The sequence below is a fragment of the Carettochelys insculpta genome, chromosome 1, assembly GCF_033958435.1.
Source record: "Carettochelys insculpta isolate YL-2023 chromosome 1, ASM3395843v1, whole genome shotgun sequence".
Classification (NCBI taxonomy): domain Eukaryota; kingdom Metazoa; phylum Chordata; order Testudines; family Carettochelyidae; genus Carettochelys; species Carettochelys insculpta.
In genome coordinates this window covers 259,300,159-259,367,976 of record NC_134137.1, presented here as the reverse complement: position 1 = coordinate 259,367,976, position 67,818 = coordinate 259,300,159, and the positions used below count along the sequence as shown (strand labels likewise).

The following is a 67,818-nucleotide window of genomic DNA, read 5'->3' as shown; positions in this document are numbered from 1 at the left end:
TCAGGCTTAAACAAAGACTCTGAATGGTTGGGTAAATACAGAAGCAGTTTCCCCTCCCTTGGTGTTCACACCTCCAGATCAACTGCTTGTAGTAAGCCTCACCCTTGCTGACTGAGCTAACCTTGTTATCCCTACCCTTGCTCTGGCTTATTTATACCTGGCCCTGCAGATTTCCAAGACCAACATCTGATGAAATGAGACTGTGCTCACGAAAGCTCATGCTCAAAACTTTTCTGTTAGTCTATAAGGTGCCACAGCACCCTTTGTTGATGATATCTTTAGAATAACATTCTTTGCTACATTGCATTAGTTTTTACTTTGAAAGTATTGCCAATGTGCAGGGGAAGCAGGCACCTGTCTCTTTGCAACCTTGCCACCAGAGATGGTTTGTATTTGGTTCATTTTTCAGTTTGTTTTTTAACATTGTATTTTAATTTTCAAAACAAAATTAGAACTTTTTTTTTCGATATTCTCTCCCCTTTCCCATTGGACATGGCAATGGAAATTAATGTTTTTTTTTAATTCACAAAGGTGCTTTTGAACACTTTAATCATGCTAACAAGCAACTGTTTCAAGGCAGGGAGTGGAATCAAAGTGAGTTCAGCTGGATGACAGCAAAAGACCCATTGGAGTTAATTGGAATCACATATGCTAAAGAACTCACTCCCAAACTTTGCAGTCCCTGAGGGATGTGCACTCCCTTATTGATCAGGGAAGCAGAAGCCTTTTTTCCACTGGCTCTCTGCACTGCCAGTCAGTCTTGAGTATTTCACACCTCCCCCCATGATGACATCACCAGAGGCATATAAAAGCTGACCAGGAAATGACTAGGGTAAGGTAGTTTGGAGTACTGAGAAAGGTCAGATGGTGTAGGATCTGTGATGTGCTAAGTTGCTTTCTTTTGACTGTTTCTACAATGGTTTTGCAAGGATTTTGTACTTATTTTGCTTTTAAAAAAGAACCTTTTGGCTGTGTTGTATTAATAGTGTTAAGATGCTGTAGATAAGTGTGGGGAACCTTTAATAATGCTTGACCTTAAGCTCCTTCCTGAATGAAGGATAGCTCACATTAAGTTACTCTTTCATGTAGTTAGAGCTAGTAGAAGTAACAACTATGTGTCTGCTGTCTGATGGACTTAAAATGGAATGCTTTCAGTATGCTGCCTATTCTCTGCCTTATTCTGAAGTAGTACTTAAAAAAATGTGGTGGTGGGGGCTTAAAACAGTGGAAACCTTGCTTTTTGGGGACCAGCCTAAATATTCTTTCAAATACTACCCCCTTTGTGAGGAGTACTCTTCCCTATTCACAGAGAACTCCCCTTTTTCCTTTAGGTTGCTGTAACTTTGGAAAAACTACCGCTTGTAACTTCAGGTCTCTTACCTCTTTTTCACCATATCTGACTACACCATGACTTCTAATGGAAAGGACACAAACATGACATCTCCTGAACGTGGGCAGGAGGAACAACAGGTAAGTATTCCCTCTTAAACATCGCTGGATCAATTTGTGACTACAAATGATGATTGGATGGCCTCTAGCAGCAGGCTGCACACAGGAATAGCTTAGTTAATAGTATTAAAAACCTTCTTGCTTGAGTGAGACTCCTGATTCGGTCTTAATGTTCAAAGCTGCTATTAGGCCTCCTACCTCTTCAACCCTTAACGCTGCATAATCCTCTTTTGGGGAGCTAACACATGCAAGGATGTAAATACTTAAAGTGATTGCTTCTGAGTTGTTCCTTTCCTCACTAGACTGTTTTGAAGAGAGTGGCTAATCTACCTCTAGTCAACTCTGCCTGTGACCTGGCTGCCACTGCCTACACCTCCACCAAAGAGAGTCATCCCTATGTGAAGTCTCTGTGACCTGGCAGAGAAGGGAGTGACATCCATAACCAACGTTGTAGTCAGCAGCCCAGAGTCAGTTCCACCTACCCTGGAAACCCAGAGTGAGTCAAGTGTCTAAGCAGAGCTTCCTACCTGTATGTGACACTGCTTCTTGATAGCAGAAGTGACTAATATCTGAGAGCCTGGCAGTAGGGGGATGATGTGACTGTAGAATGATCAGTAACCCATAGATGCAAACATCTAGAGCAGGGCTCAGTGGCCTCTCCAGGGTGGAGTACTGAAGCTGTACCTTCATGTACAGTCTGAATGCCAGTGGTGGTACTTACAACAGCTTCATTAAGATGCAGAGCTACACCATTTAGGAGGTAGCTAACATTAGCTGGTCTCTGATTAATCCACAGGCAGCATGGCTTTGAGCAAGCTCAGCTTTATGGTGGAGGAGGGGTGGGGTTGAGCTCCTGCCTTGTGTGCCAGTGAGGACTGGTTTGTGTGCCATTCTTGGAATATGTGCTTGGGGTTACTGACCCCTGCCCTACAGGATAATCAAAGGGTTTGTTTACACTGACTACTTCTGAACCTGTATATAGCTCCTTGTAGCCAGGAGCTAAAGATTAGGACTCAGGTATTTCTATTTCAGGGCATCAGCTTTTGAAGGGGCCTATAGCAGAAGGAGAGCTCATTGATCTGTAAGAAGATGGTTACACCAGTCTTTTATCAACAAAAGTTGGTTCCATATCTCACCTACTTTGTCTCTTAAATACCTCTGGGCCCATAAAGCTGCTACAACAGCACTGCAAGAGGGAGTGTTAAAAATAGCTAACTAGGGTCTCATTGAGCTATGGTCTCTCCTAGACTCCTTTCGTTCATGAGAACCATTCATTGGGTTTTTTGGAGCCAAGGTACTAAATGCCCTTAAAAGGCATCAAGAGGTTGTACTGAAGCTTGACCAGACCTCAATGCTGTAAGACTATGAAGTGAGACCTTGGCATTTAATCTAGCACTACTATAGCCAGAACACAAACACTACTTTCCAGGACCCCTCTTCGAGGGATACCAAAACTTCTCATTAAGGAATGCCTCTGCAGTAAGTAGAGATGAGGATGCATTCTGATGCTAGCAGTAGTCAAATCACAAGATAATAGAACTCAGAGGCGTGTGACTTCATTGAGACCTCCTCTTGTAAAGGAGACTTAATGTGTTGGGGGTGGGAGGGGAAGAAACCACTCCGGAGGCCCAGATCCAATGCAGTGTTCAGCATTGCAATTCCAATGTTGCTGTTGGAACATGCCGGAGAACCGACATCTGTTTTTTATGGATGTGAGTTATAGGTTGCAAACATGTCAGTAGCAAAATTGACATGCTATCCTGCCCCTTGATAGATTCAACAGGAGCAGAGTCTGCTTCAGCCGTATCTGCTGAAGTGGAGGAGACTCTACCAACCCCTCAGCAGACTGCAGAGAAGATAACGCTCTCCACACAGGGATGTGCCCAGTGTTCAGGAAAGCAAGGGGCAGCCTCCTCCAACAGAGGTATCTTCCTCTCTAAAATGGGTCGAGAGCTGGGAGCTTAGTGCCTAAGTGTATCTTGCTGTCACTCCCTAGACTGGAGTTATAAGGTGAGCAGAAGTACTGGATTTTTTAAAGGGATAGTCCCATATAAAGCCCTCCTGCTGGTGTCCCAACTTGCCTTAAAATCAGGTAAATGGTCCTTTTACATGCTTCCTCCCCACATCGGTGCTGGCAAGATTCCTGGTCAATCTAAATGGCCACTGGATTCCCCACTGCCAGTGGTGGGACACTGCAGCTTGTGGTGCCAAGCAGCTCTCAAACAGTAGGGCCTTGCCTAGTCTGTTCCTGGCTGTGCCGTGAGCTGCAGTGGAAGTGCATGTGGGCTGGCAGCAGAAGTAACACAGCTGCTTAAGGGCTCTTCACATACTCCCACTCATCCCTGCTCTGACTCTTCAGCCCCACTGCTCCACGTAATGCCATGTGCATCTGACTAGAGCACTGCCCAATGGGGACCAGGGCTCATTCATATTCAGCTGGCTGGCAGGTTCCTTCCCTATGGCCTCTGGCTGGGTCAGGGCCCTGGGAAGCCACAGGGTGCTGGCTGTAACGAACTGAGCCAAGCCCTGTGGGCTCCAAAGCCTCTTGGTACTGACATGCCTCTTTCTACTAAGCTGTAGAGTGCAGGGGATGAAGCAATTGCCAGTTTGTTCATGTCTCACCATACAGATGCCTCCACAGCATTTTGGGCAGTAGCACATATGCTGATCACTTGCAGTCTCGGGGAAAGGGAGGCACTGTCCTGTAGGCACCCTCCTCAGCAAAGCCATCTCTGGCTGGGTTTGCTGACACTCTTGTAGTCAGGGTCTCTGGGCCTAGTGCACATGCATTCTTGGGGCTGAACCTCTTCCTGCTCCCACTGTAGCTGGGTTCTGTCAATGGCCAGTAGCAGGTGCTTTTGATCCTGCAGGTAGGAAGGGATGAGCAGGGGAAAGGGATGATCTGTATTTAGCTATGGGCCAGTTCATCTGTTGCAGTCTCCCCCACCCCCCACACCTGGAAGTTCCTATCCCTAGCTCTTGTACAGAGCTGAAAGGTGTCAGCTTGTCATGTTGTGATTCCTGGCTGAGAGGTGGGGGAATGTTGGCCTAGGAAGACATGGCTGCAGGAGGTAGGAAGAGCCAAGAATGGAGGCTAGAGGGCTGTGGGGGATGAGCAGGTGGTAAATGCTTATCTGTGTGGATCTGCCACCAAGCTTCCTTAAATGACTAACTTTAAGTGTCCCGTATGGTGGGGGGTGCGGGGAATATAGGTCATTAAGATGCTGGTCATCCCATGAAGATGTAGACTTGGAGTCTGAGTAAGGGAAATAATCCATGAGGCAATATGGCTTGAGTCTTATTGCCATGAACTCCTGGTCAGTAATGCCTTGCTTGATCCTTCTCTCTAGGCTGTGCCTGACACACAGGAGTCGGTCTCATCCAGACTGACAGATGTCAAGGCGGCCATGAGCAGAGTGGTAGACATGACGAAGGAGGCTGTGCAGGATGGGATGACGGCCACCAAGTCAGCAGTGACGGACAGCATGAGCACAGTAGCAGAATCCAGAATGGGCCAACTGTCCATGAGCAGAATGGAAGCAGTGCTGGGGAAGTCAGAAGAGCTCTTGGATCACTACCTTCCCATGATGGAGGAGGAGCTAGGTCAGGAACATACAAATGACAGGGCTATGGCCTTTCAAAGACCAGGATGTTCTTCCCCCCCCACCCCCACCTGTCTGATCAGTGTAGGCTGACCCTACAGAATGTTTTTTGTCTGAACCTTCACAGCTCAGCTTTGTTGAGCATGTACCAAGCTCAAATGACACCCCGCCCCCACTATAGGTGGGGTCAGGGTGGTTCTGGAAGAAATTATGGGCATGAAATGTCCTTATCCAAACATGCCAAAACAGGCTTGGTCCTATTATGGTCAGGAGAGTCTCCTCTAAAGACTGAAGTTACTTAAATGGTCCTCTGATATTGGAGGATGTAGAAATTCAAGCAGGGCTGTTTACCCCACTGGATTAAGCTGGGGCTACAACACTTCCTTTTCATGCTAGCTGAACTTGCTGAGCCTGTGGAAGGAGCAGAAGGGTCTTCAGCAAAGCCAGAAGAGCATCGCAGTTATTTTGTGAGATTAGGTTCCCTGTCAACCAAACTCTGTCAGCGTGCCTACCGCTATTCCCTGGACAAGATGAGGTGTACCAGTCAAAGCATCAGTGAGGCCCTGTCCCATCTTCATCAAGCCATTGGTTTGGTAAGGACTTGACTACTTCTTGAAGCTGAACTTCTAGCCTCCTCAGACCCAGGTGCCTGGGCAAATGCAGAAAGCTAGCTGGTGGTTTGAGACTTCTCCATACCCTGAAAGGCAGCACATTAGGGGAAACATTACACTTCATCCTGTGTGAATCAGGATACAATGAAGCCTAGATGTCAGTCAAGGCTGCATGCTGTATAACAAGATGCTCAATGCAGCAAGATTAGCTCCATCTGTGGGTTGAAGGCACACCTTATGCATCTGATCTAGAGTAACTGATCTGCAGATATCAAACACTGATGTGAAGTTCTTAAGCTATTTAATTTGGCACTTTAAAGACTAACAACTTGGTGATGAGCTTTCATGCTCTAGACCACTGTCCTGTGAAAGCTGATAACCAGATTGTTAGTCTGTACACCCACCAACAGAGGTGTAGCACTTTAAAGACTAAAACTGCTACTTAAACCACCTCTAGATGGAATACATGAAGCAAGGTGTGAAACTTCAAGATGTCCAAGAGAAGTTCTATCAAATGTGGCTGAGCTGGAACAGAAAGCAGCTTGAAGGCAGTGTAATCGGAGACTTGGCAGACACAGGTATATACATTGGGTAGTTGATCTGCTACTTATTCCAATAGATAACTGAGTAACCCTGTTTTTTCCTCAAACACTTCTTCCTTGCTCAGTCAAATGAGTCACAATTCTGTGCCCAAGGAGTCTTTAGTTTCTCTTGGGCACAAGCTTGTACCTACTTCAAGTTAAGTATGGCCAGCAAACAGTCTGTCATGGGTTTGACTGGAGAAACCTCTGCTCATTGAGATCTGCTCTGACACAGTTAAATGGTGGTTGCCTGTGACAATATAGGCTTCCTTTACCTAAATGAGCCAAACTTCTTCCCTTTCGTAAAGAATACCCAAAAGCCAAGGCTCTTGGCAGTGATGAAAGAGCTCTTTGGTATTAGTATCTTTCAGCACAACTTAAAGTATTGCAAAAATCTCCAGAGGTGGCAACAGCTAGTCTAAACTTGTGGTGAATATTAACCTTAGCCTCTGTTTCTCCACCAGTTGGAATCTGAGACTCTGGCCATGTCCCGCAGCATTCTCCAGCAGCTGCAGGATGCCTGCCAGGTGCTAGTATCCAGCATTCAAGGCCTCCCCACCAGCCTTCAGGATAAGGTGCAGCAGGTGTATCGCAACATGGAAGAGCTCTGTGCCTCCTTCTCAAGCGTTGGTTCCTTCCAGGATCTCTCCAGCAGCCTCCTGACCCAGAGCCGGGAGATGGTGAGCAGGGCCCAGGAATATGTGGATGAGCTGATGGCTTACATGATGCAGAACACACCTCTGTCCTGGATTGTGGGTCCCTTCATCCCCTCGGGTAAGGGGTCTGCAGGTTCCATGGAACCAGAAAGTCAGGATAAAGAAGCAGAAGCTGCAACAGTCTCTAAGGCTAAGGAGGATCTGTGATAAAGTTGAAACTTCATATCTCTAGGATTCCATATGTGTACCAGCGTACTTCCTAGTACTGGAGAGACAGCAATGGCTAAAAGTGCCATGCCTAAATCAGCTTCTGAAGGTACTGAATCATTAGGCAGTGGTATTTAATAACCAGATTAAGTAGTAATATATACTTGTCTCTTGGCTGTTTCCTTCCTGAGAGAATTGTTACAACAAACATTGGCTGTCATAGGTGGGTGAAAACCATATGTAACCTGAGAAGAGGTAGCATTTTGTGCCTGTTAAAATGTAGACATGTTTAACCTGTTACCTTCAAAATAAAATGTCACAGCATTTGAAGTGTGCTATTGTCCTACATCTAGCTGGGGACGTCCAGTTAAACAGTAGCAGTCACCTGTCTGCAACTAGTCCTGCTACAATGTCATTGGGTCTCAGTACCAACTACTCCTAGACACCAATGACCAAATCAGGGCCTTAATTTCTGAAGAGCTTCAGCTCCTGCTCACCTAAGCCACAGGCTTCTTGCTAGGCTTAAAGCAACTTGTGAAATTACACTTTCTTCCTTACCTCCAGGGCATCACAGCAGTACTTAGGGCCTTAATGCTTTAAGGGGGTTGCATCAGTGCTGCTGACGTAAAATTCCTACCACTGTTTGAGCGCAGGTTGGCTAGATACAACCTGGGTTGCTTAGTGCTGGGGTGGGGAGGAAAGGTGTCATGCAACAAAGTGGGTAGTAGCAGCTTTTGGGTGTAGGTATTCCCAGCATATGAAATACGTAGGATTCTGGTATAACATCTACCATAGTAAACACCTCTAAGTCACTTGGAGTCTGTAGCAAAGGTGCAGCAGTCAGCACTCTTCAGCTGGAGGGGTGAAAATAAAGGTTATGGGGGAATTTACCCTGCAGACAGTGTGCCTAGGGACTACTGTATGGGCCATAGTACATATGCAGCTGTCTTCAGGGCTTTACTACTTCCTTGCACACACAGTAACCCATCTTCTAGTACAACACATAGCAGAAGTTTAATGCTTTAAGATGGTGACCTAGCTGGAGCTAAACTAGAATTAGTGTGTGTTTGAAACTGGTAGTTGGGCCTGGGTGTTTAATGTACGGGGAGGAAATCAATTGCAATGGAAAATGACTTCGGATTTACCCAAGACCCCTCTGACTTAGTGCTTAATAGAGCTGCCTGGGGAGGGTAGCAGAGGCCCACACTAGCCATGTGGCTGCTGCTCCACAGTTCTCCAGGGCAGCAAATTCACTACCCCCTCCCCCAACCAACTCCCCATTGCTATTTTGAGGATCTGTCCTGTATGCATACTACCTGTGTTCATTCTGGAGTACAAGTCTGTTATCAGAACCCTCTGGTCCTTGAAAAGAAACAATCTTCTCCACCCCTCCCATGGTCCAGACACAACCCATCCTGACCTTGCTTGCAGTTGTAAGAGGAAGCTGTATACCAAATTTGGTGATACTAACTTTCCCTGCTCTGGGCTGGGCAGACATGTGGATGTTCTCAAGGATATAGTAGATATCAATTTCCCATGAGCGGTGGGTAAAGCTATTGCGTGGGAAACAAGCTTGAGCACCCCCTGCCCCTACTCAGCTGTTTTCCTTTTCTGCCTAGCCTCTCATTACAACCCAATCCCTGGACCCAGATAGAGCAAATAGGATTTCCCCTCCCATCCCCAAAATGTCATCAAAATTTCTTTACCCAGAAAACAGAACATGTTTTCCACTGCATGCCAGACTGGAGCTGCACAAGGTACTTAATTAAAAACTAAATGTGTGAACACTCACAGGTTTTTATATATCTAGGTTTATTTCCAAAAACTTACTAGTAAGGGCAAGTCAATTGTCCTGCTGAAAACAAATAAGGAATACATGATGCAGCACTCCTGCTTTACACTTTTTTCAATATTTCAAAGCTTATTTTATCCTAAATATATGGTTGTCTTTTAAAAATACTCATATCTGAATTTCACCAAAACAGACTTTTTAAATTAACCTGGCAGAGCAGTCTGTCCATACCAAAGTACATGGCTTTCTGGAAAAAAACAAAACACTAATTTTGTGGGTTTTCTGTTTATAAGGCGTGGTTATGAAATTTGTTAAAATATTTCCAAACACTTTGGGTACATCAAAGGTCTTCAGCTTAGTAAGCTATTGATTTTTGTGGTAGAGGGCTCTCTTGAAGCAGAAGGAATGTCCCTTGGGCCAGCTTGGGGAAGAAAGGCAACGTTGCCCTGTAAGAGGGCGGAAGAGTAGGAAGGGATGAAAAGGAGGGGAAGACTTTGGAAGCAAGTTTTGCATTACAGTAACTAACAAACAAGGACCTTCTGAAGACTTCAGACAAACCAAAAAATCCCCAAAGCTCTGCAGCTCCACGCGTTTAGAGCTAAAGATACATAGACTTCATCTAAATAGTGATAAAAATCACCTCTCAAACTTTCTTGCATAATCTTCTGCCACAAACTAATGAAATATATAAAGTAAACTTAAACAAAGGCTTTGTAAACATAATACACAGGCCTGTTAAGTGGTTTCATTTTATGGACTTAATGTTGTGCTACTTGGTTTAGCAAGCTGGAAGGCTCTTCACTTTTAATGGATGTGCTTCTGGGCATATACACCACTCTGCAAGCTACAAGAGCCTGCTGTGGGAGCCTTCAGGAACCTCAGGAAGGAGGGGAAGTGGTTTGGTCCTAAGACCCACAGGAGGAATTGCCTCTTTGTCTCTTTATATCTGCTACCCTTACACTTCCGTATCAGGAATCTACTTTTGCACAGGGTCTCTCCCCCCCCCGCCCCAGTGTATGTGCCTCTGCCTCCCATGCTGACAACAGCAATACTTCAGGGTGAAAGGGCACACTGCAACTGGAGTGTGCTATCGGAGCCTGTTGCTCCGTGGGGACCCCCTCCAATCAGTGATTCTCAATTTCTCCTAGACTGAAAACCAGCTGCCTGGCTACCCTATTGTAGGCTCTTTGAAACTGCAGCATTTCACTCCTGCACAGCTCATCCGGTTGGGGGTACCTTGCTAAAGGAGCTCCACCTGGATGAGCCGTGCAGGGGGTGTGAAACGTGGCCATTTTGAAGAGCTGTGGCCAGTGGCATGCTAAAGAGGTGCTAAATATGCATTTCATCACCTTGTTAGTAATCTTTGATTTGGCTATTTGCATGTCCATTTCAAATGTTTGTGTCGGTGTAGATGTAGCCCATCAGAGCATCTGATCAAGAAGGGACTGTGGCAGCTCCAGTCAGCACAGCTGAGTGAGCTGTTAAGATTCCAGTTGGTAGCACAGCTGGAGTCTGGAGCTAAGGCAGGCTCCTTAGGTGCCTGGTGCTCTGCCTGCTTTCTAAAAGCAGCCAACAGGCCGCTGTGGGCTCCCTATGCTGCCACTTCTACAAGTGCCAGTTGAACAGCTCCATGGGCCCAGAACTGTGACCAATAGGAGTCGCAGGTGCCATGCCTCACAGCCTTTTTGCACCTCTGGACAAGGCTCTTGCAGCAGCTTCCTTGAGCATAGCAAAAATATAATCAGCTGTTTGTGTAAAAATGTGCCTTAGTTTAGCTTACCAGCCACCCTTTGACGACCAGGAAGGAATAGGTGCCCAAGTGTCTTTGGTAAAGATGCATCAAGCAGGCAGAGAAGCTAAGTGACTTGGTCAAGGTCACACAGAAGCTCCGTGGAAGAGGATAGAATTGACAGCCGCTCAAATCCTAGGCTAGAGTCTCAACCATTTGTTACAAAATACATGTCTGTAGAATGCCACTCTTTGCTACAGGGTGCCAGTTTTTACTTTGAAGCTCTGAGCAACGTGCAGAGGAAGCAGGCATCTGGATCTCTGCAACCTTACCACCAGAGATGGTTTATATATTTTTTCCCTTTTTTTTTTGAAATTTTTCAAAAACAAAGCCAGAAGTTCAGTTTCAATATTTTCCCTTGTCTCTCTGTTTTCCCATGGTCAGTTGCAATGAAGGTCAATCGCTTTTTGTCACTGAGGTGCTTTTGAACATTTTATCTATGTTAACTAGCAACTGTTTCAAGACAGCAGTGGTATCAGTGAATTCAGCTGGACGACAGCAGAAGACCCGGGGGAGTAATTGGAATCACATATGGTGAAGAACTCACGCCCAAACTTTGCAGTCCCCAAGGGATTTACATTCTCTTATTGGTCAAGGAAGTGGAAGCTTTCTTTTCACTGGCTCCCTAAACTGTCAGTCCTCATTATTTCACCCCCCCCCATAATGACATCACCAAGAGTGTATAAAATCTTGCCAGAGAGGAAGAAAAGTAAGGCAGTGTTTGTAGTACTGTGGTATGTAGGTGATTGTGTGGGAATAAGGTTTTTGAAGGGGGGTTTCTTGGTCATGCCTTTATGTTTGTGCTCCTAAGAAATGTTTGGCTGTGTTTATATTGTTAAGGAGTTGGTCTTAAGCCCTTTCTCTCCTGTGATAAGCACACATTCTTTTCATACACTTAAAAGCTACTGAGAACCAATAGTATCTACAACCTTCAAAGGGCTATAAAAATGACACTCTTTATTTCTGGTGACTCTTATGTGACAGAAAGGAGGAGTATTTTTTTTATCTATAAAGTAAAATTTTTGGCTCCACTGCTTTTTAAAAGACTAAGTTCTAGATACTAGCTACTTGTTAAGCTGCTGGGGCTACCAATTGGCTGTTCTCTGGAGTGGAACCACCTTCTCCTCTTTGATGGCCTGTATCTTCCTCTAGGAAGGATTACAACTTGCAAAGTAAGCTTCTCTCTCTTCAGGCATATCTAATTCCACTATGGATTCTAATGGCAAGGATACAAAGATGGCATCCCTGGAGCATGGGGAGGAGGAACAGCAGGTAGGTATTGCCTCTTAGGCATCACTGGTTCAGCTTACAAAGACAAAAGGTGTCTGGCTTACCCTATTTAAAACAATGTCTCCCCCTCCCTGTCCAGTGACCTTTCTGATCAGGCTCATCTCTCTCAAGTGAGACGTAGCTGTTAGGTGTGCTAGCTCTGTAGCCTCTTGCACCATTACAGAATCCTTTTGACTCGGGGATAACAGTTGAAAAGTAATGAGTGGCTCCAAGCTACAGCCTTGCTTCTGACTTGCTCATTTTCCTCCTTGCCTCCCTAGACTGTCTTGAAGAGGGTGACCAGTCTACCGCTAGTGAATGCTGCCTGTGACTTGGCTGCAACTGCCTATGCCTCCACCAAGGAGAGCCATCCCTATGTCAAGTCTCTGTGTGACCTGGCAGAGAAGGGAGCGACATCCATAACCAACGTTGCAGTCGGCAGCCCAGAGTCAGTTCCACCTGCATTTGAACCTCAGGGTGAGTGAAGTCTCTGCAGAGCTGTGTGTGTGTGTGTGACAACTTGACCATAGGTGCTTAAGAAATGTAGGCCTGCAATATTAGAGGTGGGAATGATGGTAGTGTAGAAAGGTACAGAAGCCCAGGGATGTAAATATCCACCTAGAGGATAAGGAAGGGGTTTGTTGACACTGACTGTTGCTGAACCTGCAGTTGCCTTCATTGTGGCCAGGAAGTAAAGATTAGGGCTCAACTAACTTTCTTTCAAGAGCAATAATCTTTGCAGGAGATCCAACTGAAAAATGAGCAGATCCCTGTACAACAAGGGATGCTCTAACCTCTTTCAGTCAGGCTGTTTCAGCCTCCTCTACTTAGTACCTGTGGGCCAACAAAACTGCCAACAGTTTAAAAATGGCACTGAGCTTCTTGTTGAGCTATTGCCTGATGTGACCAGCTATGTCATCCTCATGAAGGAAACAATTAATGGACTGTTGCAGCTGAGGCTTCGTGAATGCCCTTCAAAAGGTATCAGACAGTTACTAAGATCAGGTCAAAATCCTACAAGCTGTAAGACTATGGAGTGAAATCCTTCCATGCAGTCCAGCTCTACTGCATACAAACCCAAAAAAACCTCTTGCATGAAGAAGGAGCCTGGGAAGTAGAGGGTTAAGAATTGTGCAGTAAGCATGGGGGCGCAGGAACATTCTGCTGCTAGTGGTAACAATCTTGCCTGGGTAAGTGGAAGGAAACCCAAACCTGCAGGAGAGAGACCCTCTCCCACAAGGTGTTTGTATTAAGTAAATGAGGGGCTTGTCCCTTCCTTCCCCATGCCCAGTGAGGCTCTAGATGGTGTCATAGTTGCCGTACACCGACGCTTGCATTCACTCTATGGCAGCCTGAATGCTTGGAAGACCAAGGGGTGTCATTAGAGATGAGCCAGATGCTCTACCTCATGCAGTGGCAAAACCCAAAAAACCAGGTGGAAATATGCTGTCTCTCAACAGGGACTAAGGCTGTTGCTGAAGTAGAGAAGGTGGAGGAGACTCTACCAACTCCTCAGCAGACTGCTGAGATGGTAAGTCTGTCCCCACAATGACATGTTGAGCATTATTTTACGAACGCCGCTGAAGGTGGAGGCAGGTGTCTAAGGCCTGATAGCAAGCTACAGATCTTCTACTGAAGAGTTGACGACCTCTTGGGCTGAACAAGGGACAATTCCTGACCTCGGGCCATGACACGAGGCAGTTCACTGACATTTAGACTCCAATAGGGCATCTTGTAAAATGGCCATGTTCGGTAAGGCTGGGTGTGGGGGAAGAATATGGTCACCCTAGCAAGGTAGGGAGTTCTTAATGTCTAGATGGACAAGTGGTAAACATGCTCTAGTGACTGGACTCCCTGGGCCAATGTGGTTTATTGCCCTGAATGTCTGGTCAGTAATGCCTTGCTTGACCCTTCTCTCCAGGCTGTGCCTGACGCACAGGAGTTGGTCTCATCCAGACTGACAGATGTCAAGGAGGCCATGAGCAGAGTGGTAGACGTGACGAAGGAGGCTGTGCAGGATGGGATGAAGGCCACCAAGTCAGCAGTGACGGACGGCATGAGCACAGTAGCAGAATCCAGAATGGGCCAACTGGCCATGAGCGGAATGGAAGCAGTGCTGGGGAAGTCAGAAGAGCTCTTGGATCACTACCTTCCCATGACGGAGGAGGAACTGGGTGAGAACACAAAGGACAGGGCTATGGTTTCAAAGAGCAAAGTAACACTCCCTTTGGTCCCAACTTGTCTGGACAAGACTGAGAAGCCTATCAGCCTGCACTGGCTGACAGATGGGCAGCATTTTCATGTGTAACGTTCTTGGCCAAGGGAGTTCCTGGCTACATGCCCATTGAAAATGATGTGGGGAAAGGGTGGTGCTCGAAGGTACTATGGGCATGAATTAGGACTACTTCTTGGAGTCCATGTCAAGTGTGCAGAAACAGTCCTAGCCCTCTTTGTTTAGGGTCAGTTATTAGCCGCCTTAAAGGCAGAGGTTGATCTCGTGGCTTTTTGAAGGGCTATTCCGCCAAGAATTTGGGGTAGCATTGGGCAGTTGAGTATAGCTTGTCCTCCTTTCCCAAGCTCTTACCCTCAGATTCTTCTTCCCTTCAGCTGAACTTGCTGAATCCATGGAAGGGACTCAAGCGTCTTCAGCACAAGCGCTGGAGCATCGCAGCTACTTTGTGCGTTTGGGTTCCCTGTCGGCCAAACTCCGCCAGCGCGCCTACCGCTATTCCCTAGACAAGATGAGGCATACCAGCCAAAGCATCAATGAGGCTCTGTCCCAGCTTCGTCAGGTCATCGGACTGGTAAGGACTTGCTCCGCTTCAGGAGGCGGTCGACTAGTAAACTCTAGCCCAGTGCCTGGGCAAATAGAGTTGGTGGTGGCTTGGACTCCTTTGCCCTACTTCCCTGCCTTTCAGGCCAGGCAACTCTTCCACTTCATCCTGTGTGGACCAGGGCGTGATAGGCTTATAGAACACAAAATGTCTGCAGGTTGAAGTTGTGTCCTCAAGCAGTAGAGTTAGAGGAACTGAGAGATTTATTCAATCCCTTTCTAGATTGAATACATCAAAGAAGGTGTGAGGCTCCAAGATGCTCGGGAGAAGTTCCAGGAGATGTGGCTGAACTGGAGTCAAAAGCAGCCAAAAGGCAGTGAGATCACAGACTTGGAAGAGACAGGGGTATGTCCATAGCTTTGCCCTTCTGCTCGGAGGCTGAAAAATGTTTTGGGCCTTGCAAGGTAGCTGCTGAGCTCCTCAACCAAACAGATACCTGGTGACCTCCGACCTTGAGGGAAAACAGGGTTGCCCATAAGTGTTCCTCGAATACATCTCAAATTGGTCACTCGTGAATGGTGTGTCCAAGGGGGTTCACTTCCCTTCTTGGTAGGGTAGCTGTAAGTGTTTCCCTCCCTTAACCTCAGCATAGCCTTCAAACCTTTAGTCATGTAACTGATGAGGAGATCCCTAGGCTCTCCACTCATCGAGCTCTGTTCCATGCAGCTTATGTCTCTTAGTGTCACAGGCTGCAAACAATGGTAATACAGGCTTCCTGAGTCCTAAAAGCCAAATAGCTTCCCTTTCTATGGAAAGAATGGCTAAAGCCAATGCTCTTTCCATGAAAGAGCTCCTGGTTTCTGTCCCTGCTATCCTTTTCAGCACAGCTTCCAGCACGAGGAAATCTCCAGAAGAGGTAGCAGCAAGTCCCATCTTTGTGTGTCTGTGGTGAACGTAAACCTTGGGTTTGTTTCTCCACCAGATGGAGTCTGAGACTCTGGCCATGTCCCGCAGCATTCTCCAGCAGCTGCAGGATGCCTGCCAGGTGCTAGTATCCAGCATTCAAGGCCTCCCCACCAGCCTTCAGGATAAGGTGCAGCAGGTGTATCGCAACATGGAAGAGCTCCGTGCCTCCTTCTCAAGCGTTGGTTCCTTCCAGGATCTCTCCAGCAGCCTCCTGACCCAGAGCCGGGAGATGGTGAGCAGGGCCCAGGAATATGTGGATGAGCTGATGGCTTACATGATGCAGAACGCACCTCTTTCCTGGATTGTGGGTCCCTTCATCCCCTCAGGTAAGGGGTCTGCAGGTTCCATAGAACCACCAAGCCAAGAAAATGAGGATAAAGAAGCAGAAGTCACAACAGCATCTAAGGCTGACTGAGGACCTAAAGCTGGGAAGACTGAATTTCAAAGAAGGAAGGCAGAATTCCTTGCTGTCCCCCCCCCACCTTTGACTTCACATGCACGAGAGACTTCTTCTTCTTCTCCCGGAGGCTCTGTTTAGATGGAACTGGAGGGAGGTCCAGAATGGGAGCATTTAGAAGTGCTAGTGGTATTAATGTACGCCAGCTGATGACCTGCCCCTCTGCTTGTTTCTCGGTTGACCTGTTTAAATCTGAGGGAAGGAGTGTGACTAACTGAGGCTTCAGATGGCTTTGCCTGAGCAGGGCCCAGGTGCTGTGACTGCTCCTTTGCTCAGATAGTACTACAGTGTCCACAATAAAATGTCATTGTATTTGAACTTGGTGTTTGTGTCTTGTTGAGTGGCCGAGCACAGGGTCTGCAGAAGAGAGCAGGATGAGTTACAAGCACTGCTATAATCCTTGTTTCTGAGTGGTAACCATCAGCCAGAAGCATGACAGACATGTATGCAGAAGCTTGCCTACATATTGCAAACAAGTCTTAGCATCTTGCTTTTTGGAGAAGGATTCTTCAGCTGCCACCACTAGCTCCCTAGGACCAATCATTACTGAGGGTTGGAGATCAGGCCGTAGGAGATCTGCCTTCAGGTCTTTTCAGTGAGCAAGGGCTGGAGGCAACCAGTGCAGCTCTGCTAGAACCTACCTTTGTGCCTTCCACTCTGGGGGTGGGGAGTCACTCACTACTGTCTGAACAGCTTTTTTTAAAAACAAGTTGGGGGCAGGCGAGAGAGGAGAGGGAGAGTAGTGCCAGCATATGCAATACAAGCAGCTCTATCATGGCATGGGCTTTTCGGAGTCCCAATGACCTAAAGCCATCCACATCAAAGCTGCATAGGTAGTCCCACCCCAGCTGTATGTGTAAACAATAAAGATGACAGGCAATGTTAACATGCGGGTGCAGGTTCTTGCATCACAGTACTCAATTTTCCACTAGTATTAGAAGGTGTGGGAAATCTTATGCTCCAGTGTGGGGGTTAGTTTATTTCTAATTTATGGAATAGCACAGATGCCATAAGAGCTTTAGTTATTGATGATACAGCAGTGATTATAGAGGAGACAGGCTAGGCAGGGGTAGCGCATCTGTGGAAGGTAATCATGAGGGCACAGATGTCCACGTTGGAATGAGGGCACCACTGAGAGTGGTCCCATTTGCAAGTGTCCGCATGTGGGTAAAGTGATGCTTTGCTGGAGAGTTCTTGGGGAGCAATGACTGATCTACATCGTAGTCGTAGTGACTTCTCTGTGACTTAGTGCCTAAACCCTGTTAATGCAGGGGGGGCTGGCTTTTAATTTATAGCTTTCTTTTTAAAAAAAACAAAACAAAAAACACACACGTGCCAACCTTGACCATTCTAAATTGAACGTGGGGAATCTCCTAAACAGTGCCTGCTTCAGATGGATAAATGAACTGGTATTTGCAGAAGCCCAAGGGCTAAGGTCAGTGTGAACGTCTAGTGAAGGCAATGAGGAGAAAGACAAGCATTTTGCTGAAATACGCTATGTGGGGAATGGCTACTTCTACTGCTAGATGTGCATGTGCCCTAGTTGTAGGGGGGCTGCAGTGCTCACAGACAAAGGGTGCTGGGGGTATACTGAACTCAGTGCTTGGCTGCTACTTCATCAACCATTTGAGCCAAAAGGGACCATTACACTTATGGTCAGCTATTGAAATGTAGAGTGGGGTCTCCCAGCTGCAACAGGCTCTACCTAGCTCTAAATGGCTCCTGGAAGGGAGCAGCAGGCCTGTGGCCCTAGGCACAGGGGCCTCTGTACACTTGCCCATTCCCCAAAACTCCCGTGGGCCAGGAAGAGCAACCAAGGGAAGCTCCAGGGCCAGTGCTTCTGGGTGGAGAGGCAGGCAGCATACAGCCTACTCAGGCTTACGGGCCACAGGGTCCTTGCAGCCTCTTCAGGAAAGTGTAATTAGTGGGGCTGGGAGTCCCCTACCTGAGCCCCCACCTCTATTCCTCCCTATACCACACCCCTGTGCCTCAGCCCAGAGCCCTTTTCCACTCCCTGAACCCTTAATTTCTGACCTTAGTGGGAGCGCTTTCCTGCAGCTCATGTCCTACTGCCCCAGTATCCAGCCTGGTAAAGGTGAGCAAAGTACGGGAGAGGGAGAGCTAGGGATGCGTGAGCCTCTAGCGACAGGGAAGGAAGCAGGGCAGGGGCATTAGGTTTTGTGCAGTAAGAAAGAGAGCAGCTTTCCTCCCTGCTTCAGCTCAGTGTTCAGTGGCCTGCAGCAAGTGGGAGGAACAAGACTGGAGTGTGCTCAGGGGAGGGAGTGAAATGGGGCTGGGTAAGAAAGCAGCAAGGCTCAAGCACCCCTACCGCTGATGCTTTTAGGAGCATGGCATCCCGAAATGACAGCTGTGCCAGCCAAAGGAGGCTAGCCCAGAGATCGATGAACCTTGCAAAATTTCTGGTGCATGCGTAACCTGCCCTTAATAGCACGTCTACTATTAACCTGACCCCTCTCTCTCTCCCCCAGCTTTAACTAAAAATAAGCATTACCAGTTCCTTACCCATCTCCTGTGAGGGAACAGATGAACATCTGACTTGACTAGGAATAGTGTCTGAGTTTACATTGGACCCATAGAGCTAAATTCAGTAAGTTCCCTTGATCCAGCCTCTGGTGGTCCAGAAATCCTGGTGGTCTGCCCTCTGGCAAAAATAGTCCCATTTAAAGAGGTAATGCTACAAAATTTGATGGTGTGGCATGCAGTAGTCTCCCAAGATATGCGTGGGTTGCCTTTGCCATAACCCTTGGGTCCCTCAAAGTTTGCATGAGTCAGGGGGCTTGGGTAGGGGCTGTGGGAGGGGGAAAGGAGGATTAAGATTGGGGTGGGTTAGGGTGCAGAGGAGCCAGGGGTGGAGTTGAGCTGGGGTGTGCGGGAGCTGGAGTTGGGGAGCGCTACAGGGGTGAAGCTGGAGATGTGTGGTGGTGAAAAAGCAGGAGGAGCGTGGGGGTGGTGAAGTGGCAGGAGCACGTGGTGGTGACATCCAGTGGTCCCAGGCAATTTGGCAATCCAGCACCTGTCCAGTCCTGGACATGCCAGATATCAGAAAGCCCAGCGTAAACTCAGCTGCATTCCGAATGCAAGTGAGGGGCAATGTTTTCATCATGATATTAGGTGGTCAACTTGTTACCTAGGCTCCGCGAGCTACAGTACGAGAGAAGATGGCTTGAGCTAGCGTGCTGAAGTTAGGTGTTAAGTAAATGCAGCCCCTGTCCCTGGTTAAGGAAGGCACTACATCAGCCAAGATGTTTTCCAATTGTGAATCACATTAAAAAGGTAAATTTTCAAGAAGGGGAAACACCTCGTTCTGTACACAGCTCTGAAACCACATCTTCAGGTTGCCTCAGAGTTATGAGAAAACTTCAGACCTGGCATAAAAAGGAAAGAAAGCCATGTGTTTTGTCAATTATAGAACAAAAGACGACTTGTAGGACCCATTCTGGGAAGCCCCCACCCCACAATAGCAAGCAGCCAGGGAGCCTGGGTTGTCCCATCCAGACATCTTAATGTTTCTGTGAGTTTTTGCATTATCAGGAGTGTCCGATCTTCTGATGCTAATGGAGACGTTGCCATGGACAAAACTATGATGCAATATTATCGGGAAAAAAAACCTGGAAACATAAGAGCATTAAAAACAGACACATAAGCAGCTGCCCGCTTCTGCAGAGGCCCTGACTCAGTAGCTCGGGGAGGTGTGAGGTGCCCTATTCAGCTAAATGATGCCAAGTGATAGCTATAGAAAAGTCTAGGTTTATCCTATATCATCGCTGCTGATAAACAGCAAGAAGAGAGAGGAAGGATTACCGATCTATGTAATGTACTAGTTGCGGCTTCTCATTTTCCTGGTGAGGGGGGGTGGGATTTGGGAACTCTTCCCATTCACCGACCACAATCTGAGCTTTGGGGGTCAACGGCCGTATGCCACCGATCCCATTGAGCCCAGCCAGCCTTTTCCCTACTAAAGTGAGGGAGGGTGAATGGGTGGGCGCACATCAGGGCCAACAAGAGCCGGTTACCTCTCCTGCTATGGATGCTGCATTGCCCGCTGCTGGAGTCTGGGTGACAGCACAGGCAGCCATCACCAAATCCCTGGCATTCAATGGACGTTTTCAAGCTTTTCCTTGCAGCCCCATTGGACCAAAAAAAAAAATAGAAAAAGCTTATTTTGAAATGGCAGCTGACATTGACCTAATCACATGACTGGGCTCCAGGCATGTGGCTATTGTGCTGCCATGGTTCTGTGGTCATGTGGTGCGGCTGAACCTCCTGGGAGGGACCTAATCCCAAAGAACCCAGCAGAGCATGCGTGCGCCTGGTCCGAACACCTGCACAGTCTGCTATCAGGAGCATCTCACGCAGGCGGAGCTTGGCCTGTTAGCAGGGCCTGAGACTGTATCACCACTTTTTCCTCTCCCAGTTGAAACCTGGAGGGAGAGCAATGAAGGGGACACAGAGGGATAAACACTCTTTTCTCACACCCTTCCCTTAAAACGGTGGTTCCCAAACTTTTTGGCCCCACGCTCCCCTTTTGATTTTTGAGAAACCCTCATTTCCCCCCAGTTGTCCTTTCCCACCTTCCAGCCCCCCGCTTTAGAAAAAATCCAACTTGGAATTTGAAATGAACACAGAAACTTGATATAAAAATATTTAAAATTAAAAATAAGCTCAAATAGTTGTTCTTGGCCCCTTGTGGGACCCTGGTGCAGCCCCAGCTGGCCAAGTCCCGTGCCAGCTGCCTGCCTGCCCGCCTGAGCCTCCAGAGCCACCCATCTGAGCTGACCGAGCCCCGTGCTCCTATCGGGGACCAGGGAGTGTGCGGGCAGAGCCCAGCCATGACTTAAAGGTCCTCCTCAAGAGGAAGGATCCACTAAAATACATGGGCCCCAAATAAATTCGGGGGACAACTAAAAAGAAAAACAGGGGCTGGAGTGGAGCTGGTGCACGATGCCCAGAGGAACTCTGCTCAGATTCGTGATCAGAGGGCGGAACGGAAGTTGGCCCCACCGTCACAGGCCCCTCCCTTGGCCAGCCTCCTTTTCCTGGGCTACATCTCTACTGGGACACAACGTTGAAGTAGGCTACTTCGACGGTTATCGTCTATACGTCCTCCAGGACTGACAACTTCGACGTTCGACGTTGAAGTAGCCCCGGAGAACACCGAAAAGAGCTGCCCCGGAAGGAAACGCGGAGCGTCCACACATACAAGTCCCCTCTTTCGAAAGAAGGGGCCAGGAAAGCCCGCGGACCGGGTCACAGAGCACACTAGCCCTTCCGGGGCAGCTGCAAGCCGCTCCCTTAAAGGGCCCCTCCCAGACACACTCGGCCTGCACCGCACGAGCAGCCCTGCGTTGGTGATACAAGCCTCGCAGACCTCGAGCCCGCAGACATGGACGTGCAGCAGGAGCTGGAAGCCCTACAAGTCACTTCCCGCGGAGCAGGCGCCCTTCTAGATGCTGCCCAGGCAGCCGCCCAGCAGCTTCTGGAATGCAAGCCCTCCCCAGGAGCACTAGGAGACACCCCCGACCATCGGGCCCTCCTCACCCTCCCCCGCCGTGTGCCCCGCCGACTCTGGAGCTACTCCTTCCACACCGAGTGGTGGGAGCACCTGGTTATGAGGGAATGGAATGATGAGCAGTGGCTGCGGACCTTCCGCATGAGCCGGCAGACCTTCCTGGAGCACTGCCAGTGGCTCACCCCTGCACTCAGGCACCACGACACCCGGATGCGGCGCACCCTCCCCGTCGAGAAGAGGGTCGCAGTGGCTGTCTGGAAGCTGGCCGCTCCAGACAGCTATTGCTCCATGGGACAGCTGTCTGGAGTGGGAAAAGTCACAGTCGGGGCTGTCCTCATGGAGGTAAGGATGCCTGGGGCTGAACTCCCTGCTGCGGAGGGGGACCTGGGTGAGGGGGGCTGAGGACAGGGGCCTGGGAGAGAGGGGCCTGGGTGAAGGCGGTCACACTCTGCAAACCCTCACAGGCACTCATGTTCCCTCCCCACAGGTGGTGCATGCACTCAATGCCCTGGTGCTGAAGAGGGTCATCCGAGCTGGGGACCTGCACGCGGCCGTCAAGACATTTGCCGCCATGGGATTCCCCAACTGCTTTGGAGCCCTTGATGGGACCCACATCCCCATCCGCGCCCCAGACCACAGTGGTGGCTGCTACGTCAACCGGAAGGGCTACCACTCTGTGGTCCTTCAGGCCGTGGTCGACAGCCGTGGCCGCTTCCAGGACATCTACGTGGGCTGGCCTGGCTCTACCCACAACACCCGCGTTTTCCGGAATTCGGGACTATGCCACCGACTGCAGGCGGGGCCCTACATCCCCCAGAGGGAGATCCCTCTGGGGGATACCACCACTGTACTCCTCTGCCTTGTGGGGGACGCGGCATACCCCCTCCAGCCCTGGCTTACGCGGCCCTATACACGCCACCTCTCTGATAGCCAGGACCGCTGCAACGCCCGACTCAACCACGCCCAACAAGGAGTCGAGCGAGCCTTCGCGCGCCTGAAAGGCCGCTGGCGTTGCCTCCTGGCACGCCTAGAACTGGGTCTCCCAAACACCCCCCAGGGGAAACTGAGGCACTGAGAAGCTAAGCAACTTGGTCAAGGTCACACAGAAGCTCTGTGAAAGAGGATGGAATTGACAGCAGCTCAAATCCTAGGCTAGTGTCCTAACCCTTTGGAAAAAAATACGTGTCAGTAGAATGCCACTCTTTGCTACAGTGGGCCAGTGTTTACTTTGAAGCTATGAGCAACGTGTAGAGGAGGCAGGTATCTGGATCTCTGCAACCTTACCACCACAGAAGGTTTATATATTTTTTTTCTTTTTTCAAGATTTTTCAAAACAAAGCCAGAAGTTCAGTTTCAATATTTTCCCTTGTCTCTCTCTTTTCCCATGGTCAATTGCAATGAAGGTCAATAGCTTTTTGTCACAGAAGTTCTTTAGAACATTTTACCTATACTAACTAGCAACTGTTTCAAGACAGCAGTGGTAGCAGTGAATTCAGCTGGACGACAGCAGAAGACCCGGGGGAATAATTGGAATCACATATGGTGAAGAACTCAGGCCCAAACTTTGCAGTCCCCAAGGGATTTGCATTCTCTTATTGGTCAAGGAAGTGGAAGCTTTCTTTCACTGGCTCCCTAAACTGTCAGTCCTCATTATTTCACCACTCCCTCATTATGACATCACCAGGAGTGTATAAAATCTTGCCACAGGGGAAGAAAAGTAAGGCAGTGTTTGGAGTCTTGGGGTAGGTTGGGGGTTGTGCTTGGGAATAAGGTTTTGAAGGGGGTTTCCTGTCTTTCTTTTTTGTTTTTACTCTTCCTTTGTCATGTCTTTTTGTTTATGCTCCTAAGAAATGTTTGGCTGTGCCTGTGTGCTGTGCTTATATTGTGAAGGAGTTGGTCTTAAGCCCTTTCTCTCCTGTGACAGACTCATGTGCTTTTCATGCACTTACAAGCAACTTAGAACCAATAGAATCTACAGCCTTCAAAGGGCTTATAAAAATGAGACTTTTTTTCTAGTGACTCTTATGTGACAGATAAGAAAATGCTCCTCCTTTCTATCTAGTAAAATTCTTGGCTCCACTGCTTTTTACAGAGTAAGTTCTACATACCAGCCACTTGTTAAGCTGTTGGGGCTACCAATTGGCCGTTGTCTGGAATAGAACCATCTTCTTCCCTTTGAAGGGCTGTAGCTCCCTTAGGAAGGGTTACAACTTGCAAAGTAAGCTTCTCTCTCTTCAGGCACATCTAATTCCACTATGGATTCTAATGGCAAGGATACAAAGATGGCATCCCTGGAGCATGGGGAGGAGGAACAGCAGGTAGGTATTGCCTCTTAGGCATCACTGGTTCAGTTGACGACAAAGACACAAGATGTCTGGCTTACCCTATTGAAAACCACTTCTCCCCTCCCTGTCCAGTGACCTTTCTGATCAGGCTCATCTCTCTCAAGTGAGACATAGCTGTTAGGTGTGCTAGCTCTGTAGCCTCTTGCACCGTTACAGAATCTCTTTGACTCGGGGATAACAGCTGAAAAGTAATGAGTGGCTCCAAGCTCCAGCCTTGCTTCTGACTTGCTCATTTTCCTCCTTGCCTCCCTAGACTGTCTTGAAGAGGGTGACCAGTCTCCCGCTAGTGAATGCTGCCTGTGACTCACATTCAGACTCCAATAGGGCATCTTGTAAAATGGCCATGTTCCGTAAGGCTGGGTGTGGGGGAGGAATATGGTCACCCGAGCAAGGTAGGGAGTTCTTAATGTCTAGATGGTCAAGTGGTAAACATCCTCCAGTGACTCGACTCCCTGGGCCAATGTGGTTTATTGCCCTGAATGTCTGGTCAGTAATGCTTTGCTTGACCCTTCTCTCCAGGCTGTGCCCGACACACAGGAGTCGGTCTCCTCCAGACTGACAGATGTCAAGGAGGCCATGAGCAGAGTGGTAGACGTGACGAAGGAGGCTGTGCAGGATGGGATGAAGGCCACCAAGTCAGCAGTGACGGACAGCATGAGCACAGTAGCAGAATCCAGAATGGGCCAACTGGCCATGAGCGGAATGGAAGCAGTGCTGGGGAAGTCAGAAGAGCTCTTGGATCACTACCTTCCCATGACGGAGGAGGAACTGGGTCAGAACACAAAGGACAGGGCTATGGTTTCAAAGAGCAAAGTAACACTCCCTTTGGTCCCAACTTGTCTGGACAAGACTGAGAAGCCTCTCAGCCTGCACTGGCTGACAGATGGGCAGCATTTTCATGAGTAACGTGCTTGGCCAAGGGAGTTCCTGGCTACATGCCCATTGAAAATGATGTGAGCAAGTGGGGAAAGGGTGGTGCTCGAAGGTACTATGGGCATGAATTAGGACTACATCTTGGAGTCCATGTCAAGTGTGCAGAAACAGTCCTAGCCCTCTTTGTTTGGGGTCAGTTATTAGCCGCCTTAAAGGCAGAGGTTGATCTCGTGGCTTTTTGAAGGGCTATTGCGCCAAGAATTTGGGGTAGCATTGGGCAGTTGAGTGTAGCTTGTCCTCCTTTCCCAAGCTCTTACCCTCAGATTCTTCTTCCCTTCAGCTGAACTTGCTGAATCCATGGAAGGGACTCCAGCGTCTTCAGCACAAGCGCCGGAGCATCGCAGCTACTTTGTGCGTTTGGGTTCCCTGTCGGCCAAACTCCGCCAGCGCGCCTACCGCTATTCCCTAGACAAGATGAGGCATACCAGCCAAAGCATCAATGAGGCTCTGTCCCAGCTTCGTCAGGTCATCGGACTGGTAAGGACTTGCTCCGCTTCAGGAGGCGGTCTACTAGTAAACTCTAGCCCAGTGCCTGGGCAAATAGAGTTGCTGGTGGCTTGGACTCCTTTGCCCTACTCCCCTGCCTTTCAGGCCAGGGAACTCTTCCACTTCATCCTGTGTGGACCAGGGCGTGTTAGGCTTATAGAACATAAAATGTCTGCAGGTTGAAGTTGTGTCCTCAAGCAGTAGAGCTAGAGGAACTGAGAGATTTATTCAATCCCTTTCTAGATTGAATACATCAAAGAAGGTGTGAGGCTCCAAGATGCCCGGGAGAAGTTCCAGGAGATGTGGCTGAACTGGAGTCAAAAGCAGCCAAAAGGCAGTGAGATCACAGACTTGGAAGAGACAGGGGTATGTCCATAGTTTTGCCCTTCTGCTCGGAGGCTGAAAAGTGTTTTGGGCCTTCCAAGGTAGCTGCTGAGCTCCTCAGCCAGACAGATACCTGGTGACCTCCTACCTTGAGGGAAAACAGGGTTGCCCATAAGTGTTCCTCGAATACATCTCAAATTGGTCACTCGTGAATGCTGTGTCCAAGGGGCTTCACTTCCCTTCTTGGTAGGGTAGCTGTAAGTGTTGCCCTCCCTTAACCTCAGCATAGCCTTCAAACCTTTAGTCATGTAACTGATAAGGAGATCCCTAAGCTCTCCCCTGATCGAGCTCTGTTCCAGGCAGCTCATGTCTCTTCGTGTCACAGGCTGCAAACAATGGTAATACAGGCTTCCTGAGTCCTAAAAGCCAAATAGCTTCCCTTTCTATGGAAAGAATGGCTCAAGCCAATGCTCTTTCCATGAAAGAGCTCCTGGTTTCTGTCCCTGCTATCCTTTTCAGCACAGCTCCCAGCACGAGGAAATCTCCAGAAGAGGTAGCAGCAAGTCCCATCTTTGTGTGTCTGTGGTGAACGTAAACCTTGGGTTTGTTTCTCCACCAGATGGAGTCTGAGACTCTGGCCATGTCCCGCAGCATTCTCCAGCAGCTGCAGGATGCCTGCCAGGTGCTAGTATCCAGCATTCAAGGCCTCCCCACCAGCCTTCAGGATAAGGTGCAGCAGGTGTATCGCAACATGGAAGAGCTCCGTGCCTCCTTCTCAAGCGTTGGTTCCTTCCAGGATCTCTCCAGCAGCCTCCTGACCCAGAGCCGGGAGATGGTGAGCAGGGCCCAGGAATATGTGGATGAGCTGATGGCTTACATGATGCAGAATACACCTCTGTCCTGGATTGTGGGTCCCTTCATCCCCTCAGGTAAGGGGGCTGCAGGTTCCGTGGAACCACCAAGCCAAGAAAATGAGGATAAAGAAGCAGAAGTCACAACAGCATCTAAGGCTGACTGAGGACCTAAAGCTGGGAAGACTGAATTTCAAAGAAGGAAGGCAGAATTGCTTTTTGTCCCCCAGCTGTCTCCCCACCTTTGACTTCACATGCACGAGAGACTTCTTCTTTTCCTCCAGGAGGCTCTGTTTAGATGGAACTTGAGGGAGGTGCAGAATGGGAGCATTTAGAAGTGCTAGTGGTATTAAGGTACGCCAGCTGTTGACCTGCCCCTCCGCTTGTTTCTTGGTTGACCTGTTTAAATCTGAGGGAAGGAATGTGACTAACTGAGGCTTCAGATGGCTTTGCCTGAGCAGGGCCCAGGTATTGTGACTGCTCCTTTGCTCAGATAATACTACAGTGTCCACAATAAAATGTCATTGTATTTGAACTTGGTGTTTGTGTCCTGTTGAGTCGCCGAGCACAGGGTCTGCAGAAGAGAGCAGTGCTTGTAACTCATCCTGCTATAATCCTTGTTTCTGAGTGGTAACCATCAGCCAGAAGCATGACAGACATGGAGGCAAGCTTCTGCATACATATCGCAAACAAGTCTTAGCATCTTACTAGGTGGAGAAGGATTCTTCAGCTGCCACCACTAGCTCCTTAGGACAAATCATTCCTGAGCTTTGGAGATCAGGCTGTAGCAGATCTGCCTTCAGAGCTTTTCAGTGAGCAAGGGCTGGAGGCATCCAGTGCAACTCTGCTAGAACCTACCTTTGTGCCTTCCACTCTGGGGGTGGGGAGTCACTCACTATTTTCTGAACAGCTTTTTTTTTTTTTTTTTTTTTAAAAAACAAGTTGGGGGCAGGGGAGAGAGGAGAGGGAGAGTAGTGCCACATATGCAATACAAGCAGCTCGAGCATGGCATGGGCTTTTTGGAATCCCAAGGACCTAAAAGTCATCCACATCCAAGCTGCATGGGTAGCCCCACCCCAGCTGTATGTGCAAACAGTAAAGATGACTGGCACTGTTAACAGTGTGGTGCAGTTTCTTGGATCATAGTACTCAATAGTCCACTAGTATTGCAAGGTGTGGGAAACATTATGCTCCGGTATGTGGGTTAGTTTTTTTTCTAATTTCATGTAATAGCCCAGATGCCATAAGAGCTTTAGTTATTGATGATAGAGCAGTGACTACAGAGGAGACAGGCTGGGCAGGGGTAGTGCATGTGCTGAAGGTAGCATGAGGACACAATCTCCACATTTGAATGAGGGCACCATTTAGAGTGGTCCCATTTGCAAGTGTCTCCATGTGGGTAAAGTGATGCTTTGCTGGAGAGTTCTTGGGAAGAAATGACTGATCTACTCACGACTAGTAGTAGTGACTTCTGTGACTTAGTGCCTAAACTCTGTTAGTGCAGGGGGGCTGGTCTTTTCTTCATAGTTTTCTTTTTAAAAAAAAAAAAAAAAAGAAAAAAAAAACCCACACATGCCAAGGGTGATCATTCTAAATTGAACCTTGGGAATCTCCTGAACAGTGCCTGCTACAGATGGATAAATGAACTGGTATTTGCAGAACCCTTAGGGTTAAGGCCAGTGTGAAGGTCTAGTGAAAGCAATGAGGAGAAATGCAAGTGCTTCTGGTGAAATACACGACTGTGGGTTCCCCACCCCCCGAAACAAGCTGTGGGGGGAAAGGCTGCTTCTACTGCTAGATGTGCATGTGCCCTAGTTGTAGGGGGCTGCATTGCTCACAGAAAAAGGGTGCTGGGGGTATACTGAACTCATTGCTTGGCTGCTTCTTCATCAAAAAGGGACCCTTACACTTCTGATCAGCTATTGAAATATAGAGCTGGGCCTCCCGGCTGCAACAGGCTCTACCTCGCTCTGGAAGGCAGCAGCAGGCTGTGGCCCTAGGCACAGGGGCCTCTGCACACTTGCCCATTCCCCAAAACTCCCATGGGCCAGGAAGAGCAAGCAAGGGGAGCTCCAGGGCCAGTGCTTCTGGGTGGAGAGGCAGGCAGCATACAACCTAGTCAGGCTTACAGGCCACAAGGTCCTTGCAGCAGCACCTTGGAATTGTAGTTCGTGGGGCTGGGAGTCTGCTACCTGAGCCCCCACCTCTATTCCTCCCTATACCACACCCCCCTGCCTCAGCCCAGAGCCCTTTTCCACTCCCTGAACCCCTCATTTCTGGCCCTAGTGGGAGCGCTTTCCTGCAGCTCATGTCCTACTGCTCCAGTATCCAGCCTGGTAAAGGTGAGCAAAGTATGGGAGAGGGAGAGCTAGGGGGGCGTGAGCCTCCAGGGACAGGGAAGGAAGCAGGGGCATTAGGTTTTGTGCAGTAAGAAAGAGAGCAGCTTTCCTCCCTGCTTCAGCTCAGTGTTCAGTGGCCTGCGGGGAGTGGGAGGAACAAGACTGGAGTGTACTCAGGGGAGGGAGTGAAATGGGGCTGGGTAACAAAGCAGCAGGGGTCAAGCACCCCTACCACTGTTGCTTTTAGGAGCATGGCGTCCAGAAATGACAGCTGTGCCAGCCAAAGGAGGCTAGCCCAGAGATTGATGAACCTTGCAAAATTTCTGGTGCATGTGTAACCTGCCGTTAATAGCACCTCTACTATTAACCTGATCCCCCCCCCTCCCCCCATCCTTAATTAAAAATAAGCACCAAGTGGTGGGAGCACCTGGTTATGGGGGAACGGAATGGTGAGCAGTGTATGCGGAACTTCCGCATGAGCCGGCAGACCTTCCTGGAGCTCTGCCAGTGGCCCACCCCCGCACTCAGGCACCACGCCACCCGGATGCGGCGCACCCTCCCCGTCGAGAAGAGGGTCACAATAGCTGACTGGAAGCTGGCCACTCCAGACAGCTACCGCTCCATGGGACAGCTGTTTGGAGTGGGAAAAGCCACTGTCGGGGCTGTCCTCATGGAGGAAAGGATGCCTGGGGCTGAACTCCCTGCTGCGGAGGGGGGCCTGGGAACGGGGCTGGGAAGGGGGGCCTGGGTGAGGGGGGCTGAGGACAGGGGCCTGGGAGAGAGGGGCCTGGGTGAAGGCGGTCACACTCTGCAAACCCTCACAGGCACTCATGATCCCTCCCCACAGGTGGTGCCTGCACTCAGTGCCCTGGTGCTGAAGAGGGTCATCCGAGCTGGGGACCTGCACGCGGCCGTCAAGACATTTGCCGCTATGGGATTCCCCAACTGCTTTGGAGCCCTTGATGGGACCCACATCCCCATCCGCGCCCCAGACCACAGTGGTGGCTGCTACATCAAGCGGAAGGGCTACCACTCTGTGGTCCTTCAGGCCGTGGTCGACAGCCGTGGCCGCTTCCAGGACATCTACGTGGGCTGGCCTGGCTCTACCCACGACGCCCGCGTTTTCCGGAATTCGGGACTATGCCACCGACTGCAGGCGGGGCCCTACATCCCCCAGAGGGAGATCCCTCTGGGGGACACCACCACCGTACCCCTCTGCCTTGTGGGGGACGTGGCATACCCCCTCCAGCCCTGGCTTACGCGGCCCTATACACGCCACCTCTCTGATAGCCAGGACCGCTACAACACCCGACTCAACCACGCCCGACAAGGAGTCGAGCGAGCCTTCGGGCGCCTGAAAGGCCACTGGTGTTGCCTCCTGGCACGCCTAGACCTGTGCCTCCCAAACACCCCCCAGGTTGTGGGGGCCTGCTGCACACTCCACAAGCTGGTGGAAAGCAAGAGGGAGGCCTTCGTGCAGGGCTGGGCACAGGAGGCTGCAACAGCCTACCCCCAGCCAGCCAGCCGCCGCCCCGAGCCACCAGGCCCACCAGGACAGGGTCCGGGAGGCGCTAAGGGAGTACTTTTACCAGGGGGCCCAGTGAGTGACCCCCCCCAGCCATCCCTGCAGCCCGCCCCAGCACCCACCCCTCACCCTCACCAAAAACACACGGGACACAGGTTTTTGGAAAAATAAAACTATCATTATTTTTACAAGAACAAAAATGTCTCCTCTTTTTGGCATATAAATAATATTAGCAGAAATAAAACAGATTCAATGAAAATAATAACCATATACAATTGGGACATCTCTACAAACTATTACGGGGGGGGGGTCAACTATAAATAACTATATACAGTGGTGGGGACAACTCTGTACAAGGGGGAGATGTGGGCACGCCACATCCGCCCATCATTCTGGGGCGGGAGTGGACGGGCGCGAGCCCCGCTGCGTTCGGCTGGCCGGTCCCCCTGTCACCCGGGGTCCCCGGCGAGGCCGGCTGGGCGCCGGGAGCACGGTGAGGTATGGCCGAGGCGGGTCCTCAGCCCCGGGTGGCTCTTGCTCTGAGGAGCTGGTGGGTGGGGCAGAAGGCGGGACATCGGGCGGGACAGCAGGCAGGAAGCAGCAGGCAGGGTGGCGAAGAGGGCAGCACGGATGACATCAGGGGGAGGAAGACTGGCCACCAGCTCCTCAAACGCATTGGCCACCCGGTTGAATGTGGCCATGAATTCCCACCAGGCCTCCCGGCGCCAGGCAGCCTCCCGCTCCTCGAATTGGAGCCTCTGCTCCATGAGGTCCGCCTGGCGCCGGAGGGCCGCAGCCGCCTCCGGGACATAGGTGGTGGTGGTGCGGCGGTGGGCCCGTACTGCGGCAGGTGGTGACCCCGGGAGGTGGTGCTCCGGTGGTCTGGGAGGGCTGTTGGGGACCACGGATGGTGTGGCTGCAGAAATAGGGGGGATGGGAGGCCGTGAGTACCCAGCCTTGACCCATGGCCCACCCCCCATCCCCCCAAGGGCCTGTGTCCCCCCGCATCCATCCCCCATTGGTGCGTGCAGTGATCCTGTGGGTGGTCCCCTCCAGTGGTCCGCCCCTCTCTCCTCCCACCGGGGGTGGGGCACGGAGCTGTCCATGGGTGGAGGTGCTGCTGGGCACTGGTGGCTGTGGCACCATCCCTGTGCTGTGCATTGCCTGGGCCATGTCAGACTGCGGTGTTTTGGGCATGTGTGGGGCCCCCAGTCAAGTGGTGCCCCTGCCCCATGCTCAGGGGGTCTGCGCCCTGTGGGGTACGTACCTGACAGTGCACTGCCAGACTTCAGAGATCCCTATGCAGCAGACACGCGGCTGGAGCTGCAGGACGGGACGTCCAGCACCAGCTCCTGCTCCTCGCTGGACCACTCGGTGGCTGGGGCGGAGGGTCCCGGCTCTAGGCGTGGCGGGGGGCAGGGCTGGCCTCTGGACCCGACCCTGTCTCCGAGGGTAGCTGGGGCTCGTCAGCCATGGTGTCAATGGTGGCTGGGGGGGAGGAGGTGCCCCGGGGGCCCAGGATAGCCCTGAGCTCCCAGTAATAGGGGCAAGCAGCGGGGGCAGCCCCAGACCAGCTGGCTGAATCCTGGGCCTTGGCGTAACCCTGCCGCAACTCCTTGACTTTACTCCTGACATGGTCAGGAGCGCGGGCAGGGTGAGCCCGGGCAGCCAGGCCCTCAGCCAGCCGGGCAAACGCCTCCGCATTCCGCCGCTTGCTCCCCATGACGTGAAGCACCTCCTCCTCACCCCAGAGCCCCAGCAGGTCTCGGAGTTCAGGGTCGGTCCAGGAGGGGGGGCCCCGCTTCCTACCCGGCCGCCTGGAGGCCTGGGAGCCCTGGGATGGCCCGGAAGGGGAGCTCTGGGTGTGCTCGGGTGGCTGGCTGGCCGCCGTGATGGTGTCCCTCTGGCTGTGCAGGGACCTCGTGGCAGGGCTGCTGCACGCACGCTTGCCGCCAGCTTCCTGCTACGGGCTTTCCAGGTCCCTGCGGCTTTAAGAACCGCTGAGTGCAGAGATCATAGAGCCCTGCAGGGGCTGGCCAGCACGTCTCAACCCCTCAGCTGATTGCTGCCATGGAGGACACCGCTATTTCGAAGTAAGGGGACGCGGATTGTCTACCCACACCCTACTTTGACGTTGAACGTCGAAGGAGGACGCTGTTCCCGTCTTCTGATGGGAACAGCGATTTCGACGTCTCGCCGCTTAACTTCGATTTGAACATTGAAATAGCGCACGGCGCGTGTAGAAGGTGTCAGCAGACGGATGTAAAATGATCTCCAGATTAACCTGCATTGCAAAGTGATTATGTTGCAAAGTGACTAGTTACAACATGATGCAGCAAAATCCAAACTCCTGCCAAAAGCAAGTCTTATAAAAGGTTAGCTCTTGTCAAAGCTTTGGATTCATCCTGCCAAGCAAAAGCCTCATAGCATTGGAGTCAGGAGTGACAGATTCTAGCTTCCCCACTCAGACCAAATCTAACTGGCTTGAGCCTTCGTCTGGTAGCGAGACCCATGTTAGCAGGATTGGGGTCAGTGTGTGGGAACGCGTATGTGTCTTACTTTGTAGTCTCCAAAATTTGGCATATTGCCTTTTCCCCTAAAACGATAACATGGGAGCTGTAGTCCGTACTGTCAGGACTCTGAATCTTCTACCCCAGCCTAGAATCCTCTCTGCGCCCAACCTCCTTCACAGAGCCTGCACCTCCCTTCCTCTGCCTCATAACTCTCTGCCCCGGCCCCCAGTCCTCTCCTGCACCCAAACCCTTATCCCTGGCCAGAGCCAGGAGGAGCCTTCCTGCCCCTCCCAGACCAACTCCCTGTCCCAGGAGCCTTCTCCTGCACACGGAACCGCTCATTTCTGGCTCCTTCTGTAGCCTGCATCCCTGGGCAGAGCTCCCCTTACACACCTCAGTCCCCCACCCCAGCGCAGTGAATGTGAGTGAGGTTGAGGGAGAGTGAAGAGTGGAGGGAAATGCAATGGAGTTACCCAGACGCAAGGCCTTGGGGAAGGGGCGGGGCACGCACAGCGCCCGTGGGAAGGAGAGGGGCAGGGAGTGCAGCAGAGGTATTCGGCTTAGTGCATTAGAAAGTTAGCAGTGGGACCTTCCCCTGATGTAGGACAGCCGTGGGGGAGGGGAGATGTCCAGCTGGTGAGTGTTCAGCGGAGGGGTGGCATGGGGCACGGGCAGGTGGAGGCAAGGTGGGGGCAGGGCTTGGGGCAGAGCAGAGGTCAAGCACCTTACACTGCCAGCCACTTGGAAACACAGCAGCCCTGGCACCGGGGCTGACAGTGATGCCAGCCAAAGTAGACGAGGCCGGAGATTTATGAAGTTTGCAGATGGGCTCGTTGAGTGGGGACAAAGAAGACAGATGTCCTGGGGCCTGGCAATTTAAAAGGCCCCATGGTGCTTGGCCACTATAGAGGCTACAGCTGCAAAGGTAGCACCCAGAGCCCTGGGTGGCACACACTGCTGAAGGGCTGGCTTGGGTAGGCTCGTCCTCAGCCCTGTTGCTTTGTGCAGGGCTCCACCTCTTGCAGCTGCCCAGAGATGCCCCTCCCACCTGCCCAGGGCCTGCTGAAATCTGCTGGCTGCCCTGCTTACAGGATTCCTTAGGGGTGCATAAACTGCTATTAATCGCGGAAAGAGTCAAAGTTTGCAAGACTTCTTATTTATTTTGGCCTCTTCAAGATAGGATATAGCTCTGATACTCAGACAGACCCTCACAAGGTATAAGTGTCTATTGAATGCATCATATCTGACATGTCTCGAGAAGATGATAGGAAAATTCTGTGGTTTAATCATTAATCCATCAGGATGTCTTTTGTTGACCAATTAAATTATCAATTTGCACTAAGCTATTAACTTTTTGATGAGGTGAATGACATAGATAGTATAAAACTCAATGTAGTACTATAATACATGCAATAATTAATTCAAATGATGGTGGCTCCTTTGCATAACACTGGTTGCTAGTTTGGCTCCTGGACCAGTGAGTATCACTGGAATACAATTTCAACAGATGCTCCTCAATGATCAGGGGGAACAAAACCCAGCAAGGCTGCATTGGCACTGGAAACATCAAAGAGAGTGGCAGCGATGGTTCTGCATGGGGGAGCAGTTTTTGGATGAAACAATAGCGGTTGTGGCTGTCTACCCCCTCAAGAGATGTTTTAAAAATTGCACCTTCACAATATTAATTTCCTTCTTGAAGTTCCAAAGCACTGCATTATTGCCCTGATTCACACGTTTCCCCTGCCCCCGATGACCATCCACCTCATCCTACTGATTAGTAAAGAACAAATTTCAGGACAACATGCAAGACGTTTACTGTACCATAGAAATGCTCCATGCTTCATTTGCCACATTTAGATTCCTTCCAAAACCTGTCTAGACTAAGGCTCGCCAAAATGGGACAGCAGACAGGTCATGAAGGGCGACTTTGGGATCAGCAGAATGGCTGAGTAGGGAGACGTGTTCTGTAGCTGATGGGATAGTAGGCAGTGGAAGGGCTGCTACTGCCTTCCCCACTCGAGATGGGCAGAGAATGGGCAGTCATGAGGGAAGAAGACGTAGATCTTCAGAGTATGTCCTAGGGCACGTGCATAATACAGGCTGGCTTCTCAATTGCCTTGTATCTTGTTCAGTCATTTACTTCAACACACAGTGGGTGATGTTACAAAGGGATGAATTAAAACTCTTGTCTCTCGCCCATCACAGAAAGGGAACTTGTTCTGCTTCTTTTTTCTGAATTGGGGCTGAAAGAGGAGTGAGGAAGGGCTATGCCAGTTACCCGACCCAACTTTTGTTCCCTAACAAAATGTATCCTTCTCTAAGGTGCTTATATGGTCCTGATTGCCAGAGTATCTGAGCACCTCACTACACTTCTGTGAGGTACAGTAGCTCTATCATCCCCACTGGTCAGAGAGGAAACTGAGGCACTGAGAAGCTAAGCAACTTGGTCAAGGTCACACACAAGCTCTGTGGGAGAGGATGGAATTGACAGCAGCAGCTCAAATCCTAGGCTAGTGTCCTAACCCTTTGGAAAAATATACGTCTGTAGAATGCCACTCTTTGCTAGAGTGGGCCAGTTTTCACTTTCAAGCTATGAGCAACGTGCAGAGGAAGCAGGCATCTGGATCTCTGCAACCTTACCACCAGAGAAGGTTTATATATTTTTTTCTTTTTTCGAGATTTTTCAAAACAAAGTCAGAAGTTCAGTTTCAATATTTTCCCTTGTCTCTCTCTTTTCCCATGGTCAATTGCAATGAAGGTCAATAGCTTTTTGTCACAGAAGTTCTTTAGAACATTTGATCTATACTAACTAGCAACTGTTTCAAGACAGCAGTGCTATCAGTGAATTCAGCTGGACGACAGCAGAAGACCCGGGGGAATAATTGGAATCACATATGGTGAAGAACTCAGGCCCAAACTTTGCAGTCCCCAAGGGATTTGCATTCTCTTATTGGTCAAGGAAGTGAAAGCTTTCTTTCACTGGCTCCCTAAACTGTCAGTCCTCATTATTTCAGCACTCCCTCATAATGACATCACCAGGAGTGTATAAAATCTTGCCAGAGGGGAAGAAAAATAAGGCAGTGTTTGGAGTCTTGGGTAGGTTGGGGGTTGTGCTTGGGAATAAGGTTTTGAAGGGGGTTTTCTGTCTTTCTTTTTTGTTTTTATCCTTCCTTGGTCATGTCTTTTTGTTTATGCTCCTAAGAAATGTTTGGCTGTGCCTGTGTGCTGTGCTTATATTGTGAAGGAGTTGGTCTTAAGCCCTTTCTCTCCTGTGACAGACTCATGTGCTTTTCATGCACTTAAAAGCAACTTAGAACCAATAGAATCTACAGCCTTCAAAGGGCTTATAAAAATGAGACCACTTTTTTTTTTTTTTCTGGTGACTCTTATGTGACAGATAGAAAGGAGGAGCATTTTCTTATCTAGTAAAATTCTTGGCTCCACTGCTTTTTACAGAGTAAGTTCTACATACCAGCCACTTGTTAAGCTGTTGGGGCTACCAATTGGCTGTTCTCTGGAGTAGAACCATCTTCTTCCCTTTGAAGGGCTGTAGCTCCCTTAGGAAGGGTTACAACTTGCAAAGTAAGCTTCTCTCTCTTCAGGCATATCTAATTCCACTATGGATTCTAATGGCAAGGATACAAAGATGGCATCCCTGGAGCATGGGGAGGAGGAACAGCAGGTAGGTATTGCCTCTTAGGCATCACTGGTTCAGTTGACAAAGACAAAAGATGTCTGGCTTACCCTATTTAAAACCACTTCTCCCCTCCCTGTCCAGTGACCTTTCTGATCAGGCTCATCTCTCTCAAGTGAGACATAGCTGTTAGGTGTGCTAGCTCTGTAGCCTCTTGCACCATTAGAGAATCCTTTGGACTCGGGGATAACAGTTGAAAAGTAATGAGTGGCTCCAAGCTCCAGCCTTGCTTCTGACTTGCTCATTTTCCTCCTTGCCTCCCTAGACTGTCTTGAAGAGGGTGACCAGTCTACCGCTAGTGAATGCTGCCTGTGACTTGGCTGCAACTGCCTATGCCTCCACCAAGGAGAGCCATCCCTATGTCAAGTCTCTGTGTGACCTGGCAGAGAAGGGAGCGACATCCATAACCAACGTTGCAGTCGGCAGCCCCGAGTCAGTTCCCCCTGTATTTGAACCTCAGGGTGAGTGAAGTCTCTGCAGAGGTGTGTGTGTGTGTGTGTGACAACTTGACCATAGGTGCTTAAGAAATGTAGGCCTGCAATATTAGAGGTGGGAATGATGGTAGTGTAGAAAGGTACAGAAGCCCAGGGATGTAAATATCCACCTAGAGGATAAGGAAGGGGTTTGTTGACACTGACTGTTGCTGAACCTGCAGTTGCCTTCATTGTGGCCAGGAAGTAAAGATTCGGGCTCAGCTAACTTTCTTTCAAGAGCAATAATCCTTGCAGGAGATCCAACTGCAAAATGAGCAGATCCCTGTACAACAAGGGATGCTCTAACCTCTTTCAGTCAGGCAAAACCCAAAAAACCAGATGGAAATATGCTGTCTCTCAACAGGGACTAAGGCTGTTGCTGAAGTAGAGAAGGTGGAGGAGACTCTACCAACTCCTCAGCAGACTGCTGAGATGGTAAGTCTGTCCCCACAATGACATGTTGAGCAATATTTTACGAACGCCACTGAAGGTGGAGGCAGGTGTCTAAGGCCTGATAGCAAGCTGCAGATCTTCTACTGAAGAGTTGACGCCCTCTTGGGCTGAACAAGGGACAATTCCTGACCTCAGGCCAGGACTCAAGGCAGTTCACTCACATTAAGACTCCAATAGGGCATCTTGTAAAATGGCCATGTTCCGTAAGGCTGGGTGTGGGGGAGGAATATGGTCACCCGAGCAAGGTAGGGAGTTCTCCATGTCTAGATGGACAAGTGGTAAACATCCTCCAGTGACTCGACTCCCTGGGCCAATGTGGTTTATTGCCCTGAATGTCTGGTCAGTAATGCCTTGCTTGACCCTTCTCTCCAGGCTGTGCCCGACACACAGGAGTCGGTCTCCTCCAGACTGATAGATGTCAAGGAGGCCATGAGCAGAGTGGTAGACATGACGAAGGAGGCTGTGCAGGATGGGCTGAAGGCCACCAAGTCAGCAGTGACGGACAGCATGAGCACAGTAGCAGAATCCAGAATGGGCCAACTGGCCATGAGCGGAATGGAAGCAGTGCTGGGGAAGTCAGAAGAGCTCTTGGATCACTACCTTCCCATGACGGAGGAGGAACTGGGTGAGAACACAAAGGACAGGGCTATGGGTTCAAAGAGCAAAGTAACACTCCCTTTGGTCCCAACTTGTCTGGACAAGACTGAGAAGCCTCTCAGCCTGCACTGGCTGACAGATGGGCAGCATTTTCATGTGTAACATTCTTGGCCAAGCGAGTTCCTGGCTACATGCCCATTGAAAATGATGTGAGCAAATGGGGAAAGGGTGGTGCTCGAAGGTACTATGGGCATGAATTAGGACTACTTCTTGGAGTCCATTTCAAGTGTGCAGAAACAGTCCTAGCCCTCTTTGTTTGGGGTCAGTTATTAGCCGCCTTAAAGGCAGAGGTTGATCTCGTGGCTTTTTGAAGGGCTATTCTGTCAAGAATTTGGGGTAGCATTGGGCAGTTGAGTATAGCTTGTCCTCCTTTCCCAAGCTCTTAGGAAGGCTTACCCTCAGATTCTTCTTCCCTTCAGCTGAACTTGCTGAACCCATGGATGGGACTGCAGCGTCTTCAGCACAAGCGCTGGAGCATCGCAGCTACTTTGTGCGTTTGGGTTCCCTGTCGGCCAAACTCCGCCAGCGCGCCTACCGCTATTCCCTAGACAAGATGAGGCATACCAGCCAAAGCATCAATGAGGCTCTGTCCCAGCTTCGTCAGGTCATCGGACTGGTAAGGACTTGCTCCGCTTCAGGAGGCGGTCTACTAGTAAACCCTAGCCCAGTGCCTGGGCAAATAGAGTTGGTGGTGGCTTGGACTCCTTTGCCCTACTCCCCTGCCTTTCAGGCCAGGCAACTCTTCCACTTCATCCTGTGTGGACCAGGGCGTGATAGGCTTATAGAACACAAAATGTCTGCAGGTTGAAGTTGTGTCCTCAAGCAGTAGAGCTAGAGGAACTGAGAGATTTATTCAATCCCTTTCTAGATTGAATACATCAAAGAAGGTGTGAGGCTCCAAGATGCCCGGGAGAAGTTCCAGGAGATGTGGCTGAACTGGAGTCAAAAGCAGCCAAAAGGCAGTGAGATCACAGACGTGGAAGAGACAAGGGTATGTGCATAGCTTTGTCCTTCTGCTCGGAGGCTGAAAAGTGTTTTGGGCCTTGCAAGGTAGCTGCTGAGCTCCTCAACCAAACAGATACCTGGTGCCCTCCTACCTTGAGGGAAAACAGGGTTGCACATAAGTGTTCCTCGAATACATCTCAAATTGGTCACTCGTGAATGCTGTGTCCAAGGGGCTTCACTTCCCTTCTTGTTAGAGTAGCTAAGTGTTGCCCTCCCTTTACCTCAGCATAGCCTTCAAACCTTTAGTCATGCTATCAAAATAAAAAACACAGTAATAATAGGAGATTTCAATTATCCCCCTATTAATTCGGTGCATGTCACCTCAGGACGGGATTCAGAGATTAAATTTCTTGATGCCTTAAATGACTGCTGCTTGGAGCAGCTAGTACAGGAACCCACAAGGGGAGAGTCAAGTCTCGATCTAGTCTTGACTGGAACACAGGATCTGGTCCAAGAGGTAACTGTTACTGGACCGCTTGGAAATAGTGACCACAATATAATAACATTTAATATTCCTGTGTTGGGAAGAACACCGCAGCAGTCAAACACTCTGGCCTTTAATTTCAAAAAGGGGAATTACACTAAAATGAGGAAGCTAGTTAAACAGAAACTAAAAGGTAGAGTAACTAAACTAAAATCCCTGGAAGCTGCATGGAAACTGTTTAAAGACACCATACTAGAGGCCCAACTTAAATGTAGACCCCAAATAAAAAAACACAGTAAGAGACCTAACAAAGAACCACCATGGCGAAACAGCCATGTTAAAAAGGCAGTGAGAGAAAAGGGCAGCTTTTTAAAAAGTGGCAGTCAAATCCTAGTGAGGAAAATAGAAAGGAACAAAAACACTCCCAAATTAAGTGTCATAATGTAGTAAGAAAAGCCAAAAAGACTTTGAGGAACAGCTCGCCAAAAATTCAAAAAAGATAGTAAAATGTTTTTTAAATACACTAGAAGCAGGAAGGCTGCTAAAAAAGCAGTGGGGCCCTTGGACGATCAAGATATAAAAGGAGCGACCAAGGAAGACCGTGCCATTGCGGAGCGATTAAATGATTTCTTTGCTTCAGTCTTCACGGCTGAGGATGTTACAGAGGTTCCTAAATCTGAGCCAGCCTTTTTCGGTGACAAAAAGCTGAGGAACTCTCTCAGATTGAAGTGACATTAGAGGAGGTTTTGGAGTGAATTGATAAGCTGAATAGTAACAAGTCTCCAGGACCAGACGGTATTCACCCAAGCGTTCTGAAAGAAGTCAAATGTGAAATTGCGGAGTTAATAACAGTGGCTTGTAACCTATCCTTTAAAGCCACTTTGGTACCAAATGACTGGAAGACGGCCAATATAACACCAATATTTAAAAAAGGCTCTAGAGGAGACCCTGGCAATTATAGACCGATAAGTCTAACATCAGTACCAGGCAAATTAGTAGAAACACTAGTAAAGAATAAAATTGCAAGGCACGTAGAAGAGCACGAATTGTTGGGCAAAAGTCAGCATGGCTTCTGCAGAGGGAAGTCGTGTCTGTCTAATCTATTAGAAGTCCTTGAAGGGGTTAATAAACATGCAGACAAGGGGCACCCAGTGGACCATAATATACCTAGATTTGCAGAAAGCCTTTGACACGGTCCCACACCAAAGGCCTTTTATGTAAATTAGGCAGTCATGGGCTAGGAGGAAAGATCCTTTCATGGATCGGGAATTGGTTAAAAGACAGAAAACAAAGGGTTGGAATAAATGGTAAATTTTCACAATGGAGGAGGGGAACTAGTGGTGTTCCCCAGGGGTCAGTCCTGGGACCGATCCTGTTCAACTTGTTGATCAATGATCTAGAAAATGAGGTAAGCAGTGAGGTGGCAAAGTTTGCAGATGACACCAAGTTGTTCAGGACAGTCAAAACCAAAACAGATTGTGAAGAACTACAAAAAGTTCTCAGCAAACTGAGTGAGTGGGCAGCAAAATGGCAAATGAAATTTAATGTGGGTAAGTGTAAGGTAATGCACGTTGGAAAAAACAATCCAAATTACACGTACTACATGATGTGGTCAAATTTAGCTACGACAGATCAGGAAAGAGATCTTGGAGTTAGAGTGGATAGTTCTCTGAAGACATCCACGCAGTGTGCAGCGGCAGTTAGTAAAGCAAATAGGATGTTAGGAATTATTAAAAAAAAAAAAAAAAAAAAAAGGGATGAATGATAAGACAAAAGAGATCATGCTTCCCCTATATAAAACTATGGTACGCCCACATCTTGAGTACTGCGTGCAGATGTGGTCTCCTCACCTCAAAAAAGATATATTGGCATTAGAAAAGGTTCAGAAAAGGGCGACTAAGATGATTAGGGGCTTGGAACAGGACCCATATGGGGAGAGGCTAGAGACTGGGACTCTTCAGTTTGGAAAAGGGGCGATATGATAGAGGTGTATAAAATCATGAATGGTGTGGAGAAAGTGAATATAGAAAAATGATATACCTTTTCCCAGAATACAAGAACTATGGGACACCAAATGAAATTGATGGGTAGTAGGTTCAAAACTAACAAAAGGAAACTTTTCTTCACACAGCGCTGAGTCAACCTGTGGAACTCCTTGCCGGAGGAGGCTGTGAAGGCCAGGACTCTGTTAGGGTTTAAAAAAGAGCTTGATAAATTTTTGCAGGTTAGGTCCATAAATGGCTATTAGCCAGGGGTAAAGTATGGTGCCCTGGCCTGCAGGAGATGGATGGCAGGAGATAAATCACTTGATCATTGTCTTCTGTTCTCCTTCTCTGGGGCACCTGGCATTGGCCACCTTCGGCAGATGGGATGCTGGGCTGGATGGACCTTTGGTCTGACCCAGTGTGGCCATTCTTACCTAACTGATAAGGAGATCCCTAAGCTCTACCCTGATTGAGCTCTGTTCCAGGCATCTTATGTCTCTTAGTGTCACAGGCTGCAAACAATGGTAATACAGGCTTCCTGAGTCCTAAAAGCCAAATAGCTTCCCTTTCTATGGAAAGAATGGCTAAAGCCAATGCTCTTTCCATGAAAGAGCTCCTGGTTTCTGTCCCTGCTATCCTTTTCAGCACAGCTTCCAGCACGAGGAAATCTCCAGAAGAGGTAGCAGCAAGTCCCATCTTTGTGTGTCTGTGGTGAACGTAAACCTTGGGTTTGTTTCTCCACCAGATGGAGTCTGAGACTCTGGCCATGTCCCGCAGCATTCTCCAGCAGCTGCAGGATGCCTGCCAGGTGCTAGTATCCAGCATTCAAGGCCTCCCCACCAGCCTTCAGGATAAGGTGCAGCAGGTGTATCGCAACATGGAAGAGCTCCGTGCCTCCTTCTCAAGCGTTGGTTCCTTCCAGGATCTCTCCAGCAGCCTCCTGACCCAGAGCCGGGAGATGGTGAGCAGGGCCCAGGAATATGTGGATGAGCTGATGGCTTACATGATGCAGAACGCACCTCTTTCCTGGATTGTGGGTCCCTTCATCCCCTCAGGTAAGGGGTCTGCAGGTTCCATAGAACCACCAAGCCAAGAAAATGAGGATAAAGAAGCAGAAGTCACAACAGCATCTAAGGCTGACTGAGGACCTAAAGCTGGGAACACTGAATTTCAAAGAAGGAAGGCAGAATTGCTTTTTGTCCCCCAGCTGTCCCCCCACCTTTGACTTCACATGCACGAGAGACTTCTTCTTCTTCTTCTCCAGGAGGCTCTGTTTAGATGGAACTTGAGGGAGGTCCAGAATGGGAGCATTTAGAAGTGCTAGTGGTATTAATGTACTCCAGCTGTTGACCTGCCCCTCCGCTTGTTTCTTGGTTGACCTGTTTAAATCTGAGGGAAGGAATGTGACTAACTGAGGCTTCAGATGGCTTTGCCTGAGCAGGGCCCAGGTGTTGTGACTGCTCCTTTGCTCAGATAATACTACAGTGTCCACAATAAAATGTCATTGTATTTGAACTTGGTGTTTGTGTCCTGTTGAGTCGTCGAGCACAGCGTCTGCAGTAGAGAGCAGGATGAGGTACAAGCACTGCTATAATCCTTGTTCCTGAGTGGTAACCATCAGCCAGAAGCATGACAGACATGGAGGCAAGCTTCTGCATACATATCGTAAACAAGTCTTAGCATCTGGCTAGTTGGAGAAGGATTCTTCAGCTGCAACCACTAGCTCCTTAGGACAAATCATTCCTGAGCTTTGGAGATCAGGCCGTAGGAGATCTGCCTTCAGATCTTCTCAGTGAGCAAGGGCTGGAGGCAACCAGTGCAGCTCTGCTAGAACCTACCTTTGTGCCTTCCACTCTGGGGGTGGGGAGTCACTAGCTATTTTCTGAACAGCTTTGTTTTTAAAAACAAGTTGGGGACAGGGGAGAGAGGAGAGGGAGAGTAGTGCCAGCATGTGCAATACAAGCAGCTCTAGCATGGCATGGGCTTTTTGGAATCCCAAGGACCTAAAAGTCATCCACATCAAAGCTGCGTAGGTAGCCCCACCCCAGCTGTATGTGCAAACAGTAAAGATGACAGGCAATGTTAACACGCGGGTGCAGGTTCTTGGATTACAGTACTCAATTTTCCACTAGTATTAGAAGGTGTGGGAAATCTTATGCTCCAGTATGGGGGTTAGTTTATTTCTAATTTATGGAATAGCACAGATGCCATAAGAGGTTTAGTTATTGATGATACAGCAGTGATTATAGGGGAGACAGGCTGGGCAGGGGTAGCGCAGCTGTGGAAGGTAAGCATGAGGGCACGGATCTCCACATTTGAATGAGGGCACCATTGAGAGTGGTCCCATTTGCAAGTGTCCGCATGTGGGTAAAGTGATGCTTTGCTGGAGAGTTCTTGGGGAGTGATGAGTGATGTACATCGTAGTAGTAGTAGTGACTTCTCTGTGACTTAGTGCCTAAACCCTGTTAGTGCGGGCGGGCTGGCTTTTAATTTATAGGTTTCTTTTTAAAAAAAAAAAAAAAAGAGAACCCACACGTGCCAACCTTGGCCATTCTAAATTGAACGTGGGGAATCTCCTAAACAGTGCCTGCTTCAGATGGATAAATGAACTGGTATTTGCAGAAGCCCAAGGGCAAAGGTCAGTGTGAATGTCTAGTGAAGGCAATGAGGAAAAAGACAAGCATTTTGCTGAAATATGCTATGTGGGGAAAGGCTACTTCTACTGCTAGATGTGCATGTGCCCTAGTTGTAGGGGGGCTGCAGTGCTCACAGACAAAGGGTGCTGGGGGTATACTGAACTCAGTGCTTGGCTGCTACTTCATCAACCATTTGATCCAAAAGGGACCATTACACTTATGGTCAGCTATTGAAATGTAGAGCGGGGTCTCCCAGCTGCAACAGGCTCTACCTAGCTCTAAATGGCTCCTGGAAGGCAGCAGCAGGCCTGTGGCCCTAGGCACAGGGGCCTCTGTACACTTGCCCATTCCCCAAAACTCCCGTGGGCCAGGAAGAGCAACCAAGGGAAGCTCCAGGGCCAGTGCTTCTGGGTGGAGAGGCAGGCAGCATACAGCCTACTCAGGCTTACAGGCCACAGGGTCCTTGCAGCCTCTTCAGGGAAGTGTAATTAGTGGGGCTGGGAGTCCCCTACCTGAGCCCCCACCTCTATTCCTCCCAATACCACACCCCTGTGCCTCAGCCCAGAGCCCTTTTCCACTCCCTGAACCCTTAATTTCTGACCTTAGTGGGAGCGCTTTCCTGCAGCTCATGTCCTACTGCTCCAGTATCCAGCCTGGTAAAGGTGAGGAAAGTATGGGAGAGGGAGAGAGCTAGGGGGCGTGAGCCTCTAGGCACAGGGAAGGAAGCAGGGCAGGGGCATTAGGTTTTGTGCAGTAAGAAAGAGAGCAGCTTTCCTCCCTGCTTCAGCTCAGTGTTCAGTGGCCTGCAGGAAGTGGGAGGAACAAGACTGGAGTGTGCTCAGGGGAGGGAGTGAAATGGGGCTGGGTAAGAAAGCAGCAAGGCTCAAGCACTCCTACCGCTGACGCTTTTAGGAGCATGGCATCCCAAAATGACAGCTGTGCCAGCCAAAGGAGGCTAGCCCAGAGATCGATGAACCTTGCAAATTTCTGGTGCATGCGTAACCTGCCCTTAATAGCACCTCTACTATTAACCTGACCCCTCTCTCTCTCTCCCCCAGCTTTAATTAAAAATAAGCATTACCAGTTCCTTACCCGTCTCCTGTGAGGGAACAGATGAACATCTGACTTGACTAGGAATGGTGGCTGAGTTTACATTGGACCCATAGAGCTAAATTCAGTAAGTTCCCTTGATCCAGCCTCTGGTGGTCCAGAAATCCTGGTGGTCTGCCCTCTGGCAAAAATAGTCCCATTTAAAGAGCTAATGCTACAAAATTTGATGGTGTGGCATGCAGTAGTCTCCCAAGATATGCGTGGGTTGCCTTTGACATAACCCTTGGGTCCCTCAAAGTTTGCATGAGTCAGGGGGCTTGGGTAGGGGCTGTGGGAGGGGGAAAGGAGGATTAAGATTGGGGTGGGTTAGGGTGCAGAGGAGCCAGGGGTGGAGTTGAGCTGGGGTGTGCGGGGGCTGGAGTTGGGGAGTGCTACAGGGGTGAAGCTGGAGATGTGTGGTGGTGAAAAAGCAGGAGGAGCGTGGGGGTGGTGAAGTGGCAGGAGCACGTGGTGGTGACAGCCAGCGGTCCCAGGCAATTTGGCAATCCAGCACCTGTCCAGTCCTGGACATGCCAGATATCAGAAAGCCCAGCGTAAACTCAGCTGCATTCCGAACGCAAGTGAGGGGCAATGTCTTCATCATGATATTAGGTGGTCAACTTGTTACCTAGGCTCCGCGAGCTACAGTACGAGAGAAGATGGCTTGAGCTAGCGTGCTGAAGTTAGGTGTTAAGTAAATGCAGCCCCTGTCCCTGGTTAAGGAAGGCACTACATCAGCCAAGATGTTTTCCAATTGTGAATCACATTAAAAGGGTAAAGTTTCAAGAAGGGGAAACACCTCGTTCTGTACACAGCTCTGAAACCACATCTTCAGGTTGCCTCATAGTAATGAGAAAACTTCAGACCTGGCATAAAAAAAAAAGGAAAGAAAGCCATGTGCTTTGTCAATTATAGAACAAAAGACGACTTGTAGGACCCATTCTGGGAAGCCCCCACCCCACAATAGCAAGCAGCCAGGGAGCCTGGGTTGTCCCATCCAGACATCTTAACGTTTCTGTGAGTTTTTCCATTATCAGGAGTGTCCGATCTTCTGATGCTCATGGAGACGGTGCCATGGACAAAACTATGATGCAATATTATCAGAAAAAAAACTTGGAAACATAAGAGCATTAAAAACAGACACATAAGCAGCTGCCCGCTTCTGCAGAGGCCCTGACTCAGTAGCTCGGGGAGGTGTGAGGTGCCCTATTCAGCTAAGTGATGCCAAGTGATGGCTATAGAAAAGTCTAGGTTTATCCTATATCATCGCTGCTGATAAATAGCAAGAAGAGAGAGGAAGGATTACCGATCTATGTAATGTACTAGGAGCGGCTTCTCATTTTCCTGGTGAGGGGGGGTGGGATTTGGGAACTCTTCCCATTCACCGACCACAATCTGAGCTTTGGGGGTCAACGGCCGTATGCCACCGATCCCATTGAGCCCAGCCAGCCTTTTCCCTATTAAAGTGAGGGAGGGTGAATGGGTGGGCGCACATCAGGGCCAACAAGAGCCGGTTACCTCTCCTGCTATGGATGCTGCATTGCCCGCTGCTGGAGTCTGGGTGACAGCACAGGCAGCCATCACCAAATCCCTGGCATTCAATGGATGTTTTCAAGCTTTTCCTTGCAGCCCCATTGGACCAAAAAAAAAAATAGAAAAAGCTTATTTTGAAATGGCAGCTGACATTGACCTAATCACATGACTGGGCTCCAGGCATGTGGCTATTGTGCTGCCATCTTTCTGTGGTCATGTGGTGCGGCTGAACCTCCTGGGAGGGACCTAATCCCAAAGAACCCAGCAGAGCATGCGTGCGCCTGGTCCGAACACCTGCACAGTCTGCTATCAGGAGCATCTCACGCAGGCGGAGCTTGGCCTGTTAGCAGGGCCTGAGACTGTATCACCACTTTTTCCTCTCCCAGTTGAAACCTGGAGGGAGAGCAATGAAGGGGACACAGAGGGATAAACACTCTTTTCTCACACCCTTCCCTTAAAACGGTGGTTCCCAAACTTTTTGGCCCCACGCTCCCCTTTTGATTTTTGAGAAACCCTCATGTCCCCCCAGTTGTCCTTTCCCACCTTCCAGCCCCCGGCTTTAAAAAAAATCCAACTTGGAATTTGAAATGAACACAGAAACTTGATATAAAAATATTTAAAATTAAAAATAAGCTCAAATAGTTGTTCTTGGCCCCTTGTGGGACCCTGGTGCAGCCCCAGCTGGCCAAGTCCCGTGCCAGCTGCCTGCCTGCCCGCCTGAGCCTCCAGAGCCACCCATCTGAGCTGACCGAGCCCCGTGCTCCTATCGGGGACCAGGGAGCGTGCGGGCAGAGCCCAGCCATGACTAAAAGGTCCTCCTCAAGAGGAAGGATCCACTAAAATACATGGGCCCCAAATAAACTCGGGGGACAACTAAAAAGAAAAACAGGGGCTGGAGTGGAGCCTGGTGCACGATGCCCAGAGGAACTCTGCTCAGATTCGTGATCAGAGGGCGGAACGGAAGTTGGTCCCACCGTCACAGGCCCCTCCCTTGGCCAGCCTCCTTTTCCTGGGCTACATCTCTACTGGGACACAACGTTGAAGTAGGCTACTTCGACGGTTATCGTCTATACGTCCTCCAGGGCTGACAACTTCGACGTTCAACGTTGAAGTAGCCCCGGAGAACACCGAAAAGAGCTGCCCCGGAAGGAAACGCGGAGCGTCCACACACACAAGTCCCCTCTTTCGAAAGAAGGGGCCAGGAAAGCCCGCGGACCGGGTCACAGAGCACACTAGCCCTTCCGGGGCAGCTGCAAGCCGCTCCCTTAAAGGGCCCCTCCCAGACACACTCGGCCTGCACCGCACGAGCAGCCCTGCGTTGGTGATACAAGCCTCGCAGACCTCGAGCCCGCAGACATGGACGTCCAGCAGGAGCTGGAAGCCCTACAAGTCACTTCCCGCGGAGCAGGCGCCCTTCTAGATGCTGCCCAGGCAGCCGCCCAGCAGCTTCTGGAATGCAAGCCCTCCCCAGGAGCACTAGGAGACACCCCCGACCATCGGGCCCTCCTCACCCTCCCGCGCCGTGTGCCCCGCCGACTCTAGAGCTACCCCTCCCACACCGAGTGGTGGGAGCACCTGGTTACGGGGGAATGGAATGATGAGCAGTGGCTGCGGACCTTCCGCATGAGCCGGCAGACCTTCCTGGAGCACTGCCAGTGGCTCACCCCTGCACTCAGGCACCACGACACCCGGATGCGGCGCACCCTCCCCGTCGAGAAGAGGGTCGCAGTGGCTGTCTGGAAGCTGGCCGCTCCAGACAGCTATTGCTCCATGGGACAGCTGTCTGGAGTGGGAAAAGTCACAGTCGGGGCTGTCCTCATGGAGGTAAGGATGCCTGGGGCTGAACTCCCTCCTGCGGAGGGGGGCCTGGGTGAGGGGGGCTGAGGAGAGGGGCCTGGGAGAGAGGGGCCTGGGTGAAGGCGGTCACACTCTGCAAACCCTCACAGGCACTCATGTTCCCTCCCCACAGGTGGTGCATGCACTCAATGCCCTGGTGCTGAAGAGGGTCATCCGAGCTGGGGACCTGCACGCGGCCGTCAAGACATTTGCCGCCATGGGATTCCCCAACTGCTTTGGAGCCCTTGATGGGACCCACATCCCCATCCGCGCCCCAGACCACAGTGGTGGCTGCTACGTCAACCGGAAGGGCTACCACTCTGTGGTCCTTCAGGCCGTGGCCGCTTCCAGGACATCTACGTGGGCTGGCCTGGCTCTACCCACAACACCCGCGTTTTCCGGAATTCGGGACTATGCCACTGACTGCAGGCGGGGACCTACATCCCCCAGAGGGAGATCCCTCTGGGGGATACCACCACTGTACTCCTCTGCCTTGTGGGGGACGCGGCATACCCCCTCCAGCCCTGGCTTACGCGGCCCTATACATGCCACCTCTCTGATAGCAAGGACCGCTACAACGCCCGACTCAACCACGCCCAACAAGGAGTCGAGCGAGCCTTCGCGCGCCTGAAAGGCCGCTGGCGTTGCCTCCTGGCACGCCTAGAACTGGGCCTCCCAAACACCCCCCAGGGGAAACTGAGGCACTGAGAAGCTAAGCAACTTGGTCAAGGTCACACAGAAGCTCTGTGAAAGAGGATGGAATTGACAGCAGCTCAAATCCTAGGCTAGTGTCCTAACCCTTTGGAAAAAAATACGTGTCTGTAGAATGCCACTCTTTGCTACAGTGGGCCAGTGTTTACTTTGAAGCTATGAGCAACGTGTAGAGGAGGCAGGTATCTGGATCTCTGCAACCTTACCACCACAGAAGGTTTATATATTTTTTTCTTTTTTCAAGATTTTTCAAAACAAAGCCAGAAGTTCAGTTTCAATATTTTCCCTTGTCTCTCTCTTTTCCCATGGTCAATTGCAATGAAGGTCAATAGCTTTTTGTCACAGAAGTTCTTTAGAACATTTTACCTATACTAACTAGCAACGGTTTCAAGACAGCAGTGGTATCAGTGAATTCAGCTGGACGACAGCAGAAGACCCGGGGGAATAATTGGAATCACATATGGTGAAGAACTCAGGCCCAAACTTTGCAGTCCCCAAGGGATTTGCATTCTCTTATTGGTCAAGGAAGTGGAAGCTTTCTTTCACTGGCTCCCTACACTGTCAGTCCTCATTATTTCACCACTCCCTCATTATGACATCACCAGGAGTGTATAAAATCTTGCCAGAGGGGAAGAAAAGTAAGGCAGTGTTTGGAGTCTTGGGTAGGTTGGGGGTTGTGCTTGGGAATAAGGTTTTGAAGGGGGTTTTCTGTCTTTCTTTTTTGTTTTTACTCTTCCTTTGTCATGTCTTTTTGGTTATGCTCCTAAGAAATGTTTGGCTGTGCCTGTGTGCTGTGCTTATATTGTGAAGGAGTTGGTCTTAAGCCCTTTCTCTCCTGTGACAGACTGATGTGCTTTTCATGCACTTAAAAGCAACTTAGAACCAATAGAATCTACAGCCTTCGAAGGGCTTATAAAATTGAGACTTTTTTTCTGGTGACTCTTATGTGACAGAAAGGAGGAGCATTTTCTTATCTATATAGTAAAATTTTGGGCTCCACTGCTTTTTACAGAGTAAGTTCTAGATACCAGCCACTTGTTAAGCTGCTGGAGCTACTAATTGGCCGTTCTCTGGAGTAGAACCATCTTCTTCCCTTTGAAGGGCTGTAGCTCCCTTAGGAAGGGTTACAACTTGCAAAGTAAGCTTCTCTCTCTTCAGGCATATCTAATTCCACTATGGATTCCAATGGCAAGGATACAAAGATGGCATCCCTGGAGCATGGGGAGGAGGAACAGCAGGTAGGTATTGCCTCTTAGGCATCACTGGTTCAGTTGACAAAGACAAAAGATGTCTGGCTTACCCTATTTAAAACCACTTCTCCCCTCCCTGTCCAGTGACCTTTCTCATCAGGCTCATCTCTCTCAAGTGAGACCTAGCTGTTAGGTGTGCTAGCTCTGTAGCCTCTTGCACCATTACAGAATCCTTTTGACTCGGGGATAACAGTTGAAAAGTCATGAGTGGCTCCAAGCTACAGTCTTGCTTCTGACTTGCTCATTTTCCTCCTTGCCTCCCTAGACTGTCTTGAAGAGGGTGACCAGTCTACTACTAGTGAATGCTGCCTGTGACTCACATTCAGACTCCAATAGGGCATCTTGTAAAATGGCCATGTTCCATAAGGCTGGGTGTGGGGGAGGAATATGGTCACCCTAGCAAGGTAGGGAGTTCTTCTTGTCTAGATTGACAAGTGGTAAACATCCTCCAGTGACTCGACTCCCTGGGCCAATGTGGTTTATTGCCCTGAATGTCTGGTCAGTAATGCCTTGCTTGACCCTTCTCTCCAGGCTGTGCCTGACACACAGGAGTCGGTCTCCTCCAGACTGACAGATGTCAAGGAGACCATGAGCAGAGTGGTAGACATGACGAAGGAGGCTGTGCAGGATGGGATGAAGGCCACCAAGTCAGCAGTGACGGACAGCATGAGCACAGTAGCAGAATCCAGAATGGGCCAACTTGCCATGAGCGGAATGGAAGCAGTGCTGGGGAAGTCAGAAGAGCTCTTGGATCACTACCTTCCCATGACGGAGGAGGAACTGGGTCAGAACACAAAGGACAGGGCTATGGGTTCAAAGAGCCAAGTAACACTCCCTTTGGTCCAAACTTGTCTGGACAAGACTGAGAAGCCTCTCAGCCTGCACTGGCTGACAGAGGGGGCAGCATTTTCATGTGTAACGTTCTTGGCCAAGGGAGTTCCTGGCTACACGCCCATTCAAAATGATGTGAGCAAGTGGGGAAAGGGTGGTGCTCGAAGGTACTATGGGCATGAATTAGGACTACTTCTTGGAGTCCCTTTCAAGTGTGCAGAAACAGTCCTAGCCCTCTTGGTTTGGGGTCAGTTATTAGCCGCCTTAAAGGCAGAGGTTGATCTCGTGGCTTCTTGAAGGGCTATTCCGCCAAGAATTTGGGGTAGCATTGGGCAGTTGAGTATAGCTTGTCCTCCTTTCCCAAGCTCTTACCCTCAGATTCTTCTTCCCTTCAGCTGAACTTGCTGAATCCATGGAAGGGACTCCAGCGTCTTCAGCACAAGCGCCGGAGCATCGCAGCTACTTTGTGCGTTTGGGTTCCCTGTCGGCCAAACTCCGCCAGCGCGCCTACCGCTATTCCCTAGACAAGATGAGGCATACCAGCCAAAGCATCAATGAGGCTCTGTCCCAGCTTCGTCAGGTCATCGGACTGGTAAGGACTTGCTCCGCTTCAGGAGGCGGTCTACTAGTAAACTCTAGCCCAGTGCCTGGGCAAATAGAGTTGCTGGTGGCTTGGACTCCTTTGCCCTACTCCCCTGCCTTTCAGGCCAGGCAACTCTTCCGCTTCATCCTGTGTGGACCAGGGCGTGATAGGCTTATAGAACATAAAATGTCTGCAGGTTGAAATTGTGTCCTCAAGCAGTAGAGCTAGAGGAACTGAGAGATTTATTCAATCCCTTTCTAGATTGAATACATCAAAGAAGGTGTGAGGCTCCAAGATGCCCGGGAGAAGTTCCAGGAGATGTGGCTGAACTGGAGTCAAAAGCAGCCAAAAGGCAGTGAGATCACAGACTTGGAAGAGACAGGGGTATGTCCATCGCTTTGCCCTTCCGCTCGGAGGCTGAAAAGTGTTTTGGGCCTTTGAAGGTAGCTGCTGAGCTCCTCAACCAAACAGATACCTGGTGACCTGCTACCTTGAGGGAAAAGAGGGTTGCACACTAGTGTTCCTCGAATATATCTCAAATTGGTCACTCGTGAATGCTGTGTCCAAGGGGCTTCCCTTCCCTTCTTGGTAGGGTAGCTGTAAGTGTTGCCCTCCCTTAACCTCAGCATAGCCTTCAAACCTTGAGTCATGTAACTGATTAGGAGATCCCTAGGCTCTCCCCTCATCGAGCTCTGTTCCATGCAGCTTATGTCTCTCATTGTCACAGGCTGCAAACAATGGTAATACAGGCTTCCTGAGTCCTAAAAGCCAAATAGCTTCCCTTTCTATGGAAAGAATGGCTAAAGCCAATGCTCTTTCCATGAAAGAGCTCCTGGTTTCTGTCCCTGCTATCCTTTTCAGCACAGCTTCCAGCACGAGGAAATCTCCAGAAGAGGTAGCAGCAAGGCCCATCTTTGTGTGTCTGTGGTGAACGTAAACCTTGGGTTTGTTTCTCCACCAGATGGAGTCTGAGACTCTGGCCATGTCCCGCAGCATTCTCCAGCAGCTGCAGGATGCCTGCCAGGTGCTAGTATCCAGCATTCAAGGCCTCCCCACCAGCCTTCAGGATAAGGTGCAGCAGGTGTATCGCAACATGGAAGAGCTCCGTGCCTCCTTCTCAAGTGTGGGTTCCTTCCAGGATCTCTCCAGCAGCCTCCTGACCCAGAGCCGGGAGATGGTGAGCAGGGCCCAGGAATATGTGGATGAGCTGATGGCTTACATGATGCAGAACGCACCTCTGTCCTGGATTGTGGGTCCCTTCATCCCCTCAGGTAAGGGGTCTGCAGGTTCCATGGAACCACCAAGCCAAGAAAATGAGGATAAAGAAGCAGAAGTCACAACAGCATCTAAGGCTGACTGAGGACCTAAAGCTGGGAAGACTGAATTTCAAAGAAGGAAGGCAGAATTCTTTTTGTCCCCCAGCTGTCCACCCACCTTTGACTTCACAGGCACGAGAGACTTCTTCTTCTCCAGGAGGCTCTGTTTAGATGGAACTTGAGGGAGGTACAGAATGGGAGCATTTACAAGTGCTAGCGGTATTAATGTACTCCAGCTGCTGACCTGCCCCTCCGCTTGTTTCTTGGTTGACCTGTTTAAATCTGAGGGAAAGAATGTGACTAACTGAGGCTTCAGATGGCTTTGCCTGAGCAGGGCCCAGGTGTTGTGACTGCTCCTTTGCTCAGATAATACTACAGTGTCCACAATAAAATGTCATTGTATTTGAACTTGGTGTTTGTGTCCTGTTGAGTCGTCGAGCACAGGGTCTGCAGTAGAGAGCAGGATGAGGTACAAGCGCTGCTATAATCCTTGTTTCTGAGTGGTAACCATCAGCCAGAAGCATGACAGACATGGAGGCAAGCTTCTGCATACATATCGTAAACAAGTCTTAGCATCTGGCTAGTTGGAGAAGGATTCTTCAGCTGCAACCACTAGCTCCTTAGGACAAACCATTCCTGAGCTTTGGAGATCAGGCCGTAGGAGATCTGCCTTCAGATCTTCTTCTCAGTGAGCAAGGGCTGGAGGCAACCAGTGCAGCTCTGCTAGAACCTACCTTTGTGCCTTCCACTCTGGGGCAGGGGGGGGAGTCACTCACTATTTTCTGAAGAGCTTTTTTTTAAAAAACAAGTTGGGGGCAGGGGAGAGAGGAGAGGGAGAGTAGTGCCAGCATATGCAAGACAAGCAGCTCGAGCATGGCATGGGCTTTTTGGAATCCCAAGGACCTAAAAGTCATCCACATCCAAGCTGCATGGGTAGCCCCACCCCAGCTGTATGTGCAAACAGTAAAGATGACAGGCACTGTTAACAGTGTGGTGCAGTTTCTTGGATCATAGTACTCAATAGTCCACTAGTATTGCAAGGTGTGGGAAACATTATGCTCCGGTATGTGGGTTAGTTTATTTCTAACTGCATGTAATAGCACAGATGCCATAAGAGCTTTAGTTATTGATGATAGAGCAGTGACTACAGAGGAGACAGGCTGGGCAGGGGTAGTGCATGTGCTGAAGGTAGCATGAGGATACAATCTCCACATTTGAATGAGGGCACCATTTAGAGTGGTCCCATTTGCAAGTGTCTGCATGTGGGTAAAGTGATGCTTTGCTGGAGAGTTCTTGGGAAGAAATGACTGATCTACTTGCTGGTAGTAGTAGTAGTGACTTCTCTGTGACTTAGTGCCTGAACCCTGTTCGTGCAGGGGGGGCTGGTTTTTTCTTCATAGTTTTCTTTTAAAAAAAACCAAAAACAAAAAAAACCACACACATGCCAATGTTGATCATTCTAAATTGAACCTTGGCAATCTCCTGAACAGTGCCTGCTACAGATGGATAAATGAACTGGTATGTGCAAAACCCTAAGGGCCAAGGCCAGTGTGAATGTCTAGTGAAAGCAATGAGGAGAAATGCAAGTGCTTCTGGTGAAATACACTACTGTGGGTTCCCCACCCCCCCCCCCGAAACAAGCTGTGGGGGGAAAGGCTGCTTCTACTGCTAGATGTGCATGTGCTGTAGTTGTAGGGGGGCTGCAGTGCTCACAGAAAAAGGGTGCTGGAGGTATACCGAACTCATTGCTTGGCTGCTTCTTCATCAAAAAGGGACCCTTACACTTGTGGTCAGCTATTGAGATAGAGAGCGGGGTCTCCCAGCTGCAACAGGCTCTACCTCGCTCTGGAAGGCAGCAGCAGGCCTGTGGCCCTAGGCACAGGGGTCTCTGTACACTTGCCCATTCCCCAAAACCCCCATGGGCCAGGAAGAGCAAGCAAGGGGAGCTCCAGGGCCAGTGCTTCTGGGTGGAGAGGCAGGCAGCGTACAACCTACTCAGGCTTACAGGCCACAGGATCCTTGCAGCAGCATCTTGGAATTGTAGTTAGTGGGGCTGGGAGTTTGCTACCTGAGCCCCCACCTCTATTCCTCCCTATACCACACCCCCCTGCCTCAGCCCAGAGCCCTTTTCCACTCCCTTAACCCCTCATTTCTGGCCCTAGTGGGAGCGCTTTCCTGCAGCTCATGTCCTACTGCTCCAGTATCCAGCCTGGTAAAGGTGAGCAAAGTATGGGAGAGGGAGAGCTAGGGGGGCGTGAGACTCCAGGGACAGGGAAGGAAGCAGAGCAGGGGCATTAGGTTTTGTGCAGTAAGAAAGAGAGCAGCTTTCCTCCCTGCTTCAGCTCAGTGTTCAGTGGCCTGCAGGGAGTGGGAGGAACAAGACTGGAGTGTACTCAGGGGAGGGAGTGAAATGGGGCTGGGTAACAAAGCAGCAGGGCTCAAGCACCCCTACCGCTGATGCTTTTAGGAGCATGGCGTCCCGAAATGACAGCTGTGCCAGCCAAAGGAGGCTAGCCCAGAGATTGATGAACCTTGCAAAATTTCTGGTGCATGTGTAACCTGCCCTTAATAGCACCTCTACTATTAACCTGATCCCCCCGCCCTCCCCCCATCCTTAATTAAAAATAAGCACCAAGTGGTGGGAGCACCTGGTTATGGGGGAACGGAATGGTGAGCAGTGTCTGCGGAACTTCCGCATGAGCCGGCAGACCTTCCTGGAGCTCTGCCAGTGGCCCACCCCCGCACTCAGGCACCACGCCACCCGGATGCGGCGCACCCTCCCCGTCGAGAAGAGGGTCACAATAGCTGACTGGAAGCTGGCCACTCCAGACAGCTACCGCTCCATGGGACAGCTGTTTGGAGTGGGAAAAGCCACTGTCGGGGCTGTCCTCATGGAGGAAAGGATGCCTGGGGCTGAACTCCCTGCTGCGGAGGGGGGCCTGGGTTAGGGGGGCTGAGGAGAGGGGCCTGGGTGAAGGCGGTCACACTCTGCAAACCCTCACAGGCACTCATGTTCCCTCCCCACAGGTGGTGCGTGCACTCAACGCCCTGCTGCTGAAGAGGGTAACCCGAGTTGGGGACCTGGACGCGGCCGTCAAGGGATTTGCCGCCATGGGATTCCCCAACTCTTTGGAGCCCTTGATGGGACCCGCTTCCCCATCTGCGCCCCAGGCCACAGTGGTGGCTGCTACGTCAACAGGAAGGGCGACCACTCTGTGGTCCTTCAGGCCATGGTCGACAGCCGTCGCCGCTTCCAGGACATCTACGTGGGCTGGCCTGGCTCTACCCACAACGCTCGCGTTTTCTGGAATTTGGGACTATGCCACCGACTGCAGGCGGGGACCTACAGCCCCCAGAGGGATCTCTCTCTGGGGGATACTACCACCGTACCCCTCTGCCTTATGGAGGATGCGGCATACCCCCTCCAGCCCTGGCTTATGCGGCCCCATACAGGCCATCTCTCTGATAGCCAGGACCGCTACAACGCCCGACTCAACCACGCCCGACAAGTGGTCGAGCGAGCGTTCGGGCGCCTGAAAAGCCGCTGGCGTTGCCTCCTGGCACACCCAGACCTGGGCCTCCCAAACATCCCCCAGGTTGTGGGGGCCTGCTGCACACTCCACAAGCTGGTGGAAAGCAAGAGGGAGGCCTTCGTGCAGGGCTGGGCACAGGAGGCTGCAACAGCCTACCCCCAGCCAGCCAGCCGCCGCCCCGAGCCGCCAGGCCCACCAGGACAGGGTCCGGGTCCGGGAGGCCCTAAGGGAGTACTTTGACCAGGGGGCCCAGTGAGTGACCCCCCCAGCCGTCCCTGCAGCCCGCCCCAGCACCCACACCTCAACTTCACCAAAAGCACGTGGGACACAGGTGTTTGGAAAAATAAAACTATCATTATTTTTACAAGAACAAAAATGTCGCCTCTTTTTGGCATATAAATAATATTAGCAAAAATAAAACAGATTCAATGAAAATAATAACTATATACAATTGGGACATCTCTACAAACTATTACGGGGGGGGTCAACTATAAATAACTATATACAGGGGTGGGGACAACTCTGTACAAGGGGGAGATGTGGGCACGCCACATCCGCCCATCATTCTGGGGCGGGAGTGGACGGGCGCGAGCCCCGCTGCATTCGGCTGGCCAGTCCCCCTGTCAGCCGGGGTCCCAGGCGAGGCCGGCTGTGGGCCGGGAGCACGGGGAGGTATGGCCGAGGCGGGTCCTCAGTCCCGGGTGGCTCTTGCTCTGAGGAGCTGGTGGGTGGGGCAGCAGGCGGGACATCGCGCGGGACAGCAGGTGGCACAGCAGGCAGGAAGCAGCAGGCAGGGTGGCGGGGAGGGCAGCACGGATGACATCAGGGGGAGGAAGACTGGCCACCAGCTCCTCAAACGCATTGGCCACCCGGTTGAATGTGGCCATAAATTCCCGCCAGCCCTCCCGGCGCCAGGCAGCCTGCCGCTCCTCGAATTGGAGCCTCTGCTCCATGAGGTCCGCCTGGCGCTGTAGGGCTGCAGCCACCTCCGGGACATAGGTGGTGGTGGTGCGGCGGTGTCCTCGGCGGCGGTGGGCCCGTACTGGGGCAGGTGGTGACCCCGGGAGGTGGTGCTCCGGTGGTCTGGGAGGGCCGTTGGGGACCACGGATGGTGCGGCTGCAGAAATAGGGGGGATGGGAGGCCGTGAGTACCCAGCCTTGACCCATGGCCCACACCCCATCCCCCCAAGGGCCTGTGTCCCCCCGCATCCATCCCCCATTGGTGCGTGCAGTGATCCTGTGGGCGGTCCCCTCCAGTGGTCCGCCCCTCTCTCCTCCCACTGGGGGGTAGGGCACGGCGCTGTCCATGGGTGGAGGTGCTGCTTTGCACTGGTGGCTGTGGCACCATCCCTGTGCTGTGGATTGCCTGGGCCATGTCAGACTGCGGTGTTGTGGGGATGTGTGGGACCCCCAGTCAAGTGGTGCCCCTGCCCCATGCTCAGGGGGTCTGCGCCCTGTGGGGTACGTACCTGACAGTGCACTGCCAGACTTCAGAGATCCCCATGCAGCAGACACGCGGCTGGAGCTGCGGGACGGGACGTCCAGCACCAGCTCCTGCTCCTCGCTGGACCACTCGGTGGCTGGGGCGGAGGGTCCCGGCTCTAGGCGTGGGGGGGGCAGGGCTGGCCTCTGGACCCGACCCTGTCTCCGAGGGTAGCTGGGGCTCGTCGGCCATGGTGTCAAGGGTGGCTGGGGGGGAGGAGGTGCACCGGGGGCCCAGGATAGCCCTGAGCTCCCAGTAATAGGGGCAAGCAGCGGGGGCAGCCCCAGACCAGCTGGCTGAATCCTGGGCCTTGGCGTAACCCTGCCGCAACTCCTTGACTTTACTCCTGACATGGTCAGGAGTGCGGGCAGGGTGAGCCCGGGCAGCCAGGCCCTCAGCCAGCCGGGCGAACGCCTCCGCATTCCGCCGCTTGCTCCCCATGACGTGAAGCACCTCCTCCTCACCCCAGAGCCCCAGCAGGTCTCGGAGTTCAGGGTCAGTTCAGGAGGGGGGGCCCCGCTTCCTACCCGGCCGCCTGGAGGCCTGGGAGCCCTGGGATGGCCCGGAAGGGGAGCTCTGGGTGTGCTCGGGTGGCTGGCTGGCCGCCATGATGGTGTCCCTCTGGCTGTGCAGGGACCTCGTGGCAGGGCTGCTGCACGCACGCTTGCCGCCAGCTTCCTGCTACGGGCTTTCCAGGTCCCTGCGGCTTTAAGAACCGCTGAGTGCAGAGATCATAGAGCCCTGCAGGGGCTGGCCAGCACGTCTCAACCCCTCAGCTGATTGCTGCCATGGAGGACACCGCTATTTCGAAGTAAGGGGACGCGGATCGTCTACCCACACCCTACTTTGACGTTGAACGTCGAAGGAGGACGCTGTTCCCGTCTTCTGATGGGAACAGCGATTTCGACGTCTCGCCGCTTAACTTCGATTTGAACATTGAAATAGCGCACGGCGCGTGTAGAAGGTGTCAGCAGACGGATGTAAAATGATCTCCAGATTAACCTACATTGCAAAGTGATTATGTTGCAAAGTGACTAGTTAAAACATGATGCAGCAAAATCCAAACTCCTGCCAAAAGCAAGTCTTATAAAAGGTGAGCTCTTGTCAAAGCTTTGGATTCATCCTGCCAAGCAAAAGCCTCATAGCATTGGAGTCAGGAGTGACAGATTCTAGCTTCCCCACTCAGACCAAATCTAACTGGCTTGAGCCTTCGTCTGGTAGCGAGACCCATGTTCGCAGGATTGGGGTCAGTGTGTGGGAACGCGTATGCGTCTTACTTTGTAGTCTCCAAAATTTGGCATATTGCCTTTTCCCCTAAAACGATAACATGGGAGCTGTAGTCCGTACTGTCAGGACTCTGAATCTTCTACCCCAGCCTAGAATCCTCTCTGCGCCCAACCTCCTTCACAGAGCCTGCACCTCCCATCCTCTGCCTCATAATTCTCTGCCCTGGCCCCCAGTCCTCTCCTGCACCCAAACCCTTATCCCTGGCCAGAGCCAGGAGGAGCCTTCCTGCCCCTCCCAGACCAACTCCCTGTCCCAGGAGCCTTCTCCTGCACACGGAACCGCTCATTTCTGGCTCCTTCTGTAGCCTGCATCCCTGGGCAGAGCTCCCCTTACACACCTGAGTCCCCCACCCCAGCGCAGTGAATGTGAGTGAGGTTGAGGGAGAGTGAAGAGTGGAGGGAAATGCAATGGAGTTACCCAGACGCAAGGCCTTGGGGAAGGGGCGGGGCACGCACAGCGCCCGTGGGAAGGAGAGGGGCAGGGAGTGCAGCAGAGGTATTCGGCTTAGTGCATTAGAAAGTTAGCAGTGGGACCTTCCCCTGATGTAGGACAGCCGTGGGGGAGGGGAGATGTCCAGCTGGTGAGTGTTCAGCGGAGGGGTGGCATGGGGCACGGGCAGGTGGAGGCAAGGTGGGGGCAGGGCTTGGGGCAGAGCAGAGGTCAAGCACCTTACACTGCCAGCCACTTGGAAACACAGCAGCCCTGGCACCGGGGCTGACAGTGATGCCAGCCGAAGTAGACGAGGCCGGAGATTTATGAAGTTTGCAGATGGGCTCGTTGAGTGGGGACAAAGAAGACAGATGTCCTGGGGCCTGGCAATTTAAAAGGCCCCATGGTGCTTGGCCACTATAGAGGCTACAGCTGCAAAGGTAGCACCCAGAGCCCTGGGTGGCACACACTGCTGAAGGGCTGGCTTGGGTAGGCTAGTCCTCAGCCCTGTTGCTTTGTGCAGGGTTCCACCTCTTGCAGATGCTCAGAGACGCCTCTCCCACCCGCCCAGGGCCCGCTGAAATCTGCTGGCTGCCCTGCTTACAGGATTCCTTAGGGGTGCATAAACTGCTATTAATAGCGGAAAGAGTCAAATTTTGAAGACTTCTTGTTTATTTTGGCCTCTTCGAGATAGTATATAGCTATGATACTCAGACAGACCCTCACAAGGTATAAGTGTCTATTGAATGCATCATATGTGACATGTCTCGAGAAGATGATAGGAAAATTCTGTGATTTAATCATTAATCCATCAGGATGTCTTTTATTGACCGCTTAAATGATCAATTTGCACTAAGCTATTAACTTTTTGATGAGGTGAATGACATAGATAGTATAAAACTCAATGTAGTACTATAATACATGCAATAATTAATTCAAATGATGGTGGCTCCTTTGCATAACACTGGTTGCTTGTTTGGCTCCTGGACCAGTGAGTATCACTGGAATACAATTTCAACAGATGCTCCTCAATGATCAGGGGGAACAAAACCCAGCAAGGCTGGATTGGCACTGGAAACATCAAAGAGAGTGGCAGCGATGGTTCTGCATGGGGGAGCAGTTTTTGGATGAAACAATAGCGGTTGTGGCTGTCTACCCCCTCAAGAGATGTTTTAAAAATTGCACCTTCACAATATTAATTTCCTTCTTGAAGTTCCAAAGCATTGCATTATTGCCCTGATTCACGTTTCCCCTGCCCCCGATGACCATCCACCTCATCCTACTGATTAGTAAAGAACAAATTTCAGGACAACATGCAAGACGTTTACTGTACCATAGAAATGCTCCATGCTTCATTTGCCACATTTAGATTCCTTCCAAAACCTGTCTAGACTAAGCCTCGCCAAAATGGGACAGCAGACAGGTCATGAAGGGCAACTTTGGGATCAGCAGAATGGCTGAGCAGGGAGACGTGTTCTGTAGCTGATGGGATAGTAGGCAGTGGAAGGGCTGCTACTGCCTTCCCCACTCGAGATGGGCAGAGAATGGGCAGTCATGAGGGAAGAAGACGTAGATCTTCAGAGTATGTCCTAGGGCACGTGCATAATACAGGCTGGCTTCTCAATTGCCTTGTATCTTGTTTAGTCATTTACTTCAACACACAGTGGGTGATGTTACAAAGGGATTAATTAAAACTCTTGTCTCTCGCCCATCACAGAAAGGGAACTTGTTCCGCTTCTTTTTTCTGAATTGGGGCTGAAAGAGGAGTGAGGAAGGGCTATGCCAGTTACCCGACCCAACTTTTGTTCCCTAACAAAATGTATCCTTCTCTAAGGTGCTTATATGGTCCTGATTGCCAGAGTATCTGAGCACCTCACTACACTTCTATGAGATACAGTAGCTCTATCATCCCCACTGGTCAGAGGGGAAACTGAGGCACTGAGAAGCTAAGCAACTTGGTCAAGGTCACACAGAAGCTCTGTGGGAGAGGATGGAATTGACAGCAGCAGCTCAAATCCGAGGCTAGTGTCCTAACCCTTTGGAAAAATACAAGTCTGTAGAATGCCACTCTTTGCTAGAGTGGGCCAGTTTTCACTTTCAAGCTATGAGCAACGTGCAGAGGAAGCAGGCATCTGGATCTCTGCAACCTTACCACCAGAGAAGGTTTATATATTTTTTTCTTTTTTCGAGATTTTTCAAAACAAAGCCAGAAGTTCAGTTTCAATATTTTCCCTTGTCTCTCTCTTTTCCCATGGTCAATTGCAATGAAGGTCAATAGCTTTTTGTCACAGAAGTTCTTTAGAACATTTGATCTATACTAACTAGCAACTGTTTCAAGACAGCAGTGGTATCAATGAATTCAGCTGGACGACAGCAGAAGACCCGGGGGAATAATTGGAATCACATATGGTGAAGAACTCAGGCCCAAACTTTGCAGTCCCCAAGGGATTTGCATTCTCTTATTGGTCAAGGAAGTGAAAGCTTTCTTTCACTGGCTCCCTAAACTGTCAGTCCTCATTATTTCACCACTCCCTCATAATGACATCACCAGGAGTGTATAAAATCTTGCCAGAGGGGAAGAAAAGTAAGGCAGTGTTTGGAGTCTTGGGTAGGTTGGGGGTTGTGCTTGGGAATAAGGTTTTGAAGGGGGTTTCCTGTCTTTCTTTTTTGTTTTTACCCTTCCTTGGTCATGTCTTTTTGTTTATGCTCCTAAGAAATGTTTGGCTTTGCCTGTGTGCTGTGCTTATATTGTGAAGGAGTTGGTCTTAAGCCCTTTCTCTCCTGTGACAGACTCATGTGCTTTTCATGCACTTAAAAGCAACTTAGAACCAATAGAATCTACAGCCTTCAAAGGGCTTATAAAAATGAGACCTTTTTTTTTTTTTTCTGGTGACTCTTATGTGACAGAAAGGAGGAGCGCTTTCTTATCTATATAGTAAAATTTTTGGCTCCACTGCTTTTTACAGAGTAAGTGCTAGATACCAGCCACTTGTTAAGCTGCTGGGGCTACCAATTGGCCATTCTCTGGAGTAGAACCATCTTCTTCCCTTTGAAGGGCTGTATTTCCCTTAGGAAGGGTTACAACTTGCAAAGTAAGCTTCTTTCTCTTCAGGCATATCTAATTCCACTATGGATTCCAATGGCAAGGATACAAAGATGGCATCCCTGGAGCATGGGGAGGAGGAACAGCAGGTAGGTATTGCCTCTTAGGCATCACTGGTTCAGTTGACAAAGACAAAAGATGTCTGGCTTACCCTATTTAAAACCACTTCTCCCCTCCCTGTCCAGTGACCTTTCTGATCGGGCTCATTTCTCTCAAGTGAGACGTAGCTGTTAGGTGTGCTAGCTCTGTAGCCTCTTGCACCATTAGAGAATCCTTTGGACTCGGGGATAACAGTTGAAAAGTAATGAGTGGCTCCAAGCTCCAGCCTTGCTTCTGACTTGCTCATTTTCCTCCTTGCCTCCCTAGACTGTCTTGAAGAGGGTGACCAGTCTACCGCTAGTGAATGCTGCCTGTGATTTGGCTGCAACTGCCTATGCCTCCACCAAGGAGAGCCATCCCTACGTCAAGTCTCTGTGTGACCTGGCAGAGAAGGGAGCGACATCCATAAGCAACGTTGCAGTCGGCAGCCCCGAGTCAGTTCCCCCTGTATTTGAACCTCAGGGTGAGTGAAGTCTCTGCAGAGCTGTGTGTGTGTGTGTGTGTGTGACAACTTGACCATAGGTGCTTAAGAAATGTAGGCCTGCAATATTAGAGGTGGGCATGATGGTAGTGTAGAAAGGTACAGAAGCCCAGGGATGTAAATATCCACCTAGAGGATAAGGAAGGGGTTTGTTGACACTGACTGTTGCTGAACCTGCAGTTGCCTTCATTGTGGCCAGGAAGTAAAGATTCGGGCTCAGCTAACTTTCTTTCAAGAGCAATAATCTTTGCAGGAGATCCAACTGAAAAATGAGCAGATCCCTGTACAACAAGGGATGCTCTAACCTCTTTCAGTCAGGCTGTTTCAGCCTCCTCTACTTAGTACCTGTGGGCCAACAAAACTGCCAACAGTTTAAAAATGGCTCTGAGCTGCTTGTTGAGCTATTGCCTGATGTGACCAGCTATGTCATACGCATGAAGGAAACAATTAACCGACTGTTGCAGTTGAGGCTTTGTGAATGCCCTTCAAAAGGTACTAGGCGGCTACTAAGATGAGGTCAAAATCCTACAAGCTGTAAGACTATATGGAGTGAAATCCTTCCATGTAGTCCAGCTCTACTGCATACAAACCCAAAAAAACCTCTTGCATGAAGAAGGAGCCTGGGAAGTAGAGGGTTAAGAATTGTGCAGTAAGCATGGGGGCGCAGGAACATTTTGCTGCTAGTGGTAACAATCTTGCCTGGGTAAGTGGAAGGAAACCCTAACCTGCAGGAGAGAGACCCTCTCCCACAAGGTGTTTGCATTAAGTAAATGAGGGGCTTGTCCCTTCCTTCCCCATGCCCAGTGAGGCTCTAGATGGTGTCATAGTTGCCGTACACCGACGCTTGCATTCACTCTATGGCAGCCTGAATGCTTGGAAGACCAAGGGGTGTCATTAGAGATGAGCCAGATGCTCTACCTCATGCAGTGGCAAAACCCAAAAAACCAGATGGAAATATGCTGTCTCTCAACAGGGACTAAGGCTGTTGCTGAAGTAGAGAAGGTGGAGGAGACTCTACCAACTCCTCAGCAGACTGCTGAGATGGTAAGTCTGTCCCCACAATGACATGTTGAGCAATATTTTACGAACGCCACTGAAGGTGGAGGCAGGTGTCTAAGGCCTGATAGCGAGCTGCAGATCTTCTACTGAAGAGTTGATGACCTCTTGGGCTGAACAAGGGACAATTCCTGACCTCGGGCCAGGACTCGAGGCAGTTCACTCACATTCAGACTCCAATTAGGGCATCTTGTAAAATGGCCGTGTTCCGTAAGGCTGGGTGTGGGGGAGGAATAAGGTCACCCTAGCAAGGTAGGGAGTTCTTAATGTCTAGATGGACAAGTGGTAAACATCCTCCAGTGACTCGACTCCCTGGGCCAATGTGGTTTATTGCCCTGAATGTCTGGTCAGTAATGTCTTGCTTCACCCTTCTCTCCAGGCTGTGCCTGACACACAGGAGTCGGTCTCCTCCAGACTGACAGATGTCAAGGAGGCCATGAGCAGAGTGGTAGACATGACGAAGGAGGCTGTGCAGGATGGGCTGAAGGCCACCAAGTCAGCAGTGACGGACAGCATGAGCACAGTAGCAGAATCCAGAATGGGCCAACTGGCCATGAGCGGAATGGAAGCAGTGCTGGGGAAGTCAGAAGAGCTCTTGGATCACTACCTTCCCATGACGGAGGAGGAACTGGGTGAGAACACAAAGGACAGGGCTATGGTTTCAAAGAGCAAAGTAACACTCCCTTTGGTCCCAACTTGTCTGGACAAGACTGAGAAGCCTCTCAGCCTGCACTGGCTGACAGATGGGCAGCATTTTCATGTGTAACGTTCTTGGCCAAGGGAGTTCCTGGCTACATGCCCATTGAAAATGATGTGAGCAAGTGGGGGGGAAAGGGTGGTGCTCGAAGGTACTATGGGCATGACTTAGGACTACTTCTTGGAGTCCATGTCAAGTGTGCAGAAACAGTCCTAGCCCTCTTTGTTTGGGGTCAGTTATTAGCTGCCTTAAAGGCAGAGGTTGGTCTCGTGGCTTTTTGAAGGGCTATTCCGCCAAGAATTTGGGGTAGCATTGGGCAGTTGAGTATAGCTTGTCGTCCTTTCCCAAGCTCTTACCCTCAGATTCTTCTTGCCTTCAGCTGAACTTGCTGAATCCATGGAAGGGACTCCAGCGTCTTCAGCACAAGCGCCAGAGCATCGCAGCTACTTTGTGCGTTTGGGTTCCCTGTCGGCCAAACTCCGCCAGCGCGCCTACCGCTATTCCCTAGACAAGATGAGGCATACCAGCCAAAGCATCAATGAGGCTCTGTCCCAGCTTCGTCAGGTCATCGGACTGGTAAGGACTCGCTCCGCTTCAGGAGGCGGTCTACTAGTAAACTCTAGCCCAGTGCCTGGGCAAATAGAGTTGCTGGGGGCTTGGACTCCTTTGCCCTACTCCCCTGCCTTTCAGGCCAGGGAACTCTTCCACTTCATCCTGTGCGGACCAGGGCGTGATAGACTTATAGAACATAAAATGTCTGCAGGTTGAAGTTGTGTCCTCAAGCAGTAGAGCTAGAGGAACTGAGAGATTTATTCAATCCCTTTCTAGATTGAATACATCAAAGAAGGTGTGAGGCTCCAAGATGCCCGGGAGAAGTTCCAGGAGATGTGGCTGAACTGGAGTCAAAAGCAGCCAAAAGGCAGTGAGATCACAGACTTGGAAGAGACAAGGGTATGTCCATAGCTCTACCCTTCTGCTCGGAGGCTGAAAAGTGTTTTGGGCCTTGCAAGGTAGCTGCTGAGCTCCTCAACCAGACGACAGATACCTGGTGACCACCTACCTTGAGGGGAAAACAGGGTTGCACATAAGTGTTCCTTGAATACATCTCATATTGGTCAGTCGTGAATGCTGTGTCCAAGGGGCTTCCCTTCCCTTCTTGGTAGGGTAGCTGTAAGTGTTGCCCTCCCTTAACCTCAGCATAGCCTTCCAACCTTTAGTCATGTAACTGATTAGGAGATCCCTAGGCGCTCTCTCATCGAACTCTGTTCCATGCAGCTTATGTCTTAGTGTCACAGGCTGCAAACAATGGTAATACAGGCTTCCTGAGTCCTAAAAGCCAAATAGCTTCCCTTTCTATGGAAAGAATGGCTAAAGCCAACGCTCTTTCCATGAAAGAGCTCCTGGTTTCTGTCCCTGCTATCCTTTTCAGCACAGCTTCCAGCATGAGGAAATCTCCAGAAGAGGTAGCAGCAAGTCCCATCTTTGTGTGTCTGTGGTGAACGTAAACCTTGGGTTTGTTTCTCCACCAGATGGAGTCTGAGACTCTGGCCATGTCCCGCAGCATTCTCCAGCAGCTGCAGGATGCCTGCCAGGTGCTAGTATCCAGCATTCAAGGCCTCCCCACCAGCCTTCAAGATAAGGTGCAGCAGGTGTATCGCAACATGGAAGAGCTCCGTGCCTCCTTCTCAAGCGTTGGTTCCTTCCAGGATCTCTCCAGCAGCCTCCTGACCCAGAGCCGGGAGATGGTGAGCAGGGCCCAGGAATATGTGGATGAGCTGATGGCTTACATGATGCAGAACGCACCTCTGTCCTGGATTGTGGGTCCCTTCATCCCCTCAGGTAAGGGGTCTGCAGGTTCCGTGGAACCACCAAGCCAAGAAAATGAGGATAAAGAAGCAGAAGTCGCAACAGCATCTAAGGCTGACTGATGACCTAAAACTGGGAACACTGAATTTCAAAGAAGGAAGGCAGAATTCTTTTTGTCCCCCAGCTGTCCACCCAACTCTGACTTCACATGCACGAGAGACTTCTTCTTCTTCTTCTCCAGGAGGCTCTGTTTAGATGGAACTTGAGGGAGGTACAGCATGGGAGCATTTAGAAGTGCTAGTGGTATTAATGTATGCCAGCTGTTGACCTGCCCCTCCGCTTGTTTCTCAGTTGACCTGTTTAAATCTG

General features: G+C 50.4%; 6 protein-coding genes across 6 annotated transcripts; all 6 read left to right on the top strand.

Annotated features, from left to right (window-relative positions):
- Positions 1-1,407: 1,407 nt before the first annotated feature.
- LOC142007197 (perilipin-3-like) lies at positions 1,408-7,106 on the top strand. The gene is given in 10 exon segments (XM_074983756.1): positions 1,408-1,470; positions 1,752-1,849; positions 1,851-1,945; positions 3,224-3,311; positions 4,805-5,052; positions 5,448-5,644; positions 6,120-6,240; positions 6,645-6,646; positions 6,708-6,818; positions 6,885-7,106. Coding segments are annotated over 10 exon segments (1,245 nt in total).
- Positions 7,107-11,896: 4,790 nt separating this feature from the next.
- On the top strand, positions 11,897-16,111 carry LOC142007196 (perilipin-3-like). Its single transcript, XM_074983755.1, has 8 exons — positions 11,897-11,959; positions 12,238-12,433; positions 12,551-12,562; positions 13,417-13,487; positions 13,878-14,130; positions 14,564-14,760; positions 15,013-15,135; positions 15,713-16,111. The coding sequence occupies exons 1-8, from the start codon at positions 11,897-11,899 to the stop codon at positions 16,109-16,111; spliced, it is 1,314 nt and encodes a 437-aa protein (XP_074839856.1).
- Positions 16,112-23,938: 7,827 nt separating this feature from the next.
- On the top strand, positions 23,939-26,789 carry LOC142016196 (perilipin-3-like). The gene is made up of 6 exons (XM_075000544.1): positions 23,939-24,001; positions 24,282-24,388; positions 24,520-24,800; positions 25,242-25,438; positions 25,691-25,813; positions 26,391-26,789. The coding sequence occupies exons 1-6, from the start codon at positions 23,939-23,941 to the stop codon at positions 26,787-26,789; spliced, it is 1,170 nt and encodes a 389-aa protein (XP_074856645.1).
- Positions 26,790-36,618: 9,829 nt separating this feature from the next.
- On the top strand, positions 36,619-42,834 carry LOC142007194 (perilipin-3-like). Its single transcript, XM_074983754.1, has 8 exons — positions 36,619-36,681; positions 36,959-37,154; positions 37,274-37,285; positions 37,531-37,601; positions 37,992-38,244; positions 38,696-38,892; positions 39,145-39,267; positions 42,436-42,834. The coding sequence occupies exons 1-8, from the start codon at positions 36,619-36,621 to the stop codon at positions 42,832-42,834; spliced, it is 1,314 nt and encodes a 437-aa protein (XP_074839855.1).
- A 7,836-nt stretch (positions 42,835-50,670) lies between these two features.
- Positions 50,671-53,519, top strand: LOC142016143 (perilipin-3-like). Its single transcript, XM_075000417.1, has 6 exons — positions 50,671-50,733; positions 51,011-51,117; positions 51,249-51,529; positions 51,972-52,168; positions 52,421-52,543; positions 53,121-53,519. The coding sequence occupies exons 1-6, from the start codon at positions 50,671-50,673 to the stop codon at positions 53,517-53,519; spliced, it is 1,170 nt and encodes a 389-aa protein (XP_074856518.1).
- A 9,817-nt stretch (positions 53,520-63,336) lies between these two features.
- On the top strand, positions 63,337-67,571 carry LOC142007193 (perilipin-3-like). Its single transcript, XM_074983753.1, has 8 exons — positions 63,337-63,399; positions 63,677-63,872; positions 63,996-64,007; positions 64,864-64,934; positions 65,326-65,578; positions 66,023-66,219; positions 66,472-66,594; positions 67,173-67,571. Exons 1-8 carry the CDS (start codon positions 63,337-63,339, stop codon positions 67,569-67,571), a joined length of 1,314 nt encoding a protein of 437 aa, XP_074839854.1.
- The last annotated feature ends 247 nt before the right edge of the window (positions 67,572-67,818 follow it).

What these genes read in the sequence shown, in the direction of transcription:
- LOC142007193 (XM_074983753.1), top strand. Translation starts at nt 63,337, where the DNA reads ATGGATTCCAATGGCAAGGATACAAAGATGGCATCCCTGGAGCATGGG. An exon ending in ATGGGGAGGAGGAACAGCAG is followed by an intron (nt 63,400 to 63,676) that starts GTAGGTATTGCC and finishes TTGCCTCCCTAG; the next exon opens with ACTGTCTTGAAGAGGGTGAC. An exon ending in CTCAGCAGACTGCTGAGATG is followed by an intron (nt 64,935 to 65,325) that starts GTAAGTCTGTCC and finishes CCTTCTCTCCAG; the next exon opens with GCTGTGCCTGACACACAGGA.
- LOC142007194 (XM_074983754.1), top strand. Translation starts at nt 36,619, where the DNA reads ATGGATTCTAATGGCAAGGATACAAAGATGGCATCCCTGGAGCATGGG. An exon ending in CTCAGCAGACTGCTGAGATG is followed by an intron (nt 37,602 to 37,991) that starts GTAAGTCTGTCC and finishes CCTTCTCTCCAG; the next exon opens with GCTGTGCCCGACACACAGGA. An exon ending in CAGACGTGGAAGAGACAAGG is followed by an intron (nt 39,268 to 42,435) that starts GTATGTGCATAG and finishes TTTCTCCACCAG; the next exon opens with ATGGAGTCTGAGACTCTGGC.
- LOC142007196 (XM_074983755.1), top strand. Translation starts at nt 11,897, where the DNA reads ATGGATTCTAATGGCAAGGATACAAAGATGGCATCCCTGGAGCATGGG. An exon ending in TTCGTCAGGTCATCGGACTG is followed by an intron (nt 14,761 to 15,012) that starts GTAAGGACTTGC and finishes ATCCCTTTCTAG; the next exon opens with ATTGAATACATCAAAGAAGG. An exon ending in CAGACTTGGAAGAGACAGGG is followed by an intron (nt 15,136 to 15,712) that starts GTATGTCCATAG and finishes TTTCTCCACCAG; the next exon opens with ATGGAGTCTGAGACTCTGGC.
- LOC142016143 (XM_075000417.1), top strand. Translation starts at nt 50,671, where the DNA reads ATGGATTCCAATGGCAAGGATACAAAGATGGCATCCCTGGAGCATGGG. An exon ending in CATGACGGAGGAGGAACTGG is followed by an intron (nt 51,530 to 51,971) that starts GTCAGAACACAA and finishes TCTTCCCTTCAG; the next exon opens with CTGAACTTGCTGAATCCATG. An exon ending in TTCGTCAGGTCATCGGACTG is followed by an intron (nt 52,169 to 52,420) that starts GTAAGGACTTGC and finishes ATCCCTTTCTAG; the next exon opens with ATTGAATACATCAAAGAAGG.
- LOC142016196 (XM_075000544.1), top strand. Translation starts at nt 23,939, where the DNA reads ATGGATTCTAATGGCAAGGATACAAAGATGGCATCCCTGGAGCATGGG. An exon ending in ATGGGGAGGAGGAACAGCAG is followed by an intron (nt 24,002 to 24,281) that starts GTAGGTATTGCC and finishes TTGCCTCCCTAG; the next exon opens with ACTGTCTTGAAGAGGGTGAC. An exon ending in CATGACGGAGGAGGAACTGG is followed by an intron (nt 24,801 to 25,241) that starts GTCAGAACACAA and finishes TCTTCCCTTCAG; the next exon opens with CTGAACTTGCTGAATCCATG.